Source organism: Diceros bicornis, chromosome 17 (genome assembly GCF_020826845.1).
Source record: "Diceros bicornis minor isolate mBicDic1 chromosome 17, mDicBic1.mat.cur, whole genome shotgun sequence".
NCBI classification, from domain to species: Eukaryota; Metazoa; Chordata; class Mammalia; order Perissodactyla; family Rhinocerotidae; genus Diceros; species Diceros bicornis.
In genome coordinates, this window is record NC_080756.1 from 14,526,405 (window position 1) to 14,598,493 (window position 72,089).

Below are 72,089 nucleotides of genomic sequence, written 5' to 3' on the forward strand. Positions count from 1 at the left end.
GTGATGAGAACTCTTAGGATCCACTCTCTTACCAACTTTCATATATGCCACACAGCAGTGTTAACTATAGTCATCTTGTTGTACATAATATCCCCAGTACTTATTTATCCTATAACTGGAAGTTTGTGCCTTTTGACCATCTTCCTCCAATCTCCCCTCCCCCCAACCCCCTGCCTCTGGTATTCTGGTAATCATGAGTCTGATCTTTTTTTCTATGAACCTTTTTTTTTTTTTTTAGATTACACATATATGTATATGAGATCATACAGTATTTGTCTTTCTCTGTCTGACTTAGTTCATCTGGCATAATGCTCTCAAGTTTCATCCATGCTGTCACAAATGGCAGGCTTTCCTTGTTTTTTACAGCTGAATCAGTTAGTATTTTGATTTCCATCATTTTCTTTCATTTTTCTTCATAGTTCCCATTTCTCCACTTACATTTGTTGTCTGTTATTGCAGGCTGTCTACTTTTATCTTTACAGCTCTTACCATATTAATCACAGTTATTTTTAATTCCCTGAAAGACATCTCCAGCATCTGTGTTATCTTTGGTTCTAGTTCTGTTGCTTGCTTTGTCTCTTCAGATGGCTGGCGTTTTCTTTCTTTCTTTGCCTTTTGCCATGCCTTGTAATTTTCTTGTAAAGCAGAATATGTTGTATCGGATAATAGAAACTGAGGTAAATAGGCCATTAGTGTAAAGATTTAGGATAATCTAGCTAGGATGCTTTCAATGTTTGCTGTGGCTTTAGCTGGAGCTGTAGGTTCCAGAGGTTTCAATATCCTCTAGTATCCTTGCTTTGTCTCCCATCTTGACTTAGGGCTTCTGTAAGTGTTCCTTCTCAGAAAGGATACTGCTCTACAGCTGTATCCACTGTTCTTATATTGTAGCTTGTTAAGCTGGTGGTAGTTGTGACAAAGGGGTGGTGTTCTGCAATCTCATGATTACATCTCAGTATTTTAGGCTTATGTCTCTAGGCTGTGGTCTTCACGTCTTTTTCTCCAGTGGCGGAGTTCCCTCTATCCCTACCTTTGTCTGAAGATGCCAAGTTTAGAGAGGACTGGAGTGTGAGCCATGTTCTTTCCCAGGTGGGGTAAGGATATAGTAAAGTTCACTGAGAGGAGGTCTCTGTAACGGAGAACATTTTTCATGTGTTTCGAGATAGTTACTTTTCTCCTCCTTCAGCACAAGGGGATTTTCTTGGTTCTTCACCACAAGAACCTGACGGCACTCCTGGAGGTAACACCCATGTAGGTGTGGCGCCCTCCTTAAGACGTCAGCACCCAGGAGCGTCTCCCTCCCATTCTAGCCCACCCTCAGCCCCCAGCATTTGTCAACATCATTTAAGAGCACCTGCCATTTTACAGCTCCAGCTGTCATGCTCCAGGTAAGCAGATCCCAGCCATGACTCTCTGGGCTTGTTCCTCTCTCCGGTACCCAGGGCGGTAGTTTACCCTGGGACCTCAGTTCTCTGAAAGGTCCAAGAAAAGCCATCAATTTTCAGTTTGTCCAGCACTTTCTTGTTCTAAGAATGGGAATTCCAAGTTCTTTACATTTCAAGCTAAAACTAGAAGTTTTAGTGGTTGTGTTTTTCATTGCTGAAATTATAAGCCGATCAAAAATTTATGTGGGAAGCTAAAAAATCTAAAATAGTCAAAATTACTTTGAAAAAAAAGAATGTAATTGGAAAACATGCAATATTTGATTTAATATATACTTGAAATTCTTAAAGATTTAGTACATATATCAAATTGTCAGAAATAAATGAAAGGGTAGTGGACATGATTTTATTTATTTATATATATTTTTTGTTGTGAATTTTTATGCAGTAAAGTTATTAAACCCTTATCTGTTAAGCAGATTAATTAAGAGAATATGGTATTGGTAAAATAAATGACAGAACAAGGGACGGAATACAAATTCCAAAAATAGACTCACATATATTTGTTGAATTAACTTTTGAAACAGGTACTAAAGCAATTCAATGACAGCACATTATTTTTCAACAAATGGTTCTGGAAAAATTGGACTTTCTATAAGCAAAAATCTGAACCAAAGCATATGTGTTTCATTATGTACAAAAAGCAACTCAAAATAGATCTTCTACCCAAATGTGAAATCTAAAGCTTTATAAGTTTCATCAACTCTTGAATCCATGTATCCACACAATGAAATACTACACAGCAAAAGAGGAATAAACTATTGTTACATGCAAGTACATGAATCAATCTCGAAAGCATTATACAAAGTGAAGAAAGGAAACTCAAAAGCTGCATACTATATGATTCCTTTTCTATGAGATTACAAAAAAACACAAAAGTACAGGACAATGGATCAAGTTATTCTTCAAGAGTTGTGGGTGAGGATTGGAGATTGACTACAAAAGTGCATGAAGAAACTTCTTGGAATGATGGAAATAACATTTATTTTGACAGTGCTAGTGGATACACAACTGCATACATTTGTCAAATTTTATAAAAGCATACACCTAAAATTTACTGTCTGTAATTTTTACTTCTCTAAACCTGACCAAAAAACAGAAAACAAAACAAAAACATAAAAAGTTAATTTTGGTGGTGTGAAAAGCAAAGCAGTGTCAGTGTACTTGATGTGTCTTTTGAGATAGATATGGTAGGAGACAGAAGAGCTAGGGGTTTCTGTGTTACTGATGGTGTTTGGTATGTTAGCCTGGGAAGTGGATGTATGCTTGTGTTTTTAGCTATTATTTTAAAGTGACACCATTGACTTCACATGCTCTTCTGTATGTAGGACATATTTAACTGTAAAAAAAATAGTGATGTAAGAGGTTTATTTTAAAATATCAATATTTCCATCATATGCAGATTATCTAATTTTGGATCTATTTATACTTATCATAAAAATGTGAAATGTTAAACTTTGCAATGGGTTACATAGATTATTTTCAAATTACTTTTAGATATGATTAATTAAAAATTGTAAAGCTACTCTTGTTCACTTAGGGGTGTGAGAGCATCCTTTGTGTAGAGAAAGCTGACTCTGAGATCCAGCACTTCCGCTTATGAGCATGACATCCTTTGGAATTTAATCTTCCTGGAGTTCATGTGCCCTCCAGGCCTTTGCTATACTGTGTGGTCACAAAAGCATCCTACCATGTAGTTGGTGGCTCGGGGCAGGGGCTATAGGAAAGGCAGAGCTGATTTTACTTACCTGAAATATAGCAATCATATAAGATGGTTGTGAGGATTAAGTGAGATAATACATATAGAGTGGTCAAACAATTCTAAATGCTTTTTGTATTGCTAGCATTCAGTACATGGGACTTGTGATTAATACTAATGTAGATTTTGAGGTAGTAGCTCATGCTTCAGCCTAAAGTTTTCTTGGTTATTGCTGTGAAACTATAAATAAAACTTTTTGAAATGCTATTGCTTGAGTAATACCATCCCTTATATAGTTATAGAATTGGCTACATAATATTGTCCCAAGGCTTATGATGTGTCTAGATGATTTAATTTACATTTTGAATTTAGCCTTCATGGTGAACACTGATTTCGGTGAGTTTATAGAAGGCTCTTTTTCATTATGTAAGAGATTAATTCTTTGCTCAGTATTTTACAGAAATCACCAAGCAGCTACATATGGGATGGAGCAGTCCTGGAGAAAGGCCTTTGCTCCCTGATAGCCTAGTCTCTTCACTTCCCATTTTTCCCCATTAGTTTTGAGATGCACATGCCATTTTAGACCAAATCATCCATATTAATGTAAAGTATTCTCTTTTAGGGAGGCTCAAAATTTAAATATAATGACATTCTCAAGTGCATAGAGAGACTGCATGGGACTCAGTCTTTAGAGAATAATAAATTCAACCCCAAGTACAACTAAGAGCTAGCTTAGAAGAGATAATTTTATGTATTGAAATTAAAATCACAACATTCCTCACCTGATGTCATAGTATCATTCAAAATGCATGCACGTAGTTTATTTCTTATTACTTCATCCTAAAACTGAACATGACAGCAAGTGGCCTTTTTTCATTGTTTCTCTGCACCAGCTATCTACTCTTGTTCTTAAATTCCCTATCTTCATGGAAAATGAGTTGTGTCTCTTCAGCCAGATTCCTGGATGTCATTGCTTTTCTGTTTTTCTCTGACTTGCTTGCATTTTTTGCCCTACTCTCACCTCAAGAAAATTTCAAGTTTCTTGAAAATGCCTCCTTAATTTTATTTTTACATCCTCGATACTAATATCTTAGTTCCAGATTTTAACATTCTTTGTTTGGACCATTGCAGAATCCTGATGTTCCTTCCATCTGTCCTAGGCATTGCAACCAGAGTTATTTTCCAATGTGTTAAAACCCTTTAATGACTAGCCTTTACTACTGAACAAAAATTCAAGTTGGTGCTTGGAAGCAGTTTTAAGAATTGTTTCTAAAATTGAGAATGATAATTTTTAATGTTAGATTTCAGCATGGGGTAAGGAGAGTACTAGTGTGGTTATTATAGTAGCTCCAATATCTTACTCAGTATATACAGATGAGCGGTTCCTCTCCTTATTGAGAAGCTAAAGATCCATTACATTGAAACCTTCAATACGTCTCAAAAATACATGCACGTACTCATGCTGATCCCAACCTTACATAAAGATTGAGTTTAAGTTTTAATATATATACACACACATACCTATGTATGTGTCTATGGATTTATATATATGTGTATATTTAATTACAAGTATTTAATATATAAATGTATATATGTGTGTGTGTATAACTAGTATATGTCTATGTCTAAGAACCTCTTGGGAATTTATTTCTAATTTTTTCTCTTTATTAAATAGTGGAGTTATATGATTGTTGGTATCTTTTGAAATTTGTCTAAGTAAACTGTTGTTTGTTTCTTTCCATTGTTAGATATTAAAGACTGTAGAAGTGGAATGCCAGTTGAAACCATAGAAGATACCAATGTTCTTGGGGATCTACATTTTCTGGAAAATGAAAACTAACAAGGTAAATAGCAACTCGGAACGTACCATGGGCAACTGGAGAGGAGATGGTGATAAAAAATGGTCTATTTTTGCGATTGCCAGAGCCAACAGCCTTCCAAACCTTCATTCACCAATTCATTCATTCATTCCACAGAAAACATAGTCCGTTAGATTCGTGGCCTCTGGTAGCATAGTTAATGATATAAAGTTTTGTCTCCTTCAGACTGCATATTGCTCTCAGCTCAGAACACTCAGCCCTCATTCAAAACTCAGCAAATCATCAGATCACTCAACTAGGCAATCAATGAATTTCTTAAGATAATATTTAATGCTTTTTTATAATTTCCTTAATGAAAATAAAAGGAGGAAAATTTAAGCAATTGAATAGGCTATAAAATCTATTCAGATAGTTTCTAAGTGATACATAGTTTCTAATAGTGATTCTTTTCATGTGAAACTTTGCCTAATGGTATGTTTGGCCATATAAAGGGGGAAACAGACCACGCTTTTGTCCAATATTCTCTGAATGTTATTTCAGGTGGTAATTAGTTTCATTTGGGTATCCAACCAAAATCCTTATTCATAGCAAAAGTTGATATTCTTTCTGTGCTCTAAGGCACTTCCTCCCCTGCCTTTTCACCCATTTCTATCTCTCTCTTCATAAACTGAATTATATTAATGATTTCAGTTTGAGGAAGGATTTAAGATAGAATTCTAAAGGACTGTATTTAAAGCTTTTCCTTAGCATCACATGAATTAGAGATAAAAATGTAACAATATTTATGGAAACAAAGGAATAATATAAAAAGTAATTAGAGAGAACTGGAAAATACCACCATCACTCCTGAGTTATAAAGTTGCTTCTAGATAAAAGAAAAATGTAGTTTGGCTTTTATAGAAACAAAAATAAGTAGAATGTCGTAGAAAAATGTTATAACATTCACTCTATTCACACTTAGAGGAATTTAATTCAGTGCAGGCAGCCTGGTTAAGACCAAGGCAGAAATGTCATGAAAGGTACAAAATAACTGGTGTCCTACTCTTCTATTCTAATTAACTTAAGTATTCATTAGGCTCACTTTTCCTTCTGTGTATTTTTATTTATAAGACAAAAAGTAAATCTTTTCCAAAATTGTCTGACTGTGTGATTCTTGCTTAGACTTTGTGATCAGTAGCTCTTAATGATTTTAATTTTTTCTGCAGCCAATCATCACTTATTATTGTGATCCCAAAGGATTCAATAGTCCATGAGTGACTATTACTCTGTTGAGTAATTTGCATTTTGTAATACCCAGAACTTGAGGAATGTTCCCTGGAAATATGAGTCAATGAAATTCCAATTTGCAGTACTATTGAGAAGTTTTTATTCTAAGCTACCATTTAACTTTATGTTTATCAGAATCAACTTTCATTTATACAATGTTATAAACCAATATGACCGCAATAAAAAAAAAAGAAATGAATGTTTTCTATAACCACAAAACAATAATGTGACAGTAATTGCCATGTGATTTAAGAAAAGGTTTGGCACAGATGTGTTTTGTGTGATCATTGCACACGTGTAATTTTCCCTGTTGTTAAAGGAAAAGTCTTTTTTGAAATATTACAGTGTGAACATTAAATATGAGTAGCAACACTTTTTGAAAGTCTCTAAAAACATGACTTCCAACATATATCTGATACATTTCTCACCAAACATCACATTTACAATCAAAGTTACATTTTTTCACAATATTTTAAAAAAATATTTCACCTTAAAACATAATAATATTACTTCTGGAAAGATTTATAGTGATTTTCATATATTTACCTTTTTGACTATGTGGAAATTAGAATCAACTTCTTCAGATAAGTTTTTCTCAGTCAAGAGGATCAGCTTTCCCTTACACTCTTATTTTCTCCTCTCTCTCTCTCTCATCTACTTACCTACCTAACTATCTATCATATATATCATATATAGTATATATTCATTTCGTTTACATTTACATGTTGTTTTTCCACATTTCTGATGTTCACTTTTGCATTTCTGCTTGTTTGTTATCATCTTACAAAAGCAAACTGGTATTGTTTCATTTCTTTACAAATTGTCCCAATAAAGATTTTGTAATCAAATAAAACTCTCTTTTAATTTTTATTTTGTGGTAGTATTGTTAGAATGTGTTTGGAAAAAAGTGTAACCCATTCCATGAAAGCACAATGGTAAGAAACAGGTGAGTGCTTAAGGACGCTCTCGTCTGTCTATGAGCAATAAGAAAAAGTATTTCTGTGGTGGACTTAGAAAATATGTGGAGCACTTTACATTAACCTGTATATCAGATCAAGCTGGAAATCAAGAAACCAAAGTCAAATCCATTCACCCTGTATTTTGTTAGACTCATAAATACTGTCCCAAGGCAAGCAATTCTCTTAGTGACACATGTGAGTTGAGGGGCTCATTAACTATAGAAACTAGGCTAGGACACATTTTTTACAGTTCTCAAATACCTCCAAAGGTCATTTTCTTGGATATGGGTGAGGGAGGTAAACCCTTCTGTGAAAGAGACAATGGAAAGATAAAGAGTACTATAGATTTGCTAATAAAGGAAAGCAGAGACATAAGTAATTTATGTATCATCTCTGAGATACCCTCTCGAGAGTCAATATCTCATACTGTTACTACATGCTGAGTTTGTCATTTTCTTCATGTCAGTAGGAAAGACCACTTTTATATCAGTTGAGAGAATCTGAATATAAATACGAATTTTATTAGGATACCTTAATTTGTCTTTACAGACCATTGATTTCCTTTTCAAATATGATTGGCAGAAATAGGGGAAATCTTCAGTTAAATAATCTATTTTTTTAGGAAGTATTATCATAGGAACAAAATAAGGTAAATTTCCTCTCCTCTCTTACAATGAAATTTGCTATTTTTTTTCTAGGAAAACTAACGCAAGAATCAATACAACCTCATTTCAAATAGCAAAGATAATATTTGTGACAACACATTTTATCTTAAATTTCTATTTAATTTTTCAACATATTTTAACAATATTTTATTGATAAATTCAAGGAGACATTTTAATAATGCTTTTAATTTTAGAACATTTTTTCTTGGTGACACAGAAGAAACTTTAGAGATATTAAGATACATATTTTTATTTATTTCACATAAAATAAATTTTATACATGTATGTGGGTTTTAGTAAGCTTCTTATATTTTAGCCATGTGTATTTTCTGGATGAATTCATAATCTACGTCGGTTTGATATGAGAAATAATGGAGATTACTGACATAAAATTTAGTTATGCAGGTGAGAGATTGACCATTTTCTATATAAATTAAAATTGTTAGAACCTGGTTTTTATGCTCACAAGAAAAAGAGGCATTGACGATATGTAAATATGCCTAACTGAAACAATGAAATGAGAGAGTTTCTCATTCAGCTTTGCTTTCAGGGCACATTTTTCACATAATCACATTCATTTATTTGAAGACAAGACCATTCTCTGGACCAACGTCATGAAGGCTTGCTTCACTTGCTGATTTCTTAGTGTATATATGAAAGGATTCAAGAGAGGAGCCACTGAGGTATGGAGCACAGCTACTCCTTTGCTTAAAGAAACTCTTTCCCTTGCAGAAGGCTTAATGTACATGAAGATGCAGCTACCGTACGAGAGGGAGACAACTATCATGTGGGAGGAACATGTGGAAAAGGCTTTTTTCCTTTGACTCGTGGAAGGAATTCTCAGAATTGTCCGGATGATGTATGTGTAGGAGAGAATAACCAGTGTTAAGGTGACCATGAGTGTTACCACAGCTAAAACAAATGCCATGAGTTCTAGAAAGCGAGTGTTTGTGCAAGAAAGCTGCAGAATTGGAGAAGAGTCACAGATAAAATGGTCAATTATATTGGAGGCACAGAAATCCAACTGCAGCAGCAGGGTTATTGGTGGAAAGGTGATCAGGAATCCTGCAAGCCATGAGCTAAAGACGAGAAGGATACAGACTCTGCTGCTCATGATGGTGGTGTAATGCAGAGGTTTGCAGATGGCCACATAGCGGTCATAGGACATGGCGGCCAGAAGATAAAATTCTGTCACTCCCAAGAAGAAGAAAAAAAATAACTGAGCCACACAACCACTATAGGAAATGGTTCTGTTACCCGTCACTATAGTGACAAGGAATCTGGGAATGCAGGCAGACGTGAATGATATTTCTAGGAATGAGAAGTTACGAAGGAAGAAATACATCGGAGTCTGCAGATGGGGATCTGAAAGGGTGAGAATGATAATGATCAGGTTCCCAGTCACACTTAGCACGTAGGTAACAAGTAAAAACAGGAAAAATACAACCTGCCACTGTGGGTCATTTGTCAATCCAAGAAGAATAAATTCTCTTACTTCTGTGTAATTTCTCATTATTTTCCTGCTTTATAATGATATTCTTTGTTTTAGCTGTAAAATAGATGAAAAAATAAGAAATCTATGACACCAACAAACTCACACACATACTCTTGTACATACATGCACACACATTTTTTAAAGGATCATTGTTGTCTTTTGCTTTTAGGGAAAAAATATTTTGTAGTACATGGAAACAAAATATTTTTTAAAACTCAGTTATTTATTAGGGCATATATTAATTCATTATTTCTATATTTCCTTCATTGTATCCTTACATATTTAAGTATAAATCTCCATCTTCTGAATTTTTTGATATATTCCTGAAAACAAAGAAAAAAAGATTAAAACCTCTGAGATTAAAACCTTCTCAAATAAAACTCTGAGAGCTTACTCACAGAATACAATACTCTTTGAAGATACTTTTTTATTGTTACTTTTTTCATCATTTTTTATTTTTCTATTTTGAATAAACATTTCTTGCTCTTTCCTCATTCAAACTTTTACAATCTACAGAGATGACTCAGTTGTCCCTCTGGTAGGCTAATGTGGCCCTGATAATAATACACAGAGATATTTAATGGGTGGGGGAGCATCCTCGATTTAATTCCAATATCTGCACCGCAAGACATTCTAGTTTAAAATACTAATTTGTGGGGGCTGGCCCAGTGGCTCAAGCGGTTAAGTGTGCGCTCCGCTGCTGGCGGCCTGGGGTTCGGTGGTTCGGATCCCGGGCGCACACCAACGCACTGCTTGTCAAGCCATGCTGTGGCAGCGTCCCATATAAAGTAGAGGAAGATGGGCACAGATGTTAGCCCAGGGCCAGTCTTCCTCAGCAAAAAGAGGAGGATTGGCATCAGATGTTAGCTCAGGGCTGATCTTCCTCACAAATAAATAAATAAATAAAAACAAATTACTAATTTGTTATAATGTTATATTTATAATCTTTTAAGTTTGTAAATATATTCTTCTTGCATATATTTGTATTAACTGCCTACCTATCATGAGTCTACTCTGATACATAAAGCAGCACTTTTACTTAAGTCCTAATTTTATTTTTGTAAACTGCAAGTGTTCTTACTTATTTCCAAAATCATTTAGCACTTCTCCACAATATTGCCTATTCTTTTCTTGAGGGATGATGAAGGGAATAGTTAAACATTCAAGGTAAGTTTTGAGGAGGCAGAGATTATTTCTTTTTTCTTTTTTTTTTTCATTTTTGGCTTCTAGTATAACTCTTGATGTTATACAGGATTTCTTTAATTGTTTGTTCTAGTTTAAAGTTTTTATTTTCCATAAAAGCTTTAGATGTGCCAGCATCTAATATCATTTTTTAAATACTTAAATGTCCAGAGCGCCTGCTTAAGTCTGTAATGTCTCATTTGTTTTCTATATTCTTCAGGGGTTTCAGAGCTTTCAAAAGAAGTAAGATTTTCTCAGGATTAGCCAATTCATTTAATATGTAAATGAACTCACTCAAAATTTTTACCTACAAAATTGCTGGGAGGTATATGTTGCCACTTTCCATCATCTGGTCTCTTTTTGATCATAAGAGATACATTTCTTTGTCTTTTGCCTTTACATGAGGGGTGCTAACCTTCGCTATGTATAAAATTCACATTGTGCAAAACTAAGACACAAAGTATATCTGCTCAGTGTTAAAACACACCAAATAAATTGTTTTCAATCTTGTACAAAAACGATTATATGGTGTACTGATATTGATTATATTAAAAGATACTTACTCAAGAACACAAAAAATCATGTAGTCCTATTAATCACAAATTATTTGTTTTAATGAACAAAAACGTTGCATGAAACTATTACATTTTAGTAGTTTTAAAGTTTTCTTCATTTATACATTTCACATAAATTGTGTAGTTTAATTGTATTTATACATAGGGTTGTGCATAATTGAGATTACTTGTATAAAGCATAACTATACACTATTAAAGCAGAGAATATATTTCTGAAAGAAATTGTCAGAGAAGTACTTACTTTTTTGGTAAATATGACTGGTTAAGTCAATGTCATTTCTAATGGCTTTTTTAATTTGTTCAAACAAAGTGCTTTGGGAGTTTTCAAAAGCCTTTGCGATCTATTTCTCCTCTGTCATCTTATATTTGTAACCAAATATCCAAAATATTGACAATAAAGAATAATTCCAAGAGGTCCTCTACAATGTTTACAAAAAGGGCATACATCAACGCATTTCTATACATCAACTCAGATTTCTCTAAGGATCTAAGGTCCCAGGATAATTCAGTCTATTGCCACGTAGGAACTATTATCTTGGTACTTGAAATGAAAAGTCATAGTTGAAATAAAGGCAAATGTAATGTCTTTCCAAACTAGGTGGGCAGGATGACCTGATCTTTTGTGCAGAAGTAGTGTTATTCAGGCTAGCCGTAATTTCATCTCCTCCATTTACAAGGGACTCAGAGGGATTCATTGATGAGGAAACAAAAGGCACCATCGAGATTGGTGTTCTCAAGATACCAAGCATTAAACAACAGTCTGAATTAGTACGCAATTTAAAATAGAATTTTTAGGTGATTGTGGCCTGAAATAAGAGCAGAAAAATAACTTAAGGATTGACATTTTCATAATAACCCCTAATCTCACAAGGGGAAGAAACTTAATAACAGAGTAATAGAGATTAGCAGTTTCTGAATGGCAACAGACTAAATTGTGAACCAGTGGGCTCTTCTCTAATCTTAAGGAAAATATTAAGAATTCATTGTGATGTTTTAGACTGGGGCTGAGGTCTCCATTATTCTACACCACAAGAGATGTCAGGCTTGTCTTTAAGGTTTTACATCTTTCCTCTGAATGTTTTACGTCTTTTCACTGAATATTTTGGCCTACAGATAAACATCATATAAACACTATTGTGACAATGTTTGTAATTAAACATGAGCATGTTTATGGCACATTTTTCAAGTTCTTGACTTTGATCATTAATAATATAATACTTTGACAGCAGCAAAATAGCTGCTGTGCTCTAATAGTTTCTTTCTTCAGTAAGTATTCCGCTCTGCTTAGTCATATACCTTGAATAACTTCATTTGTCTCCCAAAGAAACAGTAAAAATAATCTTTAAATCTTTGTTCAGAAAGTGTCTAGCATTTTAAGGTCATTAAATATCCCAATTTCCATTTAATTTGAACTATTTATAAGTCTATGGAACTCCTAAATTAAGTAGCAACTAATTATAAGTCTCAAATAACTAATATGTCAGATATTATAGATGTCTTTTCAGATCAAAGCAGTGAGTAATTAGATGATGCCAGGGGAGACTATTGTTTGTATTGGACATGAGAAAATGAACCCAAGATTTCAAAAATAATGTAGAATTCTCACTCTTTTCTGTAAAAAGAGAAAATTATGCAAAGAGCTGTCTTTATGTCATAAATATCATTATATATTACTTATATAACATTATGAGAAACTGTTCAACTGCTTTCTAACGTGGCTGCACCATTTTGCATCCCATCAGCAATTTGTGAGTTCCTGTAGTTCCACTTCAAGTATTTGATATTGTCTCTCTTTCTTCTTTTTATTTTAGTCATTCTAATAGATATGTGGTAATATCTCACTGGGATTTTAATTTTTACTTTCCTGCTGACCAGTGATGTCGAGCATCTCTTAGGCTTATTTGACATTCGTATATCATCTTTGATAAAGTTTGTGTTCACATATTTATGTGTTGTTTAAGCTTTGTTTCCTTATTGTTGTGCTTTGAGAATTCTTTATATATTCTGGATACACATCCTTTATGTATCATATATTCTGTATATATATATATTTTTTTCTCAGTCGACACCTATTTGCTTATTGGCATGGTGACCTAAACCTCATTCCTGAAGAACCACATGTTCTTGCCTACATGTATGCTTGCTGTACCTCTTACATGTGTCCCATTTTAATTTACCACCATTTAATTTACCACCATAACCAAGATTGATCATCACAGCTACTTTTGTGTTTGTTATTTCTGGATGATATAGCACATATTAAGACAAATCAATATCATTGCTTCACTTCTTTTACTGTAAAATGAGTTCCTTTTTCAGAATCAATTTTATTTAGGTCACTGTGACAGTGAATAAGCAAACCTATAGATAGTATAACTGGCAGAAGCACTATGGGAGGTAAATATACATTTAGAATAAGTATCTCTTCCAGTCAGTACAAATGGTAGCCCAATTCATGAAGAAAGGGGTGTAAAATTAGCAATTTGCTGTCAGTCAGCTGACTGATCTCTCTAGCACATGGGCTATATTAAAAGTTCAACACTGATCTCTGATGTTGGCAGGTTTGACATCCAGGTTATTTATACGTAAATTTAATCCTTGCTCCCATGGTCACATTTTCCGTGAGGCTGGTAGTCAAATATCAAGATAAATGATTTAGGGAAACTGAATGGCTTTTACAAAATGAGTCTTCTTATCCTCTTGCTTATTATAAATATCCTCTTCAGATAGATATTTTGTTGAAAAGTCACATGGGACACAGACACCTAAATATTCTGGTTCCATTGTAAGAGGTTTTTTCAAGTACAATTTTCCTCACTCTCTGTATTAGATGCTCCAATATTTCTTTCTAAGCCCCTTGCTACCCAATAGATTATTAACTAATGTTCATGAATCAGTATAAAATCTTACATCAGGATAGCTGTAAGCTTCTTGGCAACAAGGACAACTAGATATACCACTTGAATGTCTCCCACTGAAAAAATATTCCATCCTGACTATGATTTAGGGCCTTTCCTGAATGAGATGCATTGACTCAGTAGATCATTTGTAGCTAATTATATTATGTGATGCAGAGCTCTCTGTGAACCAGGCTCAGTTTTTTCTTCCTCTGGTAACTAGCCACTGTGAACTGACCCCGAGATTCATTGTGTGTGTGGTGAACCTGCAAGTTTTACTACATTGTAACAGGACACTCTCTGCTTCATGGAGGTGCTTTTTTTCTGGAAACTATTTGAATCTGGATTGGGTGAAAGTTTGTGATTCATCATGATAATTTAAGTCAGATTTCCATTAATAAGATATTATTATTATTATTATTGAATAAGAATTACCTCAAGTGGACTGCCCATTTATTTCTGTCCTAAACTTTCGTGATTAATCTCCTATAACAGAGGTAAAGCTCTATGGATTATCATTTTTATTACCACTCTGGATAGGCTTCTGCAAACTGTACGGTAAGTTGGTGTCATCATTCCAATTAAGGGAGACATTAACAGGGGTGCTTAAGGGATGCTTCAATAGCAGCACCTCCCACTTTAATCATCAACCCCACTTCTTCTTTTCCTCAATTAAAAAAAAACAAGACATTGTATTTGTTTCAGCCCTGGGTGTCTTATGGAATAGTGTTTTCAGGTTAATGAGTAGTTTGAACATGTTCAATATATTCCAACCTTTCTATCTCACCCATCTATTGATTTAAGACTCTATATTAAGGAATCTATGGTATTTCAGCTTTTCTTTTGTTATTGGTTAACTTTGAATCATCAGTTTATCAATCACCTGAGAATCCAGTGGAACTTCTCCCAGCTACTCAAAGTGACATGGCGCACCCAGAATTTCTGATAGATGCACTCATTTCAATAAATTCAGCACAATGTAAAATTATGTTTCTTCTTCCCTGGACATGTGCCATGAGAATCCATTCAAACATAAGTTCCCATATTTATGTTAAAATAAATTAGCAAATTAGTTAAATTAGCACGATGTACAGCATGGTGACTATAGTTAATAATACTGTGTTGTATATTTGAAAGTTGCTAAGAGAGTAGATCTTAAAAGTTCTCATGACAAGAAAAAAATTTGTAACTATGTAGTGATGGATGTTAACTAGAATTATTGTGATGATCATTTTGTAATTTACACAGATATCGAATCATTATGTTGTACACCTGAAACTAACACAATGTTATATATGTCAATTATATCTCACAAAGTAAATAAATAAAAAGAATTTTTAAAAAAAGGAAACAAAACAGAGGGAATTCTAAACATCAATATTGTTCCGGCTTTGGAAAAGACAGCCACTCCATGACTTTGATGGTTGTACCACAATTTAAATCCACAATAAGCCTCCCTGAAGCTCTCAGCCTTCCTCTGCTGGTTCTCGACTTTGCTGGAAACACCCTGAGTCCTACCATGCCTGAATCTTTGGCCTCCTGCAGCCACAGGAGGAAGCCTCTTGGTGCTGTCTCTCCTCTCCAGTGCCTCCAGCAGGAGAACTGAAGGATAAGAGCTCCACCACATTCCTGCCCCTACTCTGTTCTTTCCTCTGACGTCACCTTTTCCTCTGCCAGGGAGAAGCAGGCCTTGTAATGCTTTGAGCAGTGTCCCTGCCCCCTGAAAACTCCCCAGACCAGCCCACTTATTCCCCATGTGTCTAGTCAGCCCAGCCATGAGGATCTGGGGATGGGCTTGCTCGTAGTGGGAAGAATTTTGAATCCCAGCATTTCAGAGACCAAAGATAATCTTTATGTTTCTTTATTGTTGTTGCTTTTTGTTTGGTTTGGTTTGGTTTCATCATCTTAATTGGTAATACATATTTTTTAATTAGAAATAACTTGTAAAACTTTTAATAAGTAAGGCTTTTCCTTCTTATTTGGGGCATGCTCACCATCTCCTGGATAAGGCCAGACTCTGATACAGCTTATACGACTGAGAATAGTCTAGGAGTGGTGAATGCCCACGTAAGGAGAAATTTAAAGCTAACTCCTTCATGTGAGGTGACTGCAGAGTTTCTAAACAATGCATGGCCAGCTTCATGAAGCAGAAGGAGATGGATCCTACTGTTCACAAGGGAGTCTAAGTGGTGCTTTCAAACTGAGGTACTCACAGTTATCCGAATCCACAGAGCTGCTTTCATTGTGATTCTCAGTCCCCACTCTTTCTCAATCAGTACACTAGCATTCCCATTAGACATGTGGAGAGGTTGTGAATTAAACCAATTTTATAATTAAGGAACCTGTAGGAACAGGATTTAATATTGGCTATGTCATCTCGTCAGTTATGAGATAATTGAAATGTTATAAAGGTCTGTTTTCTCTCCTTACGTTCTCTAATACATTTGGAAGCAGCTAGCCCATTGCATAAGCCTTGTATCCATTATTCAAGTTTATTCAATCTTGCATTTAATTCTAGGTGAGCTCTGCCTTGTTAATGTGAACTGTGGACTGCCAGTGTTTGATTGTCTAATGGAATCATCAGTGACTTCAGACCAAACCAGATTAATTCATTGGTCCCAGATTCTTACTGTTTTGAGAGCCTGTTACGTGGATATGCTCTCTATAGAGAATTCACCCTAGCTAGTTAAACATAAACTTATTTAATATAGAGTAATGAGTGGGTTAAGGAATTATCAAGAGCTGAAAGCAGAATTTAGGATGAGCTTCCTGGAATAATCTCAAAGCCACTTCCCGAAATTTAGTCTCCATGAGACCTGCTCCTCAGCAATCTAGTACTATCACTACAAGATTTAGGGTCGCCTGCATCTACAATTATCTACACCAGCAATATAGATGCTTAACTATAACTAGGTTTAAAGTTCATATCTTTTATGGGTATATCCGATTGGCGGAACTAAAATCACATTTAGAATCCTGGCTTCAAGGACAACTGAAAATGTGGTCTTTGCAGTCTCTGCGTATAGGTAGATTTATCTGAAGGAGTTTGGAAGATGCAAAATGAGTAAGTTCATAATAAAAAGTTTTCAGAGTAGTGATATCCAAAAGAGAAGCCTAAATTATTCACACCAATAAATTAAGTAAAAATTATTGTAATTCTCAATATACAGATGAGGGAGACCATGTAATGTACTATACAAGGACTGTTGTCCCACTGACTCTATTGTGATGTAAAGCTGAATTATCTTTGAGTAAATTGTATTGTACTGCTGTATGCCATTAAATTAAAACTGGCATTGTTTAAGATGATAGTAACAGTTAGAACTTATTAAACACTTGGAAGGTATCAGGTATGTTCATAAGCACTTTTTAAGCCTTGTCTATATAAATATTCACAATTACCCTCTGAGGAGATTTCCATTATTCTCCCTAATTTTCATATTAGGAAACTGACTCATTGAGAGTTTAGTTAATTTTCCCAAGGTCATGCAAATGGGCTTGTGCTTCTGGAGATTATATACAGTGAATAAGGGAATAGAGGAGTTGCTGCTCAGACTTGAAGAATCCAACTCAAAGAGGTCACTGATATCTGAGGAGTAACGGCAAGAGAACTTCCCTAAAGTAGTAATGTTGTTGAGTATCATCGTGATATTTCGCTATTGTCTGTATGAAAACGTCTCAAGTTAAGAAAACATCAAAAGTGTGATACCCTTGAGAGTCTAATCATAGGGGTCCCTCTGGCACTTTAATGAGTAAAAGATAGTTTGCCCTAAATATGTGCACAGTGGAGATCCTGGGAGATAGACCCAAAAAGAAAAGAGAGATTCAGTCTGTTGAATAAGGAGGTTGAGAAGTGGCTGGTATTGTTGAAGGGTTACAGTGATTTCTATCCATGGTCCTGAAAAACAAGGTGTTCTAGAAAACTCAGACGTAGAAACTTTTTCTAATAAGATGTCAGAGCAGAGCAATGATAATTGCAAAGCAAGAGATATTAATAGTTTAGATATAAAGTAGGCATTTTGACACTTCCATCCATATGCTGATTAATCTAAAAAATTTTACTGAGTGACTGTGTTACAATAAGCCATTTGGTAGGCAATAATGAACAAAATGTTTCCTTTGCTTGAAAAATGCTTATAGTATGTTAATAGAGATAGTCAATAAAAATGAAATTTCAGTATATTGTGAAAATTTCTATCATATTGATAAGCATACTGCACCATTCCCAGAGGTTCATGTGATCCTGCATGATTGTAAAATATAGCAGTATAGGTCCAATTATATAGAAGGAGCATATAAAATAATGACTTGAGCTTGAGAACTTGAGCACAGGAGACCTAAGATCAGAAAGAGATGTAGGGATAATTCGGCACATGTGTGTGGTGATGGGTTGTAATTAGTATTTGGGTGGTGAACATGATGTAATCTATGCAGAAATAGAAGTATAATGATGTACACCTGAAATTTATACAATGTTATAAACCAATGTTACTGCAATAAACAAAAAATTAAAAAAAAAAAAGAAAGAAAGAGATGTAGGGCATGGTGAACGCCAAAGAGCTTTGATTATTTAAGACTAAAAAAATTTACTGTGACTGAAACCAGCCTTATGGGGAATGACTAAGTAATATCTATGAGTGAGATAATGAATTATCAACCACATATTCTATAGCTGTGGCTGAGGTTAGTGGTGTGGATAAGTAAGCACTCAATCCAAAAATGGCAGAGTCTTACCCACAGAGGACTAAATTATCATGCAGGTGTATATTACATCTGAGATTATCAATAGAAGAGTTGGACAATTCTGAATTTCTTTGGCTAAAGTAATTTTTTTCTACTGTCCAATAGATTTAAGTTTAATTCCAAAGAAGTAATTGTCTTCTGAATGTTTAATTTTCCATGATATGTTATTTTAGAGAGAAATCCCCATAAGCCAAGCCTGGCATTTTGAATGGGTTCATTTAGTACTTTTGTGAAAGAATAACTTACCTAAATAGCATTTTTTTCTGAAAATCTGACATTTCCTTGTATATTTTTAATTTGCAAGGTTTCTCCCCTCCCCCAGGAATTGGCACAATGGCTTATTTTGGGGGCATAGCCCTGATTTGTATCATTGTTTTGATGTTTATTGGCCATATGCAAGTTATTTGTTTCCTATGAATTTCTGTCTCATTCTTTAAAAAGAGGAGAAAAACATGCCCACTTAAGGGGAGTGTTAAAATCTTAGAGGGATAGGTAAAACATTTAACATAGTTTAAAACATATAACATTCACATAAGGAAGTATTGGTTTTGTTGCGTTACTTTTCTTTGCATAATAAATTAAATCAATAAAATTATCTCTTTCATGGAAAGCATAAAAATGAAGTAATTGTTACTTGTTCCTTTTTATTTATTTCTACATGTTTCACCATACACTTCTCTCACGGTTACAGCTGTTTTATTTGCAGTCATGATTCTCTTTGCCCATAATATCCATTTAATTATGTTTATTATTACTGGGAATCTTACTGGATTACTGCAAATGTTGTGAGCAACCTCATCTTTTATATTGATATAGCACTTGATATATGCTTTTGTAAAAGATTAATTATATTATGTACATATTTACATTTTTATCTGATGCCTGAAATCCTGTAGGATGGAGAAGGAATATTCTACTAACCCAGCTAGCTAGCACACGCCTGCAACCTAGTGATTTAAAAAATATTTTTAGGATTAATGACAGAATGAATTTTTACAACCATATAGGAATTAGGAAGAAATTACATCTGCAAGACTCTTATTCTGCTTATAGGAAGTTTTTAATATCCACATATCGATATTGAATTAAGAAAAAATATTGTATGCATAGTCACTTATTTTATTATTTACAAGATATCATCTTAGAGTATTCAACATATATTCTTGTTGTTGGTTTTTCTTTTTGTTTTGTGCATGGACTTAACTTGAGAAATATACCTCAGTGTTTCCTGGATGTAACATGATAAATACTTGAAATAGTTTGACATCTCCTAGAAATTTAGGTATGGTCATTGATGTAAAGTCTTTCATATACACCTGGGACAATAATAGGCATGGAGTGGTACACAGGTCAAAGGAGTAGAAAATAGACCCATGATTCATGATAAAGGTTGGGGCCCGAGGGAGCCTTGTGGGAGAGAGTTTCAGAGATCATCATAATCCTATTCCCAGCAACCCTTTTTAACTCAGGAAATAATGTGATTTTTTGTAACACACAAGGTAATGATGTAGAATAAAAGTAAAAATGAAAACTAAGATGACAGTGAAAGCAGACAAAGTGTATACCATGCATGACTTTGGGGTTAAAATTAACCAACATTTATCAATTATTGTAAAATTGACCATAATTTGGCTAGGAGAAAAGGCAGGAAAACTGACTCTTTTTTTGATCAACGATAACATTATCTAGCCTATTGTCTGCTTACCCCCAACTTGTTGCATTTATCAAATTAAATTTTTAATTATGTGTTATTTTTTCTCCCCAATAGATTTTGAGATCTTAGGGCAAGAATCATCCTTTTTCATTGCTATATCCCCACTGTCATAAGTAAAGCCTGAATAACTTAATTACACATTAGACAGTCCTTTAACATTTCTAATATTTAACATGATCTTCTATTCATAAATGATCACAAATGAAAGTCAGTGTAAAAATGAAAGTAACCCTACTAGTCTGGATTTTGAGGTTAAAGAAAAGTGATTTAAATCCCAGTTTGGAAAGCTGTAGTCTCTGTGACATCGAACACTCAACCCCGATTTCATTCTATTCATTCAACTACCAATTAGGAATAATAATGCTCACTTTCTAAGAGATTTTGTAAAATTATTATTGCATATGACTCATCTAATACAAAGTAAAGTGTATAGAATACTATCGATAGATGCTATTTCTCTTCTCTGCTCCCCAAAACCCTATAGTCTGTACTAGACCCTCAGATTACAACTCAGTTCTCCAGAAAGTTAAACTCTCACCAGTTTATTATAGTTTCACAGATTTTACTTGACATGTTTTACATTGTCTGCTCTCTATTTTTTAATTTTTGGAGGTATTTAGTCTACCTAAATGAAAATACCTCTTACTAAACCTTGAAGTTACCTCATAAAGTTGTTGGCAGGATTAAATGAGCCAATACAAAGAAAACAATTAGAATAAGTCTGGAGTATAGTAGTTGCTGAAAAAAAAATTATTTTACCTTCTACCTCTCCTCCTCATCATTCTCATACTCATTATTATCATTATTATTAATAGTACAGAGAATTTGAATATATATGAGTTTCTAATCTTTTATAATATTTAAGTATATATTTATATTTTATTCTCAATTCCCTGGTGACTGTGGTTGTTTGATTTCATGGAAATCAAATAGAATCAAAATTTCCTAATGACATTCATTTCTATTAGCTGGTAAGAATGAAAATTTCAGAAACCCACATCTTTCCTGACATTCTTTCCATTAAACCAAATGCCCTATGTCTCTTCAAAGATAAACTACTTCTACTGAAAATCAGAATCATTAACCTGGATTTTTCACTTCATCTGAATACATTTGAATAAAACACCTGAATTTACAGAAAATTGTGAAGCAATACTAGCTTTATCAAATTTATTGTGTTCAATGTGGGGGAAATTTTACTATGAAAATGGAAAAAAAGATAAACATATAACTATAGTGAAGGAAAGAGAGTTTTGAGATAGTATGAATAAGAGAAAGCACTGACAAAACTTGATTCTTTTAATGCTACTAATATTTTCCCTTACCAGAGAAAAATATAACCTTTTTGATGGTGTCCTTAAAGGCTTGCTTTACTTGCTGGTTCCTCAAGGTATATATAAATGGATTCATCATAGGAGGAAGAGAAGTATTCAGAATAGCTACTCCTTTAGTCAACGATGCCTTTTCTTTGGCTGAAGGGTTGGCATACATGAAAATGCAGCTCCCATAAGAGATGGAAATGACAATCATGTGAGAGGAGCATGTAGAAAATGCCTTTTTTCTCTGACTGGAGGAAGGCAGTTTCAGAATTGTCCTAATGATGAACAGGTAGGATAGAATTATTAATGCCAGAGTGAAAAGCAGAATCACTATTGCAGAGTAAAACCCAATCACTTCTAGGAGCCATGTGTCTGAGCAAGATAACTGCAAGAGGGGGAAATAGTCACAAGCAAAGTGATCGATGACATTGGAGCCGCAGTAGTCTAACTGGAGGAAAAGTATAACTGGGGGGAAGATGTTTAAGAATCCTGCCAGCCAAGCACAGAAGACAAGCAATACACAGACTCTCTTGTTCATGATGGTTGTGTAATGCAGGGGTTTGCAGATGGCCACATAGCGATCGTAGGACATGGCAGTTAGAAGATAAAATTCAGTTATACCCATGAAGATGAAGAAAAACAATTGAGCTGTACAATTATTGTATGAAATAGTTTTGTCTCTGGTGATAATTGTGCTCAGAAATCTGGGAATACAGACAGTTGTAAAGGATATTTCCAATACAGCGAAGTTCCTGAGGAAGAAATACATAGGGCTCTGTAGATGGGAGTCCACTAAGGTGAGAGTGATGATGGTCAAATTTCCAGTGACACTTAATATATATGTTATCATTAAAAAGAGAAAAATCACAGTCTGAAGCTCAGGGTCATCTGACAGCCCTAGAAGAATGAATTCTGTGGGTACTGTGTGGTTTTTCATTGCCGATCCTTTTCCCAGCTTTAGAACAGAAAATGTTTTTACCCCCTATAGAACATAAAAAAGTTAAAACGGCATTGAGATTAGAGTATAAAATTTTTTCAATATCCATGATGATGAATAATCTATGAAATTCAAAAACATGTGTTCCTTTCAGCAACTCTCTCCAATTTCTATTCAATCTCACATTCAAATAATGGATATTATCTAAAGTTAAATATTGATCTCTTTCCGTGGAAAATACAGGATCACAGGCCATGGATAAAAAAATCTTGAGCTAGCATTTAAACAAAAACTATTTCTTCTAATGTTTCTTTAAAATTCAGCATCTAATTATTCTTTAAAATGTTTAGCTCCTTTTATTAAAAATATGAAAATATTCTAATTGATTTTTTCTTTCCTCAATATTATAAAAACTAGTCTGGATCATGGATAATCTAAATACAGAGTCTGAAAGCTTTTGTAGAGGTTATTGAGGTCTCTCTCCACATTTTATATTTTGAGGCCCACATAGTTTAGGAAACTTTCACCAGTTGAAACAGTGAGGCAACATGGCCATCATCTCACTTTAGAAATGCATGCTGATCCATGGGAATATTTGGTTGGTGTTCTCTCCTAAATCACTGCCTTAAGGGTTTGGTTGATGTTATCACTCTCCCACATCATTTTTTTCCTCTTCTGATAAAAAGGAAAGAAGGACAAGAAATGTAAACTTCTGTTACTAAGACGAGTAATTGCTTAGAAACAATTTAGTTCATACAATGCACAATTCATTTTTATTTATTTTTTTACAATATTGCTAGAGCAAATGAACAGGTAGATGGTCAAATTAAGATGTATTGGGAAGCAGATATTCTTTCCAACAGGGAATTCTTTTTGGTAATCCTATTTCTATAACAGAATACTATTTAAACCTAGAAAAAAATAAATGACAATCCAAGACTTATTTCTGTGTTCTTGCTTTAGGACTCCATTAATAGGCTTCTTGGTAGTAAACAACCATTTAATTTTAATATTGAAAGGGTTGTAAATTCACAAACACATATGCAAATAATATGGTTAAACATTTGAAGAAAATGGAATAATATGTATTATTTTGAAGAATAACAAATTTACTTACTTCCCGGTTCTTCATGATGATTTAGTCTCAAATTTTATCATCTGATATTGCTTATACATTTACATAATTTCAGAGCTGGTAAATTGAGTTAGCAATTTATTTGGTTTCTATTGTACTCTCAACACAGGTGTGGTGATTTAACATTTTCATGGGTCTCAAGGATTATAGTTCTCTTTGTTGTTAGACTAGTAATATTTGATCCACAATAGACATCATTCCTGATATTGTGAAATTTTTGGAACATTTTGTTAGAAGCTCATTCCTGCCTTTTGTCTCTTACCCAAGCTCCATGTACAAACTCAGTCACGTCTGGTGGACTAGTCAATTACTCCTCCATTTGCCCCTTTTCATATAATAGAAAATACTTATTTATTAAAACACTTCCTTTATATTTGTGCAAACATTTTAAATGAATATTTTATAATTCTATGGTTATACATCAATAAAATCTAAGTAATATTTTCCTTAGGCTTCAGAGACTGTTATATTTTCCTGCAAATGCTGCCTGGGACAACAGAAAGTAAATAATGTTCTTCTCTATGCATGCCATGTAAACGGAACTGGGCTTGTCTTATCTGTGTCTTTCTTGTTGGCTCAGGGGAATTCATTAAAGCAAACAAAGTGCCAAGGAGAGCCGTCATTAAGAGATACAGGTGAATCATTGGTGCTAGTCTTATAAATATTGATTACAAAGTATAAAAAATCAAAATTCATGACGTAAATGGGGCAAATATGTAATACTGACTGTGGGAGAGTTTGATTTAGAATTTGACTCTTCTGTGGTGGTTCAAGGAGTCTACATTTTTCTCCCAGAAATTCTGGACTTATTCTCAGGAGAGTTTGTATGCTTATCTCCCCTGAACTTTGGCAACCTAGAGAAGAGATCTCTACCAAACCATAATGAAATGGTAGAAGATACTGCTTTGGATTTCTATGATGACTTGATTGTCTTGTGAAATGGACAACACATTAAAGAGAGATGAGGACTTGTATCCCTGCATTGGCCCTTTGAATTTAGGGAAAACTTTCCACCTCCCATGACTAAAATCATGGTTATGTTTATTGCTTTTTGACTCCTTTCCTTCACTGTATCATTTACATTCATTAAATCTTTTTTTATAATTGTGCGTTTGACATCTCATTGTGAGAATATTTATAAACCAACAAAGTAAATATTTGGAAATCTGGCATTGGGTATTTTAACTTGTTCATGTCCACATTTTCTGCAATGAGAGATGTAAATTTTATTAGTAGAAGAATGTAATACTCATATACTATATATATATACATGTAATGTAAATTTTACATTTTACAATTTATCCTTATTTTCTTCACAGTTATAAATATGGACATAAAGCATGCATGCATTTAATGCCAGAGGTGCAGTTTATTTATAGGATTAAAGATGAGAACATTTGAAAGTGAGACAGAAGAAAGAAAATAGGAAAGGACGAACAATCCACTAATGAACACATAGGACAAAACATAGACATTGAGATATAGTGAATTTATAATTGATACACATTAAAATAGGCATTAAAATATTTATTTGACATATTTCAGTAGAGATTTGCTGTCGTTAGTGGTGTCAAGTTGATTCTGACTCCTAGCGACCCTGCCCCATCTTTTTGCACCATCCTCTCCCCCTCCGGTGCTCTATCAGACAATACTCCACTTCTATTCACAGGGTTTTCATGACTAATTTTTTCAGAAGTGGGTGGTCATGTCCTTCTTCCTAGCCTGTCTAGTCTGGGAGCTCTGCTGAAATCTGTCCACCCTGGGTGACCGTGCTGTAATGTAAAATATGAGTGTCAGAACTTTCAGCATCACAGCAACATGCAGTGTAACAGTATGACAACCAACAGACAGGTGGTGTGGTTCCCTGACTGGGAAATGAACCTGGGCCACCATGGTGAGAGCGCCAGATCTTAACCACTAGACCACCATCAGTAGAGATAGTGAAACTGATTTTCTGCTTGTGAAAATCCTATTCCTTTGCCTTTATTTTTGTATCCAAATAGTGATTCTATTCATATGTTTCTTAAGTTCTTTAACAATAATACACGTAGTAATCATTTTTTGAGATTTTATTGATTATCAGGCATTGATTATACACTTAAATTATGTCATTTTTCCAAACAGACAAGAAAAAACTTTATGAGGTGAGTATTATTATTATTCAGATGAAGAGTTTGAAGCACAAAGAAGTTAAAGTGTCTTGTCTCCGCCATGTGTTATTATGAGCAATGTGTCTTTATTCATTTTCTTAGAAGAAATGGAGTGAGTTTCTATCTCATGAAGAACTGCATTTCATTCGAAAAATCCTGACCTATGTTTCTTCTCCATAATGTCTTTCCTCAGACTCCTAGATGCTGAACTGCCTGACTATCTTTCTTCCTTGATCACTCTCTCACTCTCTGACTTTCTACTTTTATTCTTTTATTCCTGGCTGCTAATAGCTCTCTAGCTTTTCTCCACACCTCCTAATAATTCACTTTTAATTTAGACTGATTTGTCTCTACTACACTCCTGTCCATAATCTACTAGGACATCTGATTTTAATAACGTATCAAATTATCTCCAAGGTATTTTGAGGTTTTTGAGTGACTATGTTTTAAGCCAATGAAACATACATAGTTCAGCTACCAGGATTCGCTCTCCTTAAAGAGTAGAGGAAGAATTTCAATTACAAATAATATTTTGCTGTAGTATGTTCAAAATCCAAAAATAAAATTTATGAAATCGAAGTGGTTAAAGGATCCAACTATTTTAAGGCTTCTTTGAAAACCTGAATTGACATCATATTACTGATTAATTCCAGAGCATGTTATTAATTAATTCCAGTGATATATTCTTATCCTTTATAGGCAAGCCCCCCAGCAAGATGACTGATTGGCCTACCATGTACTGAGGACCATCATTTAATTGAGTTATTATTCTATAAATTGAGTTTATAATCTCAGAAGTGTATTTTATTGACAGACGATGTTGGATCTCATATGTTACCAGATGTAACCCAAATAGTTAAAAAGAATTTATTTTTATGAAACAAATATGGGTTTGCATCATTTGGAAAATCCCACCATTAGAGAGCTTAAAATGCGAGAGTTATTATTGACTTAATGAAAAGTTAATACACATAAAATAAAAAACAGTTGCCAAATGGCCTAACGTAAAATAAAAGAAGAAAAAAATACCAAATACCTTATAAAATATTCAATTAATTATTTCTTTGTCATCCAAAATTGTCTAGCTATGATGAAATATACATTTTTTGAAATTTTTTTTTAAAAGCTAAGTCAGTGTTATGTCCATTATTACATAACTGTATGTGTTTATGTTGGATAAAATACATAGTTGATGCCTCTGATGGCTGTGACACTGGAATCATTCTAAATTATTTAAATTTATTTATCTATTCAAAAATATTTATTAAATACCAACTACATGGCAGATGCACGTTCTAAATGAGGAGGATTAATGACTTCTGGTAAATGTTTAGCAACTGCGTCTCATAGGTGGAGGTGAGGGGAAGATTTGTAGAGTCTGTCAATTTCTATGATGTGAAGTCTCCCACCATGGCATTTCAAGCTACCAATATGACCTTGCTGAATGCAGAATTGATAAGAGACAGGCACAGTTGGCTCTTTGGAAATGGTATAGACAGGCTCCGAACACCACTTTTGGGAACACATCATTTTGTCTACAACATAGACCAGACCAAGAGGCCTGGCAGATCACAGCAAACAGCCAGGGCAGAGTGCAGGGGGCTCAGGTTACACAGCCCTTTACTCCCACACAGTGGCAGCGGGTGGAAATTGCAACCAGATATTTCCAGGATAAGGAAAAACAAAGCCAATACAGGAACCACAATGCAAAGGTACATGAAATCACCAGACCAGAAGGAAAATGACAAGCACCCAGAAACCAACCCTGAAGACACAGAAATCCATAACCTAAACGACAGAGATTTCAAAATAGCTATCATAAAAAAACTCAACGATATATGAGACAACACAGACAAACAATTCAATGAGATTAGGAGTTTCTTCACAAAAGAGATTGAAATCATAAAGAAAAACCAATCAGTACTGATGGAGATGAAGAACACAATGGAAGAGATAAAGGAGAATCTGGAACCTTTAAAGAACAGAGCTGACAATATGGAGGAAAGAATTAGCATTATAGAAGATAGGAATGCAGATATGCTCCAGATGGAAAAGGAGAGAGAACTAAGACTAAAAAGAAATGAAGAAAGTCTCCGAGAAATATCTGGCTCTATTAGGAAATGTCACATAAGAATTATAGGTATTCCTGAAGGAGAAGGGAGGGAAAGAGGAACAGAGAGCTTATTCAAGGAAATAATAGCTGATAAATTTCCCAAATCTGGGGAAGAAACAGGAAATACCGGTAAGTGAAGCCAATAGGTCACCTAAATATGTCAACAGGCAAAGGCCTACTCCATTACATGTAGTGGTAAGGCTGGCCAAAGTCAATGACAAAGAGACAACATTAAGGGCAGCTAGACAAAAACAAAAAATAACCTACAAAGGAACTCCCATCAGGCTCTCAGCGGATTTCTCAACAGAAACTTTACAGGCTAGGAGAGACTGGAATGATATATTCAAAATACTGAAAGACAAAAACTTACAGCCAAGAATACTCTGTTCAGCAAAAGTATCCTTCAAATATGATTGAGAAATAGTAACTCTCTCAGATAAACAAAAGCTAAGGGAGTTCATGGCCACGAGACCCCCACTACAAGAAATACTCAAGAAGGCCCTCAGGCCTGAAAAAAAGAAGAGAAAGGGAATACAAAGCTTGGAGCACAGAGAAAAATAGGTAGATAAACTCAGAAAAATAGTAGATCTTTACCGGAATAGATTAGCAACCACTTAAATACCAAAATCAAAGGTCAAAAGAAGGAATTCCTCCAAAATAAATATAACCTCATCACTGTAAACACAAACCCACAACACAAGATAGAATAAGGTATAACAAGAATGACTTAGAAGGAGAAGAGGAAAATGATTGAATTCACTTAGTATAAGGACATAAGAGGCCATCAGATAATGGGCTATCTCATACAATATCTCATACAAGATTTTTTATACAAACCTCAAGGTAATCACTGAACAAATAATCAAAACAAAATCACATATAATAAACAAAGAGAAAACTATACAAGTCATAAGACAGAACAACCAAACTGAATTGGCAGTCCAAAACAAATGGGACAAGAAACAAAGGAAATGCGAAAGAACCAGAATATAAGTGACAAAACAGCAACATTAAGCCCTCATATATCAATAATTACCCTAAATGTAAATGGATCGAACTCTCCAATCAAAAGATACAGAGTGGCAGGATGGATTAAAAAGCAAGACCCAACAATATGCTGCCTCCAGGAAACACATCTCAGCTGTAAAGACAAGCACAGGCTCAGCGTGAAAGGATGGAAGACAATACTCCAAGCTAATGGCAAACAAAAGAAAGCAGGTGTTGCCATACTCATATCAGACAATGTAGACTTCAAGATAAAACAGGTTAAGAGAGACAAAGAAGGGAAATATATAATGATAAAAGGGACACTCCAGCAAGAAGACATATCACTTATAAATATATATGCACCTAACATAGGAGCACCAATGTACATAAAGCAACTAGGAGACATTAACAACAACACAATAATAGTAGGGGATCTTAATACCCCACTTACATCAATGGATAGGTCATCCAGACAAAAAGTCAATAAAGAAATAGTGGACTTAAATGAAAAACTGGATGAGATGGACCTAGTAGACATATACAGAGCATTCCATCCAAAAACAGCCGACTACACATTCTTCTGAAGCATACAGGGAACATTCTCAAGGATAGACCATACATTGGGAAACAAAGCAAGCCTCAATAAATTTAAGAAGATTGAAATCATAACAAGCATCTTTTCAGACCATAATGCTATGAAACTGGAAATCAACCATGAAAAAAAAATTGGGCAAGTGACAAAAATGTGGAGATTAAACAGCAGGCTACTGAATACCCGATGGATCATTGATGAAATGAAAGGAGAAATCAAAAAATATCTGGAAACAAATGAAAATAAAAATATGCCATACCAAACCATATGGGATGCAGCAAAAGTGGTCCTGAGAAGGAAACTCATAGCGATATAAGTCCACCTTAACAAACAAAAAAAAGCCCAAATAAGCAAGGTTAAATTATGCCTATCAGAACTGGAAAAAGAAGAACAAACAGAGCCCAAAGTAAGCAGAAGGAGAGAAACAATAAAAATCAGAACACAAATAAATGAAATTGAGACCAAAAAAAAAAAAACAATAGAAAGGATTGATGAAACAAAGAGTTGATTCTTTGAGAAGATAAACAGAATTGACAAACTTTGAGCCAGACTTACTAAGAAAAAAAGAGAAAAGGCTCAAGTAAATAAAATTAGAAATGAAAGAGGAGAAATTACAATGGATACCACGGAAATACAAAGGATTATAAGAGAATACTATGAGCAATTATATGCCAACAAATTGAACAATCTAGATGGAATGGATAAATTCTTAGACTCATACAACTGCACAAAACTGAATCAAGAAGAAATGGAGAATCTGAATAGACCAATCACAAGGAAAGAGATTGAAATAGTAATCAAAAACCTCCCAAAAAATAAAAGTCCAGGACCAGATGGCTTCTCTGGAGAATTTTACCAAACATTCAAAGGAGATTTAATACTCATCCTTCTCAAACTATTCCAAAAAATAGAGGAAGATGGAACACTTCCTAAATCATTCTACGAGGCCAACATCACCCTGATACCAAAGCCAGACAAAGACAATACAAAGAAGGAAAATTACAAGCCAATATCACTGATGAACATAGATGCAAAAATCCTCGACAAAATATCGGCAAACTGAATACAGCAATACATTAAAAAGATCATGAACCATGATCAAGTGGGATTTATACTAGGGACAAAGAGATTATTCAACATCTGCAAATCAATCAACATGATACACCACATCAACAAAACAAAGAATAAAAATAGATGCAGAGAAGGCATTTGACAAGATACAACATACATTTATGATAAAAACTCTCAACAAAATGGGTATAGAAGGAAAGTACCTCAACATAATAAAGGCTATTTATGACGAACCCACAGCCAACATCATACTCAACGGGGAAAGACTGAAAGCCATTCTGCGGAGAACAGGAACGAGGCAGGGCTGCCCACTCCCACTACTCCTATTCAACATAGTACTGGAGGTTTTGGCCAGAGCTATTAGGCGAGAAAAAGGAATAAAAGGAATCCAAATAGGCAATGAAGAAGTGAAACTCTCACTATTTGCAGATGACATGATTTTATATATAGAAAACCCTAAAGAATCCATTGGAAAACTATTAGAAATAATCGACAACTACAGCAAAGTCACAGGGTACAAAATCAATCTACAAAAATCAGTTGCATTTCTGTGTGCTAATAACAAACTAACAGAAAGAGAGCTCAAAAAGATAATACCATGTACAATTGCATCAAAAAGAATAAAATATTTAGGAATAAATCTTACCAAGGAGGTGAAAGACCTCTACAAAGAAAACTACAAGACATTATTGAAAGAAATTGATGATGACATAAAGAAATGAAAAGACATCCCATGCACATGGATTGGAAGACTAAACATAGTTAAAACGTCTATATTACCTAAAGCAATCTGCAGAGTCAATGCAATCCCAATCAGAAGCCCAATGACATTCTTCACAGAAATAGAAAAAAGAATACTAAAATTCATATGGGGCAACAAAAGAATAACTAATGCAATCCTAAGAAAAAAGAACAAAGGTGGAGGCATCACAATCTCTGACCTCAAAACACACTACAAAGCAATAGTAATCAAAACTGCACGGTACTGGTACAAAAACAGACACACAGATCAATGGAACAGAATTGAAAGCCCAGAAATATAACCACACATATACAGACAGCTGATTTTTGACAAAGCAGCTAAGAACATACAATGGAGAAAGGAAAATCTCTTCAATAAATGGTGTTGGGAAAACTGGACAGCAACATGCAAAACAATGAAAGTGGACCATCTGCTATCGCCATTCACAAAAATCAACTCAAAATGGATGAAAGACCTGAAGGTGAGACCTGAAACTATAAAACTCAAAAAAGAAAATATAGGCAACACGCTATTTGACATTGGTCATAAAGGAATCTTTTCAGATGACATACCTACGCAGACTAGGGAAACTGAAGAAAAAATAAGCAAGTGGGACTTTATCAGTTAAAGAGCTCCTATAAGACAAACCAAACCAGAATCAAGATGAACAGACAACTCACCAGCTGGGAGAAAATATTTGCAAAACATATATCTGACAGGGGGTTAATCTCCATAATATCTCCATATATAAAGAACTCACACAACTGAACACCAAAAAAACAAACAACCTGGTCAAAAAATGGGCAGAGGAAATAAACAGACACTTCTCCAAAGAAGAGAGACACATGGCCAATAGACACATGAAAAGATGTTCAACATCACTAATCATCAGGGAAATGCAAATCAAAACGACACTAAGATATCACCTCACACCCGTTAGAATGGCTATAATCACCAAGACAAAAAACAACAAATGTTGGAGTGGATGTAGAGAAACAGGAACCCTCATGCACAGCTGGTGGGAATGCAAACTAGTGCAGCGTCTATGGAAAACAGTATCGAGATTCCTCAAAGAATTAAAAATAGAAATACCCTATGATCCAGCTATCCCACTACTGGGAATCTATCCAATGAACCTGAAATCAACAATCCAAAGAGGCTTATGCACTCCTATGTTCATTGCAGCATTATTTACTATAGCCAAGAAGTGGAAGCAACCTAAGTGTCCCTTGACTGATGATTGGATCAAGAAAATGTGGTATATATACACAATGGAATACTACTCACCCATAAAAAAAGACAAAATTGTCCCATTTGCAGCAACATGGATGGGCCTGGAGGGGATTATGTTAAGTGAAATAAGGCAGAAAGAGAAAGACAAACACTGTATGATCTCACTCATATGTGGAATATATACCAATACAGGGACAGAGAAAACAGTGTTGTGGTTACCAGGGGCACTGGGGGTAAGGGGTGGGCACAAGGAGTGAAGGGAGACATATATATATGGTGATGGTCAAACAAAAATGTACAACTCAAAATTTCACAATGTTATAAACTATTAAAACATCAAAAAAAAAAAAAAGAAACGTTTAGTCTAAATGCACTAAGGCATTAGGAGAAAAATCATGTTATTTGCAAATAAAGACTTGTTTTTCTTCCTTCCCAATACTTTTAAATATATTTGTGTTTTGTTGTTTGTTTTTTTGTGTGTGTGCGCTAGTGCCCTAGATAGAACTTCCAGTAGGGTTCTGAATAGAAGCAGTGGTAGTGAGCATTTTCATCTTGTAACAGATTTTACCAAGGATGTTGCTATTGTTTCAAAAATTAAGCATGATGTTTGCTGTAATTTTATTATGAATATTTTCAAATATATGCCAAAATAGAGAACTGGAAGAAAAGTCCCATGTACAGATCAAGCAGATTCCATAAATATGAAGATTTTTTCATATTTGCTTTACCTGTCATGTTTAGTTTCTTTTGTTGATGTATTTTAAACAAAAACCTAAACATCATACCTTTTCACGCCTATATACTTTCAGCATGAATTTCTAAAATATATGTTTGTTTCCGTGCTTAACCACAATGTAATTTCTACAGCTAGCAAAATTAACAAAATATCTTTGGTTATCATTTAACACTTTGCCATACTTGTATGACCCTAATTGTCTCCAAAACATCACTTCATAGTTGAGTTGTTCAAATTGGAGCAGAACAAGGAGCCCACAGCATACCTGCTTGTGATTACCTGTACAAGTGTTTTATTCTACTGATTTGGAAGATAATTTTCATCAGGCTAATAACATTCTGTTCTATTTACTAAAACATTTTTAAAAATCATAAATGGCCGTTGTATTTTATCAGAGAATGTGTGTTTTTATTTTTGTTTAACTTTTTTAAATCTCTAATCTGTTAATGTGGTACACTCCACAAATAGATTTTCTAAAGATAAATTATCTTTGGGATAAAAACATACATAAGATGAAGTAGTAGATTTGCTGATGTCTTTTAATATTATATCTTCTATTTTATGAGTCAAATTGCTGGTGATTTTTCATTTCTTATATTGTTTTTTGATACCAAAGTCCACGAAATGAGTTAAAAATGTTTACCTCTTCTTATTCTCTAGAAATATTTTATAAGATTATTCTCATTTACATCCATAAAAAAATAAAAGTTGGATTTAAATTTTAAATCTTTAAATCTTACCTCTATTATTGAATTTTCACATTTTAGTCAAATTATCTTATATTCAATGTGAAATAACATGTGGGTCAGTTTTTACGGAAAAACCTAAGACAGGGGTGGGCAAATAATGCTTCACAGGCCACATTTGGCCTATCATCCATTTTTGTAAACAGTTTTATTGGAGCACATCCAAGCCCATTCGTTTACACATTGTTTATAGCTGTTTTTGTACAACAATGGGAGAGTTGAGTAGTTGCGTCAGAGACTCTATGGCCTGCAAAATCTAAATTATTAATGTATTGCTCTTTACAGAAAAAGTGTGTTGATCTCTGATATTGATAATCAAAATGCTCATACAGATTCCAAACATTTGTAATAACCACTAGAGAGCTGGTATAGAGTTATAGAGAGAGCTAAATTATCCAATAATACCAGCATAAACTTCCTCATATCTTTTGTAATAACTTTACAATTCTTTTAATTCCCAGATCCACAACTATCTGTACTTTATGGTATATATTTATTGAGTGGTTAAGAACCAACAATTATCAATCAAATCTAAACTTCAATATTTTCCATTTAGCTTAGAAATTATCTTCCGGTATGAACAACAAAAACAGTAACTCCATGACCTCCCAGCAATGGCTGACCTCCTCAGTATTTAATTATGACAAATTTTTTTGTTTGTTTCTCAGCAAATCATAGAGCTGAGTCTCTCAATTGAGTATAGTGCATGAATATCATGAAGAACTTGGCTCAACTGATTATGATTATAGTCTTTCTTCTCTTTTCAAGAAAAATGGTTAATAAAAATTTAGGATATTTTTCAGTATCATTCATTCTTATTTCAGCCTTGGACTTCATGGAAAACAGGAAAAAAATTTCAGAGTCAGAGTTGTATAATCTTGAATGATCACTGTATAAATTCTAATCAGTAAATTTTCCAATGAAGTACCATACTCTAACGCGTGAATTAGAGTGAATGTAGAAGATTTTTTTCACACACAAAATAATTTCAATTTATATATAGTAAGGCTTTCATTGTTACCTTCTTTATTCCTGTCTGTGTGGCTTGTGACTTAAATAAGTAATTAAATGAATCATATGTGTAAGATCTTATATCAAAATAGCCACAGATATGAGAAAGTTATAAAACTCTTAGCTATTGATCATCAAAAAAAAAAGCTTAACATCATGCATTTATTTAAATATATCACTGAGCCATATGAAATATAGTCATATCTGGTACCAAGTAATAATTATTTCCTCATGCTTTTATTAAGAATTGGCATGATGTATATGGCAAGTACAGGGTTCCAAAATATAGGGGGTTATATGACAATTTTCCCTAAGCAAGTATGTATTCATTACTTTTGATAAATTATTTGACATAGAAACTTTAAACAGGGTAATTAAAAACTATTTTTGATTTCTCAAGAAAATATAATTACATTATTCTTCTAGTTATACTGTTTTTCACATAGTTACTAAATGAGGTACAGTTTTGAGAAAACAGTATCTGTAATATTCTAATAAGACCATCAAATTATGTTTATAGTGTATATAGTAAATTAAAAATAATATTAAACATGATTTAATATTTCCTGAATTTCTAGAAAGAGTGTTTCCTGGTCAAATCCGAAAACACAGTTCTCTCTTGCTTGCTCTTGCTCTCTTTATGTCTTTCTTTAATTTTCTATGAATTATTGTGAAAAATAGGAATTAACAAATGTCAAGAAGCCTTGGAAATGAGGTCAGTCTCATAGTTACAGAGTGGAGAGACTGGCCAAAGGAGGGAAGTGCATGAGAGAAGATTGGAATTTGAATGCAAAAGAGAAAAATATATACATATGTATATATGTATACATATATGTATGTATATATTTTCTTTTTATATATGTAATATATATGAGGAGAATTAGAATTTGAATAAAAAAGAACCAAATTATCTATCTATATATAGGTATCTATACATATATATATATATATATGTATCTATATTCAAATATCCTTAATAAACTTCAGGCAATAGAAGTATAAGAAATGAAAACTAACTCTAGAGAGGCTATGTGAATATTAATAGAGTTTTAAGAAGCTCTATTTTTCATTTAGTTGCTCTTAATTATGCCTGTAATTTATGACAACACTTTTATTTTTTCATTTGCTTGAGAAAAATACAGTCTTCCTTGCCATGTCCATGAAGGCTCGCTTGACTTGCTGATTCTTTAGGCTATAAATAAAGGGGTTCAACATGGGGGCTACTGAGGTGTTTAGCACAGCAACTCCCTTGTTCAAAGACACTCTGTCTTTTGCTGATGGATTAATGTACATGAAAATGCAGCTGCCATAAGAGACGGAGATGACAATCATGTGGGAAGAACACGTGGAAAATGCCTTTGTCATCTGACTAGTAGAAGGAATTCTTAAAATGGTTCTGATGATATATATGTAAGACAGAAATATCAATGCCAAAGTGAACATTAGAGTAAACACAGCACAAGAAAAACCCACTATCTCTAGGAATTTTGTGTCTGAACAAGAAAGGTGTAGTAAGGGGAAATAATCACAAGTGAAATGGTCTATAAAATTGGACTTACAGTAATCGAGCTGTATGAATAGCATAAGTAATGGGAAGATGATTAAGAATGAAACTAGCCATGAAGAGAAGACAAGGATTGTGCAGACTCTACGATTCATGATGGTCATGTAATGCAGAGGTTTGCAGATGGCAATATAACGGTCATAGGACATGGCAGCCAGAAGGTAAAATTCTGTGGCTCCCAAGAGAATGAAAAAAAATAACTGAGCAATGCAATCATTAAAGGAAATGGTTTTATCTCCTGAAATAATGGTGCCTAGGAACTTAGGTATGCTGACAGTCGTGAATGAAACTTCTAATAAGGAGAAATTTCTGAGGAAGAAATACATGGGGGTCTGGAGGTGGGAATCCAGCAGGGTGAGGGTGATAATGGTCAGGTTCCCAGTGATGCTGAGCATGTAGGTGACGAGCAGAAAGACAAAGATCACCACCTGAAGCTGTGGGTCATCTGACAGTCCCAGGAGGATAAACTCTGTTGTCTCTGTGTAGTTTCTCATTTCTTTTCTCCTCTTGTGTAACCTACAGGAGAAAACACAAAGAAAAGAGTTGAAGAAAAGAGGATTATGCATGGGTAGCACTGGAATTTGTCTCTGAAAGCAAACATATTATGCAATACTAATTTAATTTAGGAGATCTTTAAAACAACTTAATGAAAATAGGTAACACGTGTTAAAGTAACTTTTTTACCATATGCCAGGCTCTGTGTTTTACATAGAATATTTCTTCATAATATCCCTATTTTACAGATCGGAAACAGGCTAAAATGATTTTTAAAAATATTATCCAAATCACATACCCTAAATGCGAAGAGCAGGAATTTAAACCTAGGTTTTTCTGAATGTTTTAAATACTGGAATAGAAATGCCAACTGTTGACTTTTAAAAAGACTTTCCTCAAGTATTCCTTTCCCATTGAAAAACTATTTGTCCTTCAACCCTCAAAAAAGTGTCTCATCTCCTAATTTCTGTCACCTAATTTCTTGTATTATTATTTACTAGTATAATATAGAAAAGTCAAATACGTCAGGAAAAAGGTCACTCAAATGGGTATGTCTCCAAAATTTGAGTCCTTGGCGTTAAATATTTAACAATGTGACAGATGTCTCCGTTTCCACTCTGGCTCACATTCACCTTTCCAACCTCCTACTCCTCATCTGAAACCACAGATAATAAATTCTTTGCCATGCCCTTGTCAGCTATTAGAAAGCACAGAGTAGAGAGGAGGCAGAGTAGAAATTTAGTAGATTGGATCTATGTCATGGCCTGAGGAAACCAAATTTTTTTTTATATAATTTTATTTATTTATTTATTTTTCTCCCAAAGCCCCAGTAGATAGTTGTATGTCATAGTTGCACATCCTTCTAGTTGTTGTATGTGGGACGTGGCCTCAGCATGGCCGGAGAAGTGGTGCGTCGGTGTGCGCCAGGGATCTGACCCTGGGCCGCCAGCATCGGAGTGCGCACACTTAACCGCTAAGCCATGGGACCAGCCCAGAAAACCAAACTTTATGAGTAGCTGAAATAAAACGTCTTCTGCAAAACATTTTTTTCCTTCAAAATTTCTCCTAACTGTACAGAATAAAATCTAAATATTTCTGAATCTTAATATATATATTCTGCTTCTTAACCCATATTATATTTGCATGTTTTTCCTTTTTCTACATCAGCATTCACTTATTAGAAGCTCTATTTTGTCAATACCTTGGAGTAATCAATGTAACAGCACATGAAAGCCCATTATTTTCTTTTCCTGAATAATAATAATAATAACAACACATTTTTAAAGAGAAACTGAAAGTGCCCTCAATAAATTGAACCAGTCCATTTTCATATCACTCATTCTGTGCATTGTCGTTAAATGGTAAAGTTTTCATTTCAGCGTCATGAAAGAAATTTTTGCAATGGAATATTTAATTTCAAGATATAGGATTTCTGATTTGTAGTACGTGAGGCATCATAATACTATGAAATTTCCCCCCCTTGTTTTTTATCTTACATGCCTGAGCTCTCTTTTCCCTCACTTCACTGTCCAGCCAAAGATATTGTTGTTGATTTAAGGAAACTTCCAGGCAAGCTGGATGGTGGCTGGTGCTATTGGGAAAGAATGTGAGATTCAAAAGAAAATGAACATTTTCTTCTGATATTCTTCAGGAACTGGAGAAAACAGGCTTAAGAGAAATTACAAGAAAAACAGACCTTACAATTACATATTCTGTAAAAAAAATTTATGGCAATTCAAGTACATGATAGATATTTACAAACATAAAAGTCTTTGTTCTCAATGAACAATCCTACAATTAACAGCTGGGCATGACTCTGATCTTTAAACGATTTCTGTGATGATTTAGGTAGAATAATGAAGAATATATCCAAATCTCTAAGACATCATTTCAGAATAACTTCCCAGCTACTCATCCAGGTTTCTTTTTCCTCATCACATGTAACTTATGATAACAAGCTTTATGTTCCTTTCTGTCTCTTTCTTTTTAATGAATTCAGACATGTCTTGGATATCTCATTGTTGAATCAGGCTTGTGGTTTATTGAAATGAAAATTAACCTATTCAATAAACAAATACTTGCCATCATGTTAAGTGAAATAACTGGAAATGATTTCCAGGACATTTCTGTCATCCCATAGTGAATTTTAAAGATGGATTTTTTGGGAAAAGAACAATAGCATTCCCCAAACTGTCTAGTTTAAATAAGCAACAATATTAAAAGGCCAATTAAAGATTAAGAGATTGTTTTCCCTTATTTTTATAATGAATTATGAGAAATGGGTAGGAAGATCCCTAAATTCCACAATGTAATTGCAAACTTGTTTTACCATCCCGCATTCTATATGTGTACTGAATTCTCTCAAGTTAAAATTCCTAATAAGTCTTAAGTAAAGTTGTGAACACATATATCCTCAAGGCAATTTGCACACACAACATTACTACACAGTTTTCCAATTATCCATCTTTCTCTCTCACTTGACTATTTTTTTCTTGGTGATACGTCTATATGCTAGGTTAATTTGTTGGAGAACACAGCAGAATATTGGTTTAATTTGATATCTTGGGTAATAATTTTGTTTTATAACAATCCCTAATTTTTTTTCTGGGATGATTCATTCCATTCCTGACTTTATTTGTTGACATGTAATACTTCATCACGTAAGTGTAAATACATGTAAGAACTTCACCACGACTGAATACAAAAAATCTCATAAGAAGAACCAATTTAGATTTTTTTTTTTAGATTATTACTTTAGGACTGCCTTAGACTATTCCTGAAATTAGTTCAGAATTTCATCTCCCTCAGCCCTCTAAAAAAACTGAATTTGTTTTTTTTTTTTCCTAATAGACAGAAGGAGTCAGATCAAGTGAGATCAAAGCACCAACCGGTATGAATAGGAATAATGAAGGAAAAACAGTAATCACCTAAATCACTCTCAAAATCTACAAGTTTTTATAGAAATGTTCTACTTTTATCTTGATTGTCTTAGTTTTTTACCTTATATCTATATTTGAAAAGAATTTTTAACTTAAAAAAGAAAAGGAATTCTTGTAGAAAGTGTGACATCAGGACTTAATTTATAATGTGTGGAATTATTGGGGCAACCTATAGGCTTTGCATTTAAAGAGAAATGGACTAAAAATGCAACTCTCTCTGAGTTTTAGTGTTTTCATTTTAAAAATGAGAATACTATTTCATGGAATTATTGTGAGGGCTAATTTAAATAAAAAGTAAAATTAAACTATATAAAAATTTTATAGTATGTACTCCCAGCCAATGAATACTGTTTTGTTTATTATTCCTAAAAATAAAAGCAATTATCACATTTAAGGGAGATAGTTCTTCTATAAAATAATTATAATAACCATTTTTGAGGGAACTCATTTGAGAGAGACAGTGCTAAGGCTTTATGTGTTTCTCTCATTTACTCATTACAATAACCCTATGTTAAGTTTGAAGAAACTGACACTGAGAGAGGTTAAATAATGTAAATAAGGTCATACAGCGAGTTAGTGGTAGAATTTGAATTCTAAACTCTTTCTGCCTGAAACTGAAGCATGTGCTACTTATTAAAACTATATTCAATGAGAAGGACCAAACTCAGAGACAATAATTTTCTGGAAATTAATAAAGAAATAAATTATTATGACAAATATGAAATGTAAACATGCTCATTTTTCATAATCCTTGATATACGCAGGAAAAAATAGCAACCCCAAATTATTCTGCCAAACCTGATGAAAAGCTGAGCTAAGAATGAATCATTGCTAAGAAAAGAAAATTTTTCATTGGCTTCAACTTTACAATCTTACCTGTATTTGTCATACAAATGCACTGCGTCAGCTGGTTGAAATGATAAAAAAAACATAATGGAAACTATTTCAGTTTTAGGTTAAGAAATTCAGCATTTCTAAAAATCATTCTCTCTCAATATGTTTGAAATTATTTTATTTCTATAGCTAATATTCTTTGACACATTTTACATTGTAGCCATGTGAGCAAAAATAGTGAAGAGAAGCTAGATATGGAGTTACTCTGGTCCTTTCTGGACATGGTTTCTATATGAATTTTAACCTGCATGAGCTGTATGTTGTTTTATCTACCGTATATGCCCGAGGTTTCTGGGAAATGCTCCAGTGAATCAAATGTGCCAACAAAGGCCAAGAGGAAAATACCCTAAGGATTGTAAAAATGTTATCAACATTTGTACTGATAATGGAACAGGAAACTTCGGGGACAATGTCCAAAAAGATAGTAAGGGCATAAGTAGACTAGAAGTATATAGAATATTTTGCATACTATCTGAATGAGAAAATAGCTAAATATGCACAAGTTTGGGGAGAGGATTTCTGAATTTCCTAAATCAGGATTTCTTCGAAGAAGAGACCTTTTTTTCCTTCCTGAGTAAAATTCTGGGATGACTTAATCTTATATGTAAACATTACATTTTCTTTCTTCATATAATACAATGTCTCCATAAAAGTGGCTCTCTAAGCTATTAAGTATCAAATAAATTATTCAAAAATACTAAATATAGAGCAATAAAAAGGAAGAATGAGGGGCCAGCCCAGTGGCATAGTGGTTAAGTTCGCATGTTCTGCTTGGGCGGCCCCAGGGTTTGCAGATTCGGCGGGCACAGACCCAAGCACTGCTTATCAAGCCATGCTGTGTCAGGCATCCCATATATAAAGTAGAGGAAGATGGGCACGGATGTTAGCCCAGGGCCAATCTTCCTCAGCAAAAAGGGGAGGATTGGCAATAGATGTTAGCTCAGGGCTAATCTTCCTCACAAAAAGAAGAAGAAGAAGAAGAAGAATGAGGTAGAACTTATGGTTCAGTGAGTTCCTATTGAAAGGCATGCGAAAATTTGGATTAAATACCCAGTGAACTCTTCGATCTTTTCAAGAATCATTTGAGGTCATTCTCCCACAACCATAACGGGGCTAATTGTTGAGAAGGATCTACTATCCAAAAGATCCCTTTTCATTTTATGTGCTGGGTTTACACTAGTGACTAATGGAAGCATATAGGGACTTTACAGTTCAGATTTCTTTCAGTCTTATTTTAGAAATGACAAAAAAGAAGTCTGTTGACAATCATAATTTTATTCGTTCAACAAATATTTGAGGACCTGGCATCTTTAGATACTATATAAAGCACTGGGGATAAAATGGAATCAAAATAGACATGACTCCCCCCTTCATGCAGCTTAATAAAAATTAAGGGCAAGCCAATGAAAGAAAATTGATGACCAATGTTACATGATAAATGGCAACATTCTGAACAGATATAAATAAAGTAACTTGTCTCTCTATTCAGAACTTTTTCTACTATACCAAAGTACTTTTTATCAGCAAACTTACTCCATTGTACTGTTGATCCAATTATTCTTCAGTGATTTTTCTAATATGAATTTATATTGAAATAATGCTTTCAACATTTCCTAATTTTTCTGAATCACATGTTCATAAAAAATCATGCAAAAAATAGAGTGATTCTTGTGAAACATTGTATTCTAAATTATTCTAAGTCAATCATAATATATAATAAAATTATGTGTGAAGATTAAAGCGATTTGAAGCTCATGATGATCTAATTGTTAATATCACAGTTAATATAACCAGCATATTTATTAAAAGTGTATTTTTTAATAGATATTTCAAATTTCTATTAAAGTTTCAACTATAGATAATTTCTGTTACTTTCAGGGGTCAAAAGTTTCAGAAAATGATGTTTTCAGTTTAATATGTAAGTGCCTATGATATTATAAGAATAGCAATGGGAGGCAGTATACCATAATGATTTAATAAAATGGAGTCTTAGATCCAGCAGAGATAGTTTCAAGCTTTATTATTTATTCATGTTGCAACATTGGAAAAGTTGTTAAAGTCCTTACTGTCTTCATTTCTAAAATAGGTTTATAAAAATGAATTTGCAAATTTTTGGAAGACTTAAGTGAAATATAATATGTGGAGACTTCTGTTTCTATAACACAGAGTAGCTTGGACAGATGAATACTCATGCAAAGAACATATAGAAATGTGAGATTAAACAAAATAATGTATTCAAAGACATCTGACATTCTGATTTCCGTTTCTTCATGTAAGAACTTGGAAGTCACCACTCAGCTCTAACAACAAGAAAAGGGCTGAACAGACTTAAAATCAACTCTTTGGGGATCTGTAGAGCAGGAAAGACACAGGGTTAACCACTGCCCTCAAGTATGGAGAATCAGACAGATCAATACAAGGAGTCAAGGTTTCCTGGTGCAAAGACTCATGAGCAGAAACTGCCATGGGAATCAGTGTCAGAGAAGGAAAACCTGAACTGTAATTGACAAGTTGCTGGAGGCTTAGTGTGGACAGCTTGGAGAGTTAAAAGCTCTAGGGAGACCAAGATAAAATGAGACCACCACAATTTGCTTCCAGGAGCTTGACCAGATTCAGAATGTAAATATCAGAGAAAAATGACCTCATGCTTGTGGCAGGGGGAGGGGAAAAGGAACCATTCTGAAATAAACCAGAGCACTTTGCTCCTAAAATGGCCTGCCCTCAAGGAAGACTATTTAACTGAATAGCGGGAAAGGAAATACCCAGCTCCAGTGCCATCTAGTCTTCCATGTGAGAGAAGAGAAATATGCAAATCCAGCCCACTCTAGCAATCCTCTCCCACCTAAAGGAGGAGAAAAAAATGAAAACCACTTGTGAATTTCACAGTCCAGAGTCACAGGCTTACTAAAAGACTGAAACCTAATCATAGGACTATAGAATGCTTTCCCTCAGCCCACACCTCACCACCACATTTCTAAAGGCTTACTCACACTAGTTCCCTTTACCCAGTACATCATGTCTGGTTGTCAAGAAAAAAGTACAAGGCATACCAAAAGGCAAAAAACACAATCTGAGGAGACAGAGAAAGATTCAGAACCAGACATAGCAAGGATGTTAAAATTATAAGACTGGGAATTTAAAACAACTATGATTAATATGATAAGGGTCTAACAGATAAAGGAGACAGAATTCAAGAACAGATAGGCAAGAGAAGCAGAGAATTGAAAATACAAAGAAACAATCAAATAGAAAAGCAAGAGATAAAAAAACACTGTAACAGAAATGAAGAGTGCCTTTGATGGCCTCATTGGTAGACTGGACACTGCTGAGGAAAAAATCTCTAGCTAGAGAATATATCAACAGAACCCTCAAAAACAAAAAGCAAAGAGAAAGATTGAAAAATCATAAAGAAATATCCAAGAACTGTAGGACAACTACAAAAGGTGTAACAAAGATTTAATGGAAAAACAGAAGGAGAAGAAAGAGAGAAAGTAACAAAAGAAATATATGAAAGAAAAATGACTGAGAATTTCTCCAAATTAACGACAGACACCAAGCCATAGATCACCTCAGAAAACACCAAGGAGGAGAAATGCCAAAAATCTATACTTAGGTATATCGTTTTCAAAGAACAGAAAATCAAAGATAAAGAAAAAATTCTGACAGAAACCAGAACAAAAAACCCCTTATCTCTAGAGGAACAAAGATAAGAATGACATCCAACATTTCCTCAAAAACCATGCAAACAAGAATAGAGTAGAGTGAAATATTTAAAGCGTTGAGAGAAAAAAGCCACCAACCTAGAATTCTGTATCCTGTGAACTTAACCTTCAAAAGTGAAGGAAAAATAAAGAATTTCTCAGAAAACAAAAATTATGGGAATTTATTGTCAGTACAGGCAGCTTGAAGTTAAAAGAATGTTAAAAGAAGTTCTTTAGAGAGAAGGAAAATAATATAGGTCAGAAACTCATATCTACATAAAGTAAGGAAGAGAATTAAAGAAGGATTAAGTGAAGGTAAAATAAAAATATCTCTATTTTAAAATAACATTATAGATAAAATGTTGCTCAAAATAATAATGCCAACAATGTATTTGATTGTGTATGCTTATGTATATATAGTATGTATATATATGTTTATGTGTGCTTATATATAAGCAAAATGAAAGACAGCAATGAGAAAGAGGAATTAGGGTTATTTTGTTATTATAAGGTACTCACACTACCTGAAGTGGTATAGTGCTATTTGAAAATGAACTTGGATTAGTTGTATATACATACTGCAAACTCTAGGGAAACTACTAAAAAAAAGTAAAAATAAAAAGGTATAACCTATATGCTAAGAAAGGAAAGAACATGGAATCATATAAAATGCTCAAATAAACAACAAAAGGCAAAAAAGAGCAGAAGACAAAAATAGAAATAAAAATTAAGGGGAAAAATTGAAAATAGTAATGAATATGATAAATATTAATCCAAGTAAGTATTAGAGATATACTGAATATAATTAAATGTTAATAGTCTAAATACACCAATGAAAAGTCAGAGAGAAAAACAAGACCCAGTATATATTGACTGTAAGAAACCCACCTTAAATATAAAGACACACATAGATTAAAAGTAAATGGATGAAGAAAAATATATCATGTTAACACTAATAAAAAGGAAGCAGAAATAGTTATAATAATTTTAGACAGAGCAGACATCTAAGGAAGGAAAGTTAACAGGGACAAAGAAGTACATTACATAATGATAAAGGGCTTAATTCTTCAAAAAGACATAAAAAATTATAATGTATATACACTTAAAAATATATGATAAAACTATCTGAGGAATAAACTAATAAAACTGAAAAAAAAGAAATAGATGAATACACTATCATAGTTGGAGACTTCAACATCCCTCTGTCAGATATGAACAGAACCAGTGGGTAGAAAATCAGGAAGCAGATAGATGAACTCAACAACACCATCAATCAACTGGGTAAAATTGATATCTAAAAACCATTTCACCCAACAACAGCAGAATACAAAATCTTCTCAAGTTCACTTGGAACACTAGGCAAAATAGACCACATTTTTGGCCTCAAACACACCTTATCAAATTTAAAAGAACAGAAATCATTCAATGTTTGCTTTCAGACTACAATGGAAGTAAACTAGAAATCAATCACAGAAAGATAATTGGAAAATCTCAAAATATATGGAGATTACACAGCAGGCTTCTAAATAACATATAGAACAAAGAAGAAATCTCAAAATAAATCTAAAAATACTTTGAACTAAATGAAATGAAAACACAACTTGTCAAAATTTGTAGTATACAGCAAAAGCAGTGTTTAAAGAGAAATTTATAGCAGTGAATGCATATATTAGAAAAGAAGCAAGATCTAAAATAATTAATATAAGTTACCATCTTAGAAAATTAGAAAAAGTAGAACAAATTAAATCCAGGGTAAGCAGAAGAAAAGAGAAAAATTAGAGAAGTCAATGAAATTGAAAACAGGAAATCAATAGAGAAAAGTCAATGAAAGCAAAAGCTGGTTCTTTAAAAAGATTGATAAGCCTCTAGCCAAGCTAAGAAAAAGACAGTAGGACACAAATTACTAATATCAGAAATGAAAAATGAGACATCATGACAGATCCTATGGATATTAAAATGGTAATAAATGAATACTATGAACAACTCAATGCCCACAAATTTGATAACCTCAATGAAATGTATCAATTTCTTGAAAGGCATAAGTTGCCAAAACTCACACAAGAATAAATAGACAATCTGAACAGACCTTTATCTATTAAAGAAATTGAAGAAATAATTAAAAACCTTTCAAAACAGGAAGTACCAGGCCCAGATAGGTTCCAAGGAGAATTCTATCCAACATTTAAGGAAAAAATTGTACCAGTTCTCTACAATTTCTTTCAGAGGATATAAGCAAAGGAAATATTTCTAACTCATTCTACGAGCTCAGCATTACCCTAATACCAAAACCAGGGAAAGACATTATAAGAAAAGAAAATTGCAGGCCAATATCTTTCAGAAACATAGCTGAAAATAACCTCAGCAAAATATTTACAAATTGTATTCAACAATGTGCAAAAATAATTGTACATCATGACCATGTGGGATTTATCTCAGGTGTGCAAGTTTAGTTCAATATTTGAAAATAATGTAATCCATCACATCAATGGGCTAAAAAAGAAAAATCACATGATCATATCAACGGGTTCAGAAAAACATTTGACAAAATCCAACACCCAGTCATGATAATAACTCAGTAAACTATGAATACAGAGGAACTTCCTCAACTTTAAAAACAACATCTTCAAAAACCTACAGTTTGTATCACACTTATTGAGGAGAAATTCAAAGTATCCCAGTAAGATCAGATACTAGGCAGGGATATCCCATATCACCACTTCTTTTCAATCTCATACTGGAGGGCCTTTTAAATGCAATAAGGCAAGAAAAGGAAATAAACAGTACACAGGTTGGGGAGGAAGAAACAAAACTGTTTCTTTTCATATATACTGTAATCATTTCTGTAGAAAATCCAAAATAATCAACAAAATGACTTCTGGATTTAATAAGCATTTACAGCTTGTTAAATAAATAAATTCCATCCATGATCATGGATAGGAAGACTCAATATTGTCAACATGTCAGTTCTTCCTAACACAATCTATAGATTCAACGCAATCCCAATCAAAGTCTCAGCAAGTTGTTTTGTGGTTATTGATAAACTGATTCTAAAGTTTATATGGAGAGGCAGAAGAGCCAGAATAAGCAACACAATACTGAAGGAGAAGAACAAAGTTGGAGGACTGAAACTACTTGACTTCAAGACTTACTAAAAATCTGCAGTAATCAAGACAGTGTGGTGTTGATAAAAGAATAGACATATAGATCAATGTAACAGAATAGAGAGGCCAGAAATAGACCCACATAAATACAGTCAATTGATCTTTGACAGTGGAGCAAAGGCAATACAATGGAGCAAAGACAGTTTTTTCAAGAAATAGTGCTAGAAAAACTGGACATCCATAGGCAAAGTAATGAATCTAGACACACATTTTACAACTTTCACAAAAATTAACTAAAAATTGATTGCATATCTAAATGTAAAATGCAAAACTCTAAAACTCCTAGAAGATAACACAGGAGAAAATCTAGATGACCTTGGTTGTGATAATGACATTTTAGATACAACAACTAGAACATAATTCATGAAAGAAATAATTGGTAAACTGAATTTCTTTAAAATTAAAGCTTCTTCTGTGTGAAAGACCATGAAAAGAGAATTAAAAGAAAAGCCACAGACTGAGAGAAATATTTGCAAAAGAAATATTCGATGAAGGACTGTTATCCAAGGTAACCTGTGGAGTGATATTGTGAGACTAAATATTATATTCCCTAATGAAATTTTATCTATTATAATTATCCATTTTTATTCATTCTCTAAACTAATTATTAACAGTAATATACATTAGTATCATTAGTATTTTTCTAAATGTATCATTCCTTCTACATTTAGTAGTTGGAATTTTACCGTAAAGAACAGCATTATTTTCTCTAATCCTATTGTTTTATCAACTTACTGTTAATTTACTTCTTAGTCCCTTTCCATTTAATGTGTTATTATCAATTTTTGTCACTATTCATTTCAGTGCTCCAATTGTCCTGATATTGTCAGTGGAAACTCCTTCCAAGTGAATCCTATAGCATTAGACGTGTTGCTACACGTTTTTGCCCACTTCATTTTAGAATAAGACACTCCAGCTCATCTTGTTCTTTCAATGTTTAGTCCTGGAATCAACCATTTCTCCAGTTCTCAGAGGTAATTTTTAGCAAAATATTGTACTTAGAGCCCAAGATCTGGATGCTTTGTGGGCTCCTTGCTATTGGGTTATCACTATTCCTTGGAATTTTCATGGAACAGAGAAAGGAATTACATCTAAAAAAACAATAGTCTCACATTGACATTTCTTATTCCAGTCCAATAACACAGAATTTTTCCACTTCTCTTGTACCGCATTTGTATCTCTCTTCCTCCACAGTGAGAAACCCGGCTCCAACACCAATGAATTAACCTATCAATTACTCAATTCTGCAACACCCACAAAATAGTTTCTGAATTGTTATACACCTATTATTATGACAACAAACCTACTAAATAAAGTTCAAATTTTTTTGCAGTTTCTGGCCAATTGTCAAAATGCTATGTTGGAAAATTACTTGCCTCAGTTTTTTGTTCTCCCCCCTAAATGGTTATGAATTTGTTTTAGAATTATGTTCACTTGTGTGTACTCAATTTCAGGATTTTTTTCCCATTCTTGCTCATTTATTTTATCTTTAAAATATGTGAAACAATAAGAATATCTCAAAAGTTAAAACTATATAAATAGGTAAACTCCGAAATGTATCTTTTATATTTTTTACTCCCTTGATCTCTCCCTTTTCATTCATGAGTTCATGTTTTAATTATAGAAGCTTTAGGTTATATTTTAATATCTGTAAGTTAGTCCTCTCATATTGTTCTTATTTCTCAAGATTTCCTAATTATTATTGCATGTTTAGTTTCCCATATGAAATTTAGTATTGGTTTTAGTATTCGTGCTGTTCCACTTAGAACAAATGACCAAGAAATTCTAAATGCGATTTGAAGTATCAATGACAAATAGGGATGTTATATGACACTTCCGCTTTGCCACAAGTGGATATTCAAAACACAGACTGTGATTATGGAGGAGCCTAATGCACATATACATTCTCCTCTTGAACAACACTTTCTGGCTTGCTACTGGGTCTGAGTAGAGACTAAAAGCCAAACCATAGGACATTAATTGACCATTAGATTTGAGCTTCCCATAATGAAGTGTGTGTCATTGGACACTCTGAGCTATAATGCTGGTCAGTCACAGCAGAAATCTATCATCAAAGGGAGACAGTGCTTAGGAGATCAGATTGAGCAGGTCCAGAGGCACAAGTAAGGCCTATGAACAGAGGATTTAGACTCCTTTAGAATAAATTTCTGCTGCATTACATCCTCTTCCTCTATCTATGTATATGGCCTCATTGGGAGTAACTAATAACTAGGTACTTTGATCAAGGAATAAAGATATGTACCTAGTTACAGATATTCTATATAATATGCTAGCATCCAGTGAAAAGTGAATTATTGATAGATAACATATATGCCATGTGAACAATATTTTTTTAAATGCTGGTGTAACTATACCAATATTGGTCAATGTAGACGTTATGGAAAAAAGTGTACTTCTGGTATAAAGGAATTGGTGGTTTTCCATAATGATAAAAAAAAGTTATATTCACCGAGAAGATATAACAATTCCAAATTTGTGTCTGCGTGAAAAGACAGTGTTAATATTTAAAAAAATAAAAAATTGACATAACCAGCTACAAAGAGAAAGAAACAGCTCCTTAGTTGTTTGGGGACATTTAAATAACTTACTAATGATACAAATAGTAAAAGTACAGAAGACTTATATCATGTTATTAATGAACTCAACCTAGTTGACTTAAATAGAATGCTGCACTCAACTACCATTATGTATAATTTTCAAATGTCTTACAAAACAATTTTACAAATGTTTTGAAATGTTTACAAAACTCTGACAATAATCCAGGCTGTAAAGTGAAATTCAACTAATTTAGAGGGATTTAATTCAATGAAAGTATGTTTTATGACACTATAAAAGGATTTTTTGAAAATTTTGTGTTCCAGAGGATCCGTTTACAGCATACTGAGGCCAATACAGCTCAGCGGCCCCTCCTTCAGGGGAAAAGAGAAGAGTGGAGCATGTGTCCAATGTCTGGGCTTTTCAGGGGCTGTCCTAGGACTGGTGTCTGTCTAGCCCATCTTTTTTTCCTTCTTTTTTTTTTAATTGTGAAAATTTGGTTGTACGTTACTGTTTATCAGTCACCATATTAAGTGCTCCCCTCCAACCCTTGTGCCCACCCCCCACCCCCCCCAGCCCCTGGTAACCACCAAACAATTCTATCTGTCCGTGTGTTGGTTTATCTTCCACATATGGGTGAAATCATACACTGTCTGTCTTTCTCTTTCTAGTGTCTAGCCCATCTTGAGGCTTTTATGGGGCCTGACGTATTCTAGATGCCTGGATGCTGCTGAGAACAAAAAAGAGATGAGTGCATGCTTTTGCTTCAAGGACCTGAGTTACAGCAGACAGAAACAGAGGGAGAAAGCGATTATAAGCTGCATCTAAAAAAAAAATGGACAAAATCTTCTTGGAGATTAGGAATCTCCAAGCACAAGTCTGAAAAGCCACATCCTCAAAAGGTTGAGAAGCCCCCAGAATCTCTAGGTGGATTGATTGGAGTCATCTTTACCTGTAAGAGTACAGTTTAAAAAGACTGGGAGCAGTGGTTGTTTTCTCAAATGTGCAGATATCAACACAAAGTTAGAAGGAACATGAAGAAACATAGAAAAATGGCTCAAAGAAACAAAATAAATCTGCATAAACAGAAGTAAAGAAATGGAGGTATATGAACACCTGACAAAGAATTAAAAATAACTGTCCTAAAGATGCTCAATAAGTTCACGAAAGTGGCATGTGTTTTAGTTGTATTGCATTTATTTTGAATTTTTAAAAATACAAATATTTCCTAAAAAATACTAGAGAACATGGAAATTCTATATATAATGCTTAATATCATGATTAATATTTATCTTGAAAATATGCACTAAACTTCACAAAGCATAAAGGTCTACATTTAAAGTGCAATGCACTAGAACATATTACCTCTAAGGACTGAATTTAATATACAATAATACAGAACATGTAGATTCTCTAAACGTTAAGAAATTATCAATGTCTTGAAAATACACAAGAAATTACACGCTAATTTTGAAACTCTACATTTGAAGTACAATGTGATATCATATGTACCTCTTAGGGATTGATATTAACAGAATTAAAACTTTTTTTACATTGTATTATAGAGTATGTCTTATAGAAATGCATTTCACTTCCAGAAAATTCTGTAAGAGAAATAAACTTTACTATATTTTTAAATGTCAATAAACAATGCATTGGAGAAACTTGGGTATGGAAGTGGAAAAAATGGACCGGGAACTATTAAATTAACTGTAATGCAGCAAATAAAGAGACTATAAAAAACAAACATAGTTACAGTTATTTAGGAATTTCAAGATTTTACTTAAGTGCTCTGTAAAACGTCCTTTATTTTTGACAAAAAAAGTAATTCATTTAATTGCAGAAAATACTACTTTATGGACCAAGTCTTTGAAGGCTTGTTTTACTTGCTGGTTTCTCAGGGTATAAATGAAGGGATTGAGCATGGGGGCCACAGAGGTATTGAGAATAGCTACTCCTTTTGTCAACGATGCCTTTTCTTTTGCAGTGGGGTTAGCATACATGAATATACAGCTTCCATAAGAAATGGAAATGACAATCATATGAGAGGAGCAAGTGGAGAAAGCCTTTTTTCTCTGGCTGGCAGATGGGATTCTCAAAATAGTTCTGATAATGTAGACATAAGATAAAATGACTAATGCCAAAGTGAATAGTAAAGTAACCAAAGCAAAGTAAAAACCAATTATTTCTAGCAGCCAGGTATCTGAGCAAGATAGTTGTAAAAGGGGGAAATAGTCACATGCAAAGTGATCAATGACATTGGAAGCACAGTAATCCAGCTGGAGGAGAAGCATAAGAGGTGGGAAAATGGTCACAAACCCACCCAGCCATGCACAGAGCACCAGCAGGCTGCAGAGCTTCCTGTTCATGATGGTTGTGTAGTGAAGGGGCTTGCAGATGGCAACATAGCGGTCATAGGACATGGCGGTTAGGATGTAGAATTCAGTCACCCCCATGAAAATAAAGAAAAATAGTTGGGCTGCACAGTTGTTATAGGAGATAGTCTTATCCCTGGTGATAACTGCCCCCAGAAATCTAGGAATACATACCGTTGTAAATGAGATTTCTAAGAAAGAGAAGTTCTGGAGGAAGAAATACATAGGTGTCTGTAGATGGGAGTCCACCAATGTGAGGGTGATGATGGTCAGGTTTCCAGTGATACTTAATACGTACGTGATAAACAAAAAGAGGAAAATCACAATCTGAAGATCAGGATCGTCAGAAAGACCTAGGAGGATGAACTCTGTGATCACTGTGTAGTTCATTTCTCTCTCTCTCTCTCTGCTTTCCTCTTCTTTTAAAGATGTTTAGGCGGAAAGAGTATTAAAGGGAAGAAATGAAAGATATAATTCATCATGATCAATATCATCATCACTGGTACAATTCTAAGACATTTTCTATAATCCGTGCCAATTTTATATCTTTTTGACTACTTTGTTTGCATTATGTTTTAATACATATTTGCAAGTCTTGCTGTTTTTACTAGTTCTCTTATTTTAAATGTAGCAGAAGTTAGGAAATCTTCACCCGGAAAGTCACGTCATTGAGAAACGGTAAATAAAATCAATACGCTTTGCTCTGTCCAACCTATGCAAATTATTATATTTTTGTTGAAACAATCATATGAAATATGCATTTTTATTTCTTTTCTATCATGTATTTATTAGAGAATATCACCACCTAAAATCAGAAATGGATGATCTTAATTCCATCAAAAGGTAAAAGTGAAACTTAGAAGACTAAAGTAACAACCTATTACACTTCTTATAATATAAGAAATCAATTATTTTCTTAGCAAATAAAATAGACTTTTTATTTTTAATTAATTTTATTTTTAATATTAATATTTATGAGTATAATTATCAATAAAATGAGAACATTCTATACATATTGTTAAGTATATAATATATACATTTACTGTAAGACAGAATAAATAAGTGAATTATTTTATTTAACAAATGGAGAACACATTCACTTACTTATTGGTTTGTCTTAAAATTCCATCAATATCATTAATGTTTGACATTTTCTATGACTTGCTAGACATTTATATATAGAAATATTTTTATTTCTAAGCATAAAGGAACAGGCAATATTTATTTATTTTTCATTTTACATTGATGCATAAATTGAAAAAGTAACTACTTTCCTCAGATCGTAGCAGCTCTGTCACCCAGATGGTAGCCCGGTGCATTTTCCATTTGAACATCCTTCTTTCTGAGCTATTAGGCTTTATGAAAAAAATGTTTTATTCCCTTGTAATTCTGCCCCACATTTACCTTTTACATAAGACTACTAATCCATAAGGATATTTCAGAAATGTATAAGAAAACCTCTCCTGTTTGTCTTAACCTATTCAGTTAATTCCCAGCTGTGCTTGATATACTAAGCTGTAGTTTTGGTCCGCTAAAATTATGACAATTTACCTCCTCCATATTTTAGATAATCAAATTTCTACTGTCAAGGATAGAATGTAAAATTATTGCTTCTGTGTCAGACTCTAGCAAAATTCACCCTAATTAAATTTGATTTTATTTTTTCTCTATTTTATGATGGCTCAAGGGAAATATGTTAGGAAATAAAAATAGAACGTTTGAAACCTTAAGAAGATGTGGAAATATACTATCTTCCTCTTCGATAATGTTGATCTAGAAGTTTAAGAAAGCAATATCCAAAGAGAGAGCTGTTTCTCTGCTCTATTACAGACCGTGAGGGATTTCTGAAGGCCATTCTTGGAATGGCCTTTCTTAGGAGGCCTTCTCAGTAGCCTCCTAACTCTTCTTTATGGGGAATTTCCCTTGAGAACAGTTATGTTCATCTTTGTATCCCACAGAGGACATAAAATGTTGACTTCTGCAAAATAATATTTCCATTACCCACAATTACTTAATATTTCAAGAGTAATAAAAAATAGTTGTGAAATATACTTTCTTACAAAAATAGAACTCTTAATAAAGAAAAGTTTTCTATGTATACCCTTTTTGTTTTTTATCCTCAGGCTTTGTTAGTGTTGGGGCATCAAGAAGCAAGATTGTGTTACAATTCTAAGTTAAGTAATAACTATGACAAAGCACACGTTGTGCTCACAATAATTTTTAAATGCTATTAACAAGGTTAACCAATTAAATCCTCATTACTAACAGCAAATTTAATTGCAGGGTCAAATTTGTCCATCTTATTCTTCATCTTGGCCTTTATATTTATGTATCACGTCCTTACCAGCCCTGGTGATCTAGTAGTTAAGATCGACACTTGCACCACCACAGCCCGGTCAGACAAACGCACTACTCATCTGTCATCTGTCATTGTCATGCTGTGGCAGCTGTGTGTTGCTGTGATGCTGAAAGCTATGCCACCAGGATTTCAAATACCAGGGGAGTCACCCATGGTGGATAGGTTTCAGCAGAATTTCCAGACTAAGACAAACTAGGAAGAAGGACCTGGCCACCCACCTCCGAAAAATCAGCCATGAGAACCCTGTGAAAAGCAGCAGAGTATTGTCTGATAGAGCACTGGAAAGTGAGACGATGGAGTAAAAAGACCAGACAGGGCTCTGCTCTGCTGTACACAGGGTCGCTAGAACTTGAAATTGACTCCATGGCCATAACAACAAAAAATAATGTCTTTGACATTCTAACGAGAAATATCACAAAATACCAATCTATTGTTTATTTCAAATTCTAGTTAGTGAATTGTTGTTAATTATTTTCTTTATTGTTGTTCTCTATGTTTCCCAAATGTTTGATTATAAAAATCATATCATATGTAATCAGTTAATAATAAGCCATACATTTGTTATATAATTATATAATAATACACATTATATAATAACTACTTGATATTAAATGAGTGTTATGTATTTAAATGAAATAAAATTTACATTCCACATAAAAAATACAATAATGAATTTGTATAATCAGATAATAATTCGGTCACCAATGAAGAACAAAATCACAGCTGGGGTGCAAGTCTGTTTGTGAAATACTTACTGGAAGAGAGGGATGAGAAGTGAGTGTGGAAAAAAAATGGGAGAAAAAGATAGACATAACTCAAATCTGTGACAGTTCATATACTGTGTTATTCAACTCAGTAAAGGAGCATTTTGGCAAATGTGGCTCTATATCCTAGGGTGTGATACCCTTGTCCACCTCATTCACTTTTCTCCCAGATTTATTGATGTAATTGATACATAACATTGCACAAGTTTAAAGTGTACAATGTGTTGATTTTATACACTTATAAATATATAATTTTGCCACTTACACATTTATATATATATATACACATATACATTATACATTACACTTATAAATGATTGACACAGTCAAAGTTAGTTAAAACATCTATCACTCACATAGTTACCATTTCTTTTTTGTGGTGAGATCATTTAAGATCTACTCTCTCAGCAACTTTCAATAAGGTACATAATACTTTATTCTTATAGATCAGTTTTGTGACAATAGTGAAATGATGTTATGTTTTTATCCTAAAAGCCTAATTAATAAGCAATATAAACTATCATTATTCATGAAGGGCAAGTGTGCAGTAGTTCTTCCCTTGATTGCATCCTCATTGTCATGGTTTCGTGTAACTGCTATTTAGATTTAGGGGCTTAATCCAGGTTTAGGAACTTTTGATTTTTGCAAGTCTACTCCAGAAATGGAATTTTAAATATCTGATAGGACATACATGTTTAGTTGATTTTTTTCCCATTGTTGATCAATGGCTGGATTCATTAATTCATGATGTTCTGCAAAATGGTTATATTTGTAATCTGTCGTTTACCCTTTGCTTATTCATTGTTACAGTTTATACAGAAAAGCCCAGACGAATGCCTACTTTATTCCTTTCTCAGTTTTCAGAGTTTGTTCTCTAGTATCTTTCTGTTGGTATCTTTATGAATACATGGATTTATTAATTTTGTGTTTGTTGTAGGTCACATTAGTGATTGACATAAGTATTTCAAGGGAGATTTAAATTGATATCACTACCTCTTTGGAGCGCTTCAGCCAGAAGGAAGCTCTTCAGGTTGGCTTCCGACACTTTTGGACAGTGCACTTCTACTCTTGGATTGCTTCCTTCCTCTCTTGTATGACAAGTTTTTCCAGGCTCATGCTACATTTTTATGTACTAGAACTGGACTGAGTCATTTATCCAAACCATCCTCCTTACATTGGTGAAGAAATGCTAAATCAGGATAAGAATCTGAGTACTAGTTGTGATAATCACTATGAGGTCAATCATCCTTTCTAGGTATTTTCAGTGGACAGGACCAGCAAACGTGTATATTATAAGATAAAATACCAATGAGTGCATATTAAAACGCATCATTCAAACTTAGGCTACAGGGTTTTTACAAAACCCCTTTTATCTTTCATACATTTGTATTTCCTTTCTCTCATAATGAGACCCCTGTCTATCAATAGAATTAGATAAAATTGTAATATCACAATAATCTTTGTTTTGCATCTTTTCCTCACATTGCACATACAACAGTGTACAATAACAATGACAGCACTACCACCCACAATTTCATTCCTCCCTAGGAACAATTTTAGGATTTTTTAGCTGTTCTCTTTGCCCTTAGATTAAATTCCATTTGGATGTCAAGTCCAATTACAGTATTTAAAATCACTTATCATAATTCTGCTTCATGTGGTTATGTCACCAACTAAATATACAGTTAATTATATTTATTCCAGTTGTTTTATTTTTCAGAGATTCTTTTTCAAATTTAATGGATTTTTAATTATAAAATATTAACATAGCTATAAAGTCAAATATTCAAACTAGATATATTCCAAAAAATTTAGAGTAGATCTCTAAAATTTATTCATTACATAACTGAAACTTTATGCCAGTTGATTTGCAAGTCTTCAAACACTTATCCAACCTATTTCCTTCCTTCTCTAAAGGGAAGTCTTTTTCTTTTTTTTTAAGTACTATGATTTATATTTCCATTGGTGGTTATTTTTTAAACCTAACCTATGGTATGCACAAATTAACATTTTCCTTCTTAGGGAAATATATATACATTTTCCCATTTTCTTTAATCAATATATACTGAGGACCATGATACAGTAGTGTATAAATATACATCTTATGCCTTTACAGCTGAAATATGTGTATATACTACTGTTTACTCAAAAAGTCCTTTAACAATGAATATCTTTTTTCCTGCTACTTGTGCTATTAAAACTGGTCCTATAATGAATTGACTTATGAATTTGCCTATCAAATATTTTTTTACCAGTCTCGCCTTAAAATTGTTTCTTAGAAGTGAATTTGTGGATCAATAATTAAGCACATACGTGATTTTAATAGTTATTTTCAAATATCCCATAAGAGTCATTTCACTTTATACACCACTAACAATATATGAGTGACTAATCGCCACAGCTTTCCCAAAGAAGAATGCGGTCACATTTTGAGATTTTGCCAATAAATCAGAGGCAGAAAGGATATATCAGTGTATTTTAGTTTACATTTCTCATATGATGAATGAGGTTAAGAAAAATTTTATTTGATTAAGTTTTATTTGTGTATATTATTCTTTAAAATATTTCACTATTTCTCTGGTCTACTTTCCTATGGGTTTTATTTTTTTTTTCTTCTCTATGTTTAGAAGCTTATGTTTATGTTTATGTAATCTAAGGGCAAAGTTTATGTATTAGGTACATAAAATTTTGTTTGTAAACTAAGTTGAAAATTGTTTTCCCACATAGAGAACTGTGTCTTTATTTGCTTGTGTCTTTGGCCATGTCATTTTTTAAAAATTTTATTTTATTGTGGTAAGAATACTTGTGATATACACAATAAAGTTTTAGGTGTATAATACAGTATTGTTAATTATAGACACAATGTTATACAGTAGATCTCTAAAATTTATTCATTACATAACTGAAACTTTATGCCAGTTGATTTTCAACTCCCCATTTCCCCCTTCCTCCAGCCCTGAGAAACCACCATTCCGCTATTTGATTCTGTGAACATGACTATTTGTGATATCTCATGTAAGTGGAATCATGCAGTATTTGTCGTTCTGTGACTGGCTTATTTCACTTAGCACAACATCCTCTAGGTTCTCGTACGTTGTTGCAAGTGGCAGAATTTTCATCTTTTTTAGGGCTGAATAATATTCTGTTGTATGTATATACCACAAATTTCTTTATACATTCATCTGTCATCGGGAATTTGGGTTCTTTCCATATCATGCCTATTGTGAATAATGCTGTAATGAACGTAAGAGTGCAGATACCTCTTTGAGATCTTGATTTCAATTATTTTGGATATATATCCAGAAGAAGAATTGCTGGATCCTATGGGAGTTCTATTCTTAATTTTTTGAGGAATCGCCACACTCTTTTACGTAGTGTTCTGTACAGGTCTGTTAAGTCCATTTGATTTATAGTGTTGTTCAAGCCCAATGTTTTCTAATTTTCTGTCTGATTGCTTTATCTATATTTGGAAGGAGGCACTGGGGTCTCCCACTATTATTGTATTTCTGTTGTTGACCTAAATAAAGAGATAAACTGAGGCAAGCTCAAAAAAATGAGTTTATACGGAAATAGCAAAGGAACTGCAGCTCAGAACAAGAAAACTGTAGTAAGCTACAGGATTGTCTGTTGAGGGTTTAGGATCGGTCCTATTTATGGGCAGGAAATGTAAACAGGAGAGAGTTCGGTTAGTCAGTTAAAATCAAAAACAAAGGGAGACCAATCTTGAAAACATCCCAAGCAGACGAAATCAGTCACAAAAACAAAGCTCAACATAACCCATTCTGTGAGACCAACCTGACCTGGCTCATGCCCCATACATGCCTCAGGCAAAACTTCCCAAGGTTGATAGGAGACAACCTCTGATCAACCCCCCATCATCCAAGAAAATTCCAACACTATCCGTTTCCTGTAAATCAGGGATTCACGGGAAATCAGTCTCTTAGTCCTTAAGTTTTGCCTCCCTGAGGGCATGTGCGTGAGATTCTCCATTTTATGTCCTCTGCTTCTATTTTAGATTGAAATTCTTTCACATTGTCTTATTTCTCCCCTCAGTTCTGTAAAAGTTTGCTTTAGATATTTAGGTGCTCTCATGTTGTGCTCGTATGTATTTGTAATTGTTATATCTTCTTGATGAACTGACCCATTTATCATCATTATATAATATCTTTCTTTGTCTCTTGTGACAGTTTTTGACTTAATGCCTATTTTGTCTGATTTAAGTATAGCCATCCCACTCTCTTTTCATTACGATCTTCATAGAATATCTTTTTCCATCCCTTTACTTTTAGCCTCTGTGTGTCCTTAAATTTAAATTGAGTTTCTCATAAACAGCATAGAGTTGGATTTTTTTCTTTATCTACTCATGTTTTTTGATTGTAGAATTTAATCCATTTATATTAGAAGTAATTCTTGAAGAGAAGGGTTTACTATTGTCATTTTGTTGATTGTTTTCTATTTGTCATGTAGTTGTTTCATCTGTCTTTCCTCTCTTGCTGTCTTTCTTTGGGCTTCATTGATTTCTTTTGTAGTGATATGCTTTGATCCTTTCTTTTTTGTGTGTGTGTATATTCTATAGCTATCTTCTTATGGTTACCATGGGGCTTGTCTTATAATAGTTATTTTAAGCTGATAACAACTTATGTTCAATCACATTAAAAAACTCTATACTTTAACTTCTCCGCCAACATTATGCTATTGATGTCACCATTTATATATATTTATATTGTGTATTCATTAACACATTTTTACTTATAGTTATTTTTAATACTTTTTAACATATTTACATAAAAATAATACTTATTTTAACATATTTACTAGAATTAAAGGTGATTTACACACCACCATTACAGTAATACAGGTTTCTGTATTTGTCTATGTATTTTCCTTTACTAACAAGTTTTATACTTTCTTATGCTATCATGTTGCTGTTTAGAATCCTTCCGTTTCCACTTGAAGAAGTCCCTTTACCGTTTTTTGCAAGGAGGTCTAGCAGGGGTGAATTCCTTCAGCTTTTGTTTTCCTGGGAAAATCTTTCTCTCTCCTTCAGTTTTGAAGGACAGTTTTGGTAGGTATAGTATTCTTGTTTGGCAGTTCACTTTCTGGTGAACACCTATACTCGTGTTAATCAGATAATATATTTTTTCTTCTGCTTCCTCCTGCATAGATTCTAATTGGTGTATACCATCCACATTTATTTGGGGGTTTGCAGGGATTGTTAGTTTTATTTCCTAGTAGTCCTGTCTGTTTGTGTAGGGAGATCAGGGAAACTCAAAACTTATATTATTGTCAATACCTCCTCAAAATGTGACTGTAATTTTTTTAATAATGATTTTCAATTTTTTATTGATTATGTATGTGAATACAACTAATTTTGGTATGTTGCTATCTTATTTCCATTTATCATTAATTCTCTTTTGTTTTTCATGGCCTGTATGTTTTCATTTATTCAATATACAAAAAGTTTTTTTTAGTACACACTTTGTACCAAGTGCTGTTGCAGGTGCTTGAAAAACATTAGTCAAGAAAAATATCAAAGTACCCAATCCACATGAATTGTATAGACACAATGAATAATAAACATAATAAATAAGTAAAAAAAAAAATAGATGTTGTTAGATGGTGAAAATGCTACGGAAAAGAAAAGACACGTAGGTTAGGCTAATCTGCAGTAGAGACAGATTTAGGATTAAATCAGTTATTTAGGACATGCTCTTTAAGGCAGTGATGCTTGAGCAAAGGTGTTAAGGAGCTCCGGTTATTATATCAAGCAGATATCTGAGAATAGATTACTCTAGATTAAAAAACACTGCCAATACTATAGGGCTGTGTAGATAACCTTGTCATTTGCAAATAGCGACACTTCTGGTTCTTCTTTTCTATTGCTTTTAATTTTCGTGTATTTTTCTTTATTTGCTATCTTCTGGATAAGCCTTCTAGTATTATGTTGAAACAAAGCAGTGGTAGTAGGCATCCTTATCACATACCTCCTTTTATGGAATATGTTTATAACATTTCCAATTAAGTTTAATGTTTGTTATAGGACCTATTAAATTATTTTTACAAATATTTTTAAACTTTAAATAGAGTGAATAATAAAATAAATTCTTATAAACTTATCATCCATATTCAGCAGTCATCAGTACTTTGCCAGACTTACTTCACCTGTTTTCTTTTTTCCTTTGTTAAAATATCTTAAACCAAATCTAAAGCAGCATGCTACTTCATGACATATAGTTCTGAAACTGTAGAAAGCTTTCAAGCAGAATCTTGAAAGATGAGTCCGAATGGAAACCTTAGGTGCAAAGGCATAGAAAAATGAATAAAATAGAATTTTTAGAATGTGTTAAAAGTTTTGCATGGCAACAATAGATTCTAAGGTAAAGCAGGAGAATGAATAATAGCAGGAAAGAGTAATAGATATAAGTGGGTTAAGTGTAAACTTCAGGAGTGTCAATATAGTTTGTGTGAGTCCAGTGAAACAAAGGCAAAGTCTAAATCAAGATATAGAGCATAACCAGTTACGTAGAAAGAGAAGATTTAAAAACTGGTGTTGTGACAACAGATATTTGAAAAGGCAAATAAGTATACTACTGAAAGAAGTACCAGGGATTTTGGTGACAGAAATTAGTGTAACTCTGTCAGGAAAGGACAGTGTTAGAGTTGGCTGTAGTAGAAATTATTGTCTTGAAGAATCACTATCAGAGTTTCCAACCTTTTGTATGAATCAATAGGTAATATTGTACATTACAGAGACCTTGGCTATTTTATAGGACCAGTTGTAAATTAAATAGTTTATGGTTTGTTCTATTAATCCCCCTCAGCAACTTTCCAAATGCATCAAAGTTGGCCTCTGAGGAATTCCCACTTGGCCTGGGTTAGAAGGGTGAGGTGATAGTATGCTCTATTTTTCATGAAGTTAGAGAAAATTCCTTTGAGGGAGAAACAGTAAAACCAGCTGGAGTCCTACGACTAACTTGCCCTCACCCTTAAGACTAACATCAGAAAAATCTCCTAAAGAATCTAGTCAAGAACATACAATGGAGAAAAGAAAGTGTCTTCAACAAATGGTGTTGGGAAAACTGGATAACCACACGCAAAAAAATGAAAGTAGACCCTTACCTTACACCATACACAAAAATTAACTCCAAATGGATTAAAGACTTGAATGTAAGACCTGAAACTATGAAACTTCTAGAAGAAAACATAGACCTGAACAGACATTTCTCCAAAGAAGATATACAGATGGCCAACAGACACATGAAAAGGTGTTCAAAATCATTAACTATCAGGGAAATGCAAATCAAAACTACAATGAGATATCACCTCACGCCCGTCAGAATGGCTATAATTAACAAGACAGGAAACAACATGTGTTGGAGAGGCTGTGGAGAGAAGCGAACTCTCATACACTGCTGGTGGGAGTGCAAACTGGTGCAGCCACTATGGAAAACAGTATGGCGATTCCTCAAAAAAGCAAGGATAGAACTACCATATGATCCAGCTATTCCACTGCTGGGTATTTATCCAAAGAACTTGAAAACATCATTGCATAAAGACACATGCACCCCTGTGTTCATTGCAGCGTTATTCACAATAGCCAAGACTTGGAAGCAACCTAAGTGCCCATCAAGTGACGAATGGATAAAGAAGCTGTGGTATATATACACAATGGAATACTACTCAGCCATAAGAAACGATGAAATCCAGCCATTTGTGACAACATGGATGGACATTGAGGGTATTATGCAAAGCGAAATAAGTCAGAGGGAGAAGGTCAAATATCGTATGATTTCCTTCATTAAGTAGTAGATAATAACAACAATAAACAAACACATAGAGACAGAGATTGGATTGGTGGTTACCAGAGGGGAAGGGCGGAGAGGGGGCAAAAGGGATAATGCAGCACATGTGCGTGGTGATGGGTTGTAATTAGTATTTGGGTGGTGAACATGATGTAATCTATGCAGAAATAGAAGTATAATGATGTACACCTGAAATTTATACAATATTATAAACCAATGTTACTCTAATAAACAAAAAATTAAAAAGAAAAATGAAAAGAAAAATCTAGAATAACTCTAAAGCAATTACCATACACCATATAAATATTTCAGATTTGTTTTCAAAGATTTCTATAATTTGTTCCTGGTTTATCACCTGTGTGTAACTTGTTTCCCAATAATACTGCATTATCCATCATTATTAACACTTGAAGGATACTCTCCCATCTCTGGCTTTTAAAAATTCCCCACAGTTTGGAATGATTAGTAATTCCAACTTTCTACAGATATCCCCAATTGAGTAACACTTTTCCTCCTCATCTGTTGTTGAGTTTGTTTATGCATCCTTTCAAATATTGATAATAATCTGTCACTTAATTTTTATATTTATGAATGTGTCTGTCAGTTATAACAGACTTGAAATTTTGAAGGAATGAAAAAATTGTCTTTTAATTTTAAACTTGAAGATATTCTCAACTATACTAGTATATACAAAAATAATGATAATAATAATTACTATTACTTATTGATAGCTCGGTATGCTATGTATATTACAGATTTGATTCTATCCTTATAGTAACTTATTTAAAATGTTATACCTGGCTTATAGGTAAGGAAATATATGCTCAGAGGATATAGAAACCTCAGGTTTTCAACAATTTTTCTTTAGTATGCAAATGTTTAACCTACTAGGAAAAGGTGAAGTTAAGAAACCATTTCTATCTTCGATCTAACATTTTGAATTCATTTCAATTTTCTATCAGTTTTTCTCAGTAAATCTTGTGCTAAGTCTCACAATTGGATATATTGCATGAGAGTCATTAAGAATTTTGCACTATAGGTTAAAATTACAATTTGTCTTCTATTACTAAAAAAATATGGTTGATAAAATTTAGAATATTATTTAGTATCATATATTCTTGTTTCAGCTTTTCACGTCATGGGAAAACACACACACATGACATATATCTTGCCTAAAATAGACATTTATTAATGCACCAAGTAGAACGGGTAGAAAAGAAATTTTCATAGATACACTCATAATTTTATATACACTGGAAAACTTTTGCTTTGTTGTAAATCTTTTATTTTCTACAAACCTTACACTTAAACAATTTTGTTTAGGTATAAATAGTTGCTATTTTTAAGCTAGTCCAAAATCTGAGAAAGAAACCTATGTATTATTTTTTTAGCTACTGATAGACAGAATATAGATTATTTTCTACTCAATTACAGAAAATGAATTTATCTAACATATATTTCCTCACTATTTTTTGACAACATCTATATATGTATGTATGTATATATGTACATATGTATGTATGAATCTATCATTCTACATAGAGAAATGTCATAGGACTCAAAAATATGGAGGGATACTTAGTACCTATCCTTAAAATAGTATATACTGATTATGGTATATGCTTCTTTACTAATAGATAAATTCCATGGACATACCCAATTAAAACGAGTAATAAAAATATTCTTTGTTTTTCAAATGAATGCATTTACATTTCTTTAAATTATGCAGCATCTTTTCACATATTTCCTAGAACATCAGTAACACAGAGAAGGGAATTTATATAAAAAATAAATGAAAGTCATAAAATTATATTTTCTGTATATAGCAAGTGATATATCAATATTTATAAATCCATTCCAACATTTCTGGGAATCTTTTTTTTTTTTTTTTTGGTGAGGAATATTGGCCCTGAGCTAACGTCTGTGCCAATCTTCCTCTATTTTGTATGTGGCACACTGCCACAGCATGGCTTGATGAGTGGCGTGTGGGTCCACACCCAGGATCCAACCGCATGAATCCTGGGCCACTGAAGTGGAACACACAAACTTAACAACTATACCACCAGGCCGGCCCCTATTTTTTTTTTCCTGAACAAAACTCAAACAAAATTTCATTTTCAAAATAATTAGAAAAAGGGCTGTAATATTTAAAAAAAAAATGTTCAAAGAAGGAGGAGTCACAAAGACGTGAGGAAAATATTTTAATGGAATGAGAAATGTGTTCAACAAATATGCTTGTAAACTGTTAGAAAAAAGAAAGAGATAAACAAGGATGATAGGGAGGATATGCTGATTTTAACAGGATACTCAAAATTCATATCAACGTTTTAAATTTCCGCTCACTGTGCCTCTAATTCATACATGTTTACATTTGCATGTGAACAATAGAGTCTTCCTTGCCATGTCCATGAAAGCTTGCTTGACTTGCTGATTCCTCAGGCTGTAAATAAAGGGGTTCAGCATGGAGGCTAAGGAGATATTTAGCATAGCAACTCCCTTGCTCAAAGACACTCTGTCTTTTGCTGAGGGTTTAATATACATAAAAATACAGCTGCCATAAGAGATGGAGATGGCAATCATGTAAGAAGAACATGTGGAAAATGCCTTTGTCCTCTGACTAGTAGAAGGAATTCTTAAAATGGTTCTGATGATATATATGTAAGACAGAATTATTAATGCCAAAGTGAACATTAGAGTAAACACGGCACAGGAAAACCCCATTATCTCTAGGAATTTTGTGTCTGAACAAGAAAGTTGGAGCAGGGGAAAATAATCACAGGTAAAATGGTCAATAATATTAGACCTACAGTAATCAAGGTTTAAGAGCAACATGAGTGCAGGGAATATGATTAAGAATGAAGCTAGATATGAAGAGAAGACAAGGAGCGTGCAGACTCTCTGACTCATGATGGTCATGTAATGCAGAGGTGTGCAGATGGCAATATAACGGTCATACGACATGGCAGCCAGAAGGTAAAATTCAGTGACTCCCAAGAGAATGAAAAAAAATAATTGAGCCATACAATCATTAAAAGAAATGGTTTTATATCCTGAAATAATGATGCTCAGGAACTTGGGTATACTGACAGTCGTGAATGAAATTTCTAATAAGGAGAAATTTCTGAGAAAGAAATACATGGGGGTCTGGAGGTGGGAATCCAGCAGGGTGAGGGTGATAATGGTCAGGTTCCCAGTGATGCTGAGCATGTAGGTGACGAGCAGAAAGACAAAGATCACCACCTGAAGCTGTGGGTCATCTGACAGTCCCAGGAGAATAAACTCTGTTATTTCTGTCTGGTTTCTCATTCTTCAGTTCCTTATTTGTTTTTTTTTTTTTTCCTGCCAGACCTATAGGAGAAAGCACAAAGTGCAAACTTGAAGAGTGGTTTACCACATACATATCCAAGTGTGGAGCCAGAATTTGGCCTAAGTAGTATGCCATTTCTACCTTCAGGGGAAATTTAAAGCAAAGTGATATTTACAACCAACCTTAAACTCCCACTCTTTTATTTTAGTGAGGAAGCTTAGCCCTGAGCTAACCTCTGTGCCCATCTTCCTCTACTTCATCAGTGACACACCTCCACAGCAGGGCTTGATAAGTGGTGTGTAGGTCCATGCCTGGGTTCCAATCCTGTGAGCCCCGGGCCACCACCGAAGCGGGGCGTGTGAACTTAACCACTATGCTGCCCGGCGGGCCCCTTAACTTCCTCTGTTTTACAGATGAAAACTCTGGGGCTAAGGCAGCTTAAAATTTTTTTTTCGTATCACACAGCTTGAAGTGATGGGACTGGGATTTGTAAGCAGACTTTTACAATTCTAAATACAATACTACCTGATAACTTTCAAAGATCATGCATACGAGGTTCTACCCAATAAAAACCACCTTTGTGTCATTGCTCCCATCCTTATACAAATTTCCTATCGTGTTTAATTACATCGAGACTCTTCAAAAATGGTAAATATACTTTACTTTTTCATAAAAAGTGACCAGCTTATCCTTAGCCATCTACCGCTCAGCTTTTCCAACTCCTCCTACTACCTCAGCGGAAGTCAAACACACTGAAGCCATTGTCATGAGGAACCCAAATGCTAGAGAAAGAAGGGAGAAAGAGGTGGAAAATAATGAAAACTGGAAGGGCTTAAAATTGAAGTTGATTGCTTGTGAATCCCTGGCAGTGTTTCATGATCCTTCAGCCTACCTATGTGTCATCATTATGGACTTTATTTCTATACGACCAATACCCCGTTCTATTTAAAATAATAACTATTATTATTATTTCAGAAGAATTTCTCTCAGTCGAAGACATGGGTGGGTGCTATTTAAGAATGCTGATTTTAATATGTTTATGTATTTATTTCTTTTTCTTATGTGTTTAAAAATTGTGGGTTTTAATTTTTCTATTTTTTTAATAAAATGAATAGGTATTACCATAGATATTTCCACATGGAAGAGTGAGGACTTATAGGTTTGAATCCAGGTCACTTACTGTGTCTGAAAAATCACTGACTTCCTCTGTACCTCAGTTTCCTCATTCATAAATACATTTTCTTCCTCTGAATATCTGTCCATCTCGTACAGTTGTGTGAGCTTTCAATAAGCTAATATACGTGAAGCATTTAGAAAAATGCCAAGCATATAAGGTTTTGCTCTATTAAAAAGATGTTTCCTAACCACTGAATTAAAAACCTTCAGATTAACGTGGTGTCCTATGTAAAAGGCTGTGTCCAAGATAAAATTTATAGCAAGAGAATCACATAAAGATGAAAAGAAATTTGGAGTAGAAATCATGTGGCTGTACAGTGCCTTTTTGGCCTTCTAGGCAAAAGATTCACTAATCTTAGCCTTGTTCTTCCATCTCATATACAAGCTGCTGACCTCTCTTTCTCTGGTACATCTGCCTCCCACACCCCTGCCCACCACCACCACACACATGCACACGCACTTACATACACACACACACACATACACACAAACATACACACACAGTCTCCCATCTTCAACTAGGAATTGATCACCATATTTGAGGCATGCTATCTGTTCCTAAGCATGTCAACATTTCTGTCAACGGCCACTGTGTTTCTCTGATCCTCAATAGTAATAATAACCTTTCTGAGAGTGATTAGTTCTAGAATAAAACATTATGATATATGTGAGTGTAACTATCACTGTGGGTAGCACATTGATTTGACACTCCAAATCACCTCCTTTTTTACTTCCACAACACTAGGTTTTATACTCATTGTGTGAGTCCCCATAGCACCTTATACTCATCCCCCCAAACCCACACTTAAGATATTGTGCTGAAATCTCCAGTAAACTCCTCTACTACCCTGAGTATTCTTGAAACTTAGGATAGTGTTTATCTCTAAGCTCTTGCAACATAATCCATTGCTGAGGGATAGTATATAGTTGGTTTAAAATAAACACTATTCAAATTAATAGATAAATAGATGTTGAGCTTGTTGCTGAAATGTATGCTTCCATACATCACACATCTCTTCTTATGCTATATTCTAGTCTTACCTTTTCTTAAATTTGTGTCTTTGTTTTTGCAAATTGAATTAGTTTCTTTGTTACCAATAGTGTATTTGGTTTCCTGTATTGAGTAAATTGAAAGAAGAGAATATGTAAAGGAAACCAAATTTTATTGATATATAAATTTTTAAAAACTTCATAAAACATTATTTCAAAATGTCTTTTCTTTAAAGTACATGACAACTTGTCCCTTCAATTCACCCTGTGCTGCTCCAGTGATGGTGGTCTTCCTTCACCACTTTTCACTTTTCGTTAAAAGCACTGGTATTTCACAACATGTGGATTCACATAGTGCATTCTCATCATATAAACAACATTTGCTTCTAATCTACATACTGAAGTTTCTGCAATAGTTTACTGACTTTGGAGATCAAGACTTTTAAAAATATTATATTATTGCTATTATTATTCTACAATAAGTATTACATCATTGCACTGCATTTCCAATCTTTTTTCAATGTTGTTTTATGTCTGATTTTCCTCGTATTTTTTCTCTTAAGTTTAACACTTTTCTGAATAATAATATGATGACTTATCCATTTTGACTGTTGATTAAAGCATGAAGGATGTATGAAGAACTATGAAGGAATGTTTAAAGTGATATTTGGACAGTTCATGTGAGCACCACATGGAATGAACACATCCATCCTCAGTCTCCAAGAAACAGAAGAAAACTCTAGTAGGACATGGTCCAATATTAAAGAATTGGGATAGTACACCATACTTTTATGTAAAAATGTTTACAAAAATTCAATGGATTATATTTATTTACCACCATCAAATAAACCTAATACAAATCTTCCTAATTTACATCCCTTGAGAGAAATCAAGTTGGATATTTAACAAGGTGCATATGACTCCCAGAGCCGTAAGCCATACAAGGATATATTTGGTTAGAGTAGTTAGGACATCTTCAAGCACTTAACTCCTCCTTTCAGCCTTTTGTTTCTGAATGTAGATCCATATTTCTCCCTGTCAGAAAATGGCTTATGCTACTGACATTTGCATTTCTGTCTACTCATTTCATCAAAATTAATTCTTACCTTTCTTCTAAGGATCCCTGAGACAGATTCACTCAGCCATTCAAAATTAAAACAAAAAATACTTAACATTGATAAATAAGAAGGCTAGAAAGCATTTCCAAAATTTTCATTCTTAAAACATCTTGATATTTTGCCCTTTCCAAATCCCTACCATCAAGTAAATATTAACAGTGACCCTCTAGATGAACTAGATAATGGCAATTTCATTGATACTCAAGATTAGAAAGTGACTCAACTTTAAAGAATACGTTAGGTTTGAAGGCTCAAAGAACGTTCCTTTGACAGACGGAGAGAGGAGCTTTGACTGGTTCCACTTCATTTCAGGTGTTTCTGTTGTGCTGGGTGAAAATCTCCCTTAGTAACACACTAACTTTGAAAGTCTACTTTGTTTTAACTTGTGTATTTAGTCAGCTATCTCCTCTTCAGTTAAACCTTTTTAAAAGTCATTAGAAAATAATGGACAGAGTATCTCCAAAGAAATTTGCCCTATTGATTGCGTTATCCTGTTTCTTTTTACTCTATTGAAGTGTTCGATAAAGTAGTCCTTCCTGTTTAGCTCAATATATTAGACCAAAGGAAAATAATATAATTCAGCGTGATGGGTAACATCTAGCTCGGCTTCCTAGTTGCACTAAAATACACCTCTAGCACTGCTCAATCCTTCTTGACAAGTGAACAACAGTTCATTTGAGACCTTCTATCTTCCTGAATAAAACAAAATGTCCACAGGAGACTTCACTGAGTGGTTGAAAAAATTGTTTTATTAGAATTGTCTTTTAATATTCTTTAAAATTATTTTAGATGACTATTTCCCTGGAACAATCTGAATAATTTGTGTTTCTTCATTTCAATAAAGATAAGCAGATTCAATTTTCAGAATTCATACTACTTTGTATAGAAACAAATCAGATCACCAAATCACATTCAATAATATTTTCAGAAATAGTAACACTCATACCTGTTTATGTCAAGTATCAACTCATAACCTCATGCTCTCAGTTCATTAACTAGTCATCTATAATTTAAACAAGAAAGGAAAAGGAAATAAATTATTAATAAAATTATGGCAACAAAACTTACTATTAATTTCTTATTTATGACTTTATAGCATCAATATCATCATAGAATGTATATAGGTTTTACCATTAGAGAGACATGGATTAAAAATATAAATGAGCCACTTAATGAATTTGTGACTTTGGATGCTACTTAATTTCTTCATTTCAGTTTTCTCTGTTTAACATGAAGTTGAAATTTCAAGAGTGTTTTTGAGAATTAATTGAAATAATATAAATGAAAATGCTCTATAATTTATGTGGCACTTGATAGGTTATATGAATAGCTGCTTTATTTATTTTATTTTTCTATTAGTTGGAATTAATTCCTAACTTTGAGATTTGTGTTCATGGTAGTCATGATTTAGTAAAGGAATTATTTATTCCAGTGACATATTAAGGACTTTTATTATTTATCTCATTTAGTCCTTGTAACATACTATGACACTTTAATTTTCTTCAGTCCCAAAGGAAAACTGAGGTTCGGAGAGACTATGTATCTTAAATAAATTCATATAGCTGGCAAGGGTCAAATGTAACCTCAAACTACCTGAACTTAAAGTCTATTCTCTTAAACACAGTACTTCATAGCCTATATTCAATTAGAAATACACAGATG

General features: G+C 33.7%; 5 protein-coding genes across 5 annotated transcripts; all 5 read right to left on the reverse strand.

Annotated features, from left to right (window-relative positions):
• Window positions 1–8,422: 8,422 nt before the first annotated feature.
• Window positions 8,423–9,361, reverse strand: LOC131415674 (olfactory receptor 6C75-like). The gene has a single exon (XM_058557495.1). The coding sequence runs from the start codon at window positions 9,359–9,361 to the stop codon at window positions 8,423–8,425; it is 939 nt and encodes a 312-aa protein (XP_058413478.1).
• A 12,401-nt stretch (window positions 9,362–21,762) lies between these two features.
• Window positions 21,763–22,710, reverse strand: LOC131415675 (olfactory receptor 6C3-like). The gene has a single exon (XM_058557496.1). It carries the CDS (start codon window positions 22,708–22,710, stop codon window positions 21,763–21,765), a length of 948 nt encoding a protein of 315 aa, XP_058413479.1.
• Window positions 22,711–36,345: 13,635 nt separating this feature from the next.
• LOC131415676 (olfactory receptor 6C1-like) lies at window positions 36,346–37,284 on the reverse strand. Its single transcript, XM_058557497.1, has one exon. It carries the CDS (start codon window positions 37,282–37,284, stop codon window positions 36,346–36,348), a length of 939 nt encoding a protein of 312 aa, XP_058413480.1.
• Window positions 37,285–52,365: 15,081 nt separating this feature from the next.
• On the reverse strand, window positions 52,366–53,301 carry LOC131415677 (olfactory receptor 6C3). Its single transcript, XM_058557498.1, has one exon. The coding sequence runs from the start codon at window positions 53,299–53,301 to the stop codon at window positions 52,366–52,368; it is 936 nt and encodes a 311-aa protein (XP_058413481.1).
• A 12,890-nt stretch (window positions 53,302–66,191) lies between these two features.
• LOC131416541 (olfactory receptor 6C1-like) lies at window positions 66,192–67,142 on the reverse strand. Its single transcript, XM_058559216.1, has one exon. The coding sequence runs from the start codon at window positions 67,140–67,142 to the stop codon at window positions 66,192–66,194; it is 951 nt and encodes a 316-aa protein (XP_058415199.1).
• Between the last annotated feature and the right edge of the window lie 4,947 nt (window positions 67,143–72,089).

What these genes read in the sequence shown, in the direction of transcription:
- LOC131415674 (XM_058557495.1), bottom strand. Translation starts at nt 9,361, where the DNA reads ATGAGAAATTACACAGAAGTAAGAGAATTTATTCTTCTTGGATTGACA.
- LOC131415675 (XM_058557496.1), bottom strand. Translation starts at nt 22,710, where the DNA reads ATGAAAAACCACACAGTACCCACAGAATTCATTCTTCTAGGGCTGTCA.
- LOC131415676 (XM_058557497.1), bottom strand. Translation starts at nt 37,284, where the DNA reads ATGAGAAACTACACAGAGACAACAGAGTTTATCCTCCTGGGACTGTCA.
- LOC131415677 (XM_058557498.1), bottom strand. Translation starts at nt 53,301, where the DNA reads ATGAACTACACAGTGATCACAGAGTTCATCCTCCTAGGTCTTTCTGAC.
- LOC131416541 (XM_058559216.1), bottom strand. Translation starts at nt 67,142, where the DNA reads ATGAGAAACCAGACAGAAATAACAGAGTTTATTCTCCTGGGACTGTCA.